The sequence below is a fragment of the Coregonus clupeaformis genome, unplaced genomic scaffold, assembly GCF_020615455.1.
Source record: "Coregonus clupeaformis isolate EN_2021a unplaced genomic scaffold, ASM2061545v1 scaf0054, whole genome shotgun sequence".
Taxonomy (NCBI): domain Eukaryota; kingdom Metazoa; phylum Chordata; class Actinopteri; order Salmoniformes; family Salmonidae; genus Coregonus; species Coregonus clupeaformis.
Genome location: NW_025533509.1, coordinates 614,749 through 686,837, shown reverse-complemented (window position 1 = coordinate 686,837; position 72,089 = coordinate 614,749). Strand labels below are relative to the sequence as shown.

Below are 72,089 nucleotides of genomic sequence, written 5' to 3'. Positions count from 1 at the left end.
CTCGGGAGGCCACAGGGTCAACACTCCATAGTGGCTCCATCAACAGGTAAACATGCCTATTTACACATTCAATATAAATAATTATAAAGTAACCAAAACAATACAATTACTGGGCAATATAATGTAGCCATTACCCTTATCACTGTATGATTATGTGTGCTTGTAGTCATACATTTGTCTTTCAATTTCTTCTTACCTTTTATAAACATTCATATTCGCTCTCTTAATTGATACTCCATATATGTGTAGCAGAACAAACAAATTACATACACAACAACCACTAAACAACCTTTGCATAGGAGAACAATTCTACAAAATTATCAGCTCATAGATCCCTCTTGACTTCAAATTTGCATATGCAGGAGTCTCTCTGGCTGTCCATGTAGGGTTTACACCCCATGTGCATGACAGCCTCAAACAGCAGGGTCACAGTATTCTCACACGCTGTAGAGAGAGACATGGGAAACACGAGTAGATCATGTTATACAGACATATGAAACACACAGAAAAACGAATCAAAATCAGTTTTTATTTGTCACGTGAACTGTTTCCAGCAGGTGAATGAATGCAAAAAAAAATTCGGGTCAAATCACCAGTTGGCAACCCATCCCTTATGGGATTAATTGACACATAAACAAACATTACAATAATTCACTGTGGTAATTAAATGATAATTCTTCTTCCGGTGTTCTCTGCATTATGCATCGCATAAAGAGTGAAAAAATGTAAGGTAAAAAATCAATACATAATAGTAAATAAGGTTATTCAAACAATTATATCCCTAGAGCAGTAAAATAATATACATACATACACACACACTGTATACTGATAGCAGGTATAAAAGGTGCAGCGAAATGCTTGTGCTAGCTCCCTCAACATTGCAGTACTATAATTAAGCAATAAGGCCCGAGGGGGTGTGGTATATGGCCAATATACCACGGCTAAGGGCTGTTTTTACACACGACGCAACACAGAGTGCCTGGATACAGCCCTTAGCCATGGTATATTGGCAATATACCACAAACACCCGAGCTACCTTATTGTTATTATAAACTGGTTACCAACGTAATTAGAGCAGTAAAAATACAAGTTCTCATACCTGTGGTATACGGTATGATATACTACGGCTTTCAGCCAATCAGCATTCAGGGCTCGAACCACCCAGTTTATCATCAATAATAAGACTCAAGTCAAAATTACAAGTAATAGAAGACGTAGTACACATAGTAATATGGATGAGTTGTATGATTTTCCCCACCAGCAAGATTGTTAGCCTGGTTAAACCAGACTGAATGCTGCACTTACCAGTGAAGTGAAACAATTGACAATTGTGAGCGCAGAGTTCAGTATGATTTAACCAGGCTACAAGATGGTGTACACATTATTGAATTAAATGTGAGGAATGCTTGACACTGGGAGCATGTCAATACATGAATCAGGTGGTGTTCATTAGGCAACACACGGGAGAAAACAGACAAACACTCGTCGTGTTCCGTTGTAAAACGTTTTCTGTTGCATGCCCTAATGAACATAACCCAGGTGCCATCTTACCTTGGACACTCTGGGCCAGTCCCAACATCTTCTGTAATCTCCTACAGATGGTCTCCAGGCATTCCTGGAACTCATCGTCACAGTCGTGTTTATCACGGTTACAGGTGTCATAGCAACGGTCGTGCTGGTTACAGCACTTGGTCAAGGACGGGATGCCGATGTCAAACTGTAGAGTAGACAAAAGAGATGGCCATTAGATCAATGCTCACAAATATTAAATGCAATATATGACAGGTGTAATCACATTCCTATAAACAGTGGTGGCTGTACAGGGTCGCCACACTACTATGGCTGACCCTGTAACACAACACATTTCATTGCACCTATCCGGTGTGCAGTGAAATTCCTGGTCCTGAAGATCCACAGCTATAGCTATACACTATAATGTGTGCAGGCTTCACTGTCTGAAACACAGGTCTCCGCTAAACATAAAAACCATGAATTGCTTAATCAGGGAGTGTTAGTGCTGGGCTGGGACAACAGCCTGCACACACTGCGCCCCCTCAGGACTAATAGGGAAGACCACTGCTATAGATCGAAGTCAGACAGGACACTAGCTCACCTGGACTCCGAAGAGGGGCGTCCCACATCCATTGGGTGGGGGTGGTTTGTAACCAGGCCGGGGTTCTGGTTTGTAACCTGCAAGGAAAGAGCAAAGGTAGAGGTGTTCTGAGTTCTTCTTTATCTTGTTGAGAGAGATAACCTGTTCAGAGGCTACATAGTGTGTTGGGGATCGCACTGTACCAGTTTAATGGTTTACAACTCAAAAAATACATACAGTGGTTCTTATCTCCTTTGTTTGTGGAACATTAATCACTTTTAACTGTGCTTTTGAGTAAACGGCTTGTCTGCATAATAAGCAATGAGCAAAGTAGTTATGGCCATGTTTTATTTCCACTACCAACAATGATTTACTGTGTGTGTAGCCTGAGAGAGACCTTACCATCGCTGCATTCATAGTGACACAATCCATCATGACCTCCAAATAAGTCCAGAGCAACGTTGAGGTATTTGTCAATGTTATGGATCCCATTGCGAATGGTTTTTAATGTCATTCGCCAGTCAGGTGTTTCTGGTTCAGGTTCCTTACTACAGGAAGACACACGCTCAGAAATCCATAGGAACACAGTAAGCCCACGAGAAAAACCGAGATGCAACTGTTATGATGCATGACGACAGCACCGGATGCTAGAAAATAGTTGCAATTGGTCGGCATGTGACTCCAAAGTTAAATGACTCGACCAAACGTCGGTAGAAAATCATTTCACACTTTCCCAAATGTTGTTTCAATATAAATCCTATTCGACGTCAACTGATCCGCTGTCATAGAATTCCCTTTCCGGGTTGTGGGAGTAGTCACATGACAGCAATACGCCTATCAGTGACAACATTTACATTTGCACTTGTAGTACACGTGGTCACTCATAACGCATCAATGTTCAAAGTTCATGCATGCCAGCGATACCAAATGTATGTTCATGACTGATTTGATGTTTTTTTTAAACTGAGAAATTGACTTGGTTTCTGTTTTAAGGCAATATTAAATCAATAAAAGTGATTTTCACTGTAGGCCTATACTCTATGTAGTTTGCTACGGATTCTTCAGAAAACAAACCACACTACAATTCACATGTGGATTTACAGGAAAAAACAGCAAATTACCCATTCTAGTAGACTTGTTCAGTTGCATTGCAGTTTTATGGATCACAGTACCGACCTGTTTGGGTACCAAGCTGGAGCATGTAGCCATAGAAATCCATGTCAACACATCTTTGACCAGCCTCATAAATATGGTGAGGCCATATTGGGTTGAGAATAAGGCCTCCTGCAAAATGAAAGTGAAACTGTATACAAACTACTAATAGAGTAAGGGATCTGTATGCCAGGGAGACTATTCAGGTGTGGAAAGCACAGGCCTACACAGTCTGAAAGAGTGCTAATATAAAACATTTAAAAAAGATGCAATATCCAGTCTACTGTTTAACCTGCACTACTATGCCATCTGCTTCATAGCAAAATTGCACACGCTCTTGTGCTTGGAACAAATTAAAACTGCTTCTGGTAATAATTTATCGTTTATTCAAATGATTAGTCGAGCAATGAAGAAAAACCTTGTTTTTCTACTTAAATAACTTTCAAAACATTCAAAATGAAAAATGTACAACTTGATGAAGAAGAATAAGTGAGTTTAGATGTCCGTTTCGATTATGGTTCCAACTTCACATTTTTCCCAGGCCAACAAAGTTCTCGAGTGAGACTGTGGTCATTTCTTCATCTGCGGAATGAACTTCAAGGTCCATGGAACTCTACACAAGGTTCCACTGTGGTAGCTAGGAAGCATTCTCTGGGTTCCTCACGATATTAGCACTGCTAATGTATGGATTGGAAGGAGGGCAGCATCTCCAGATGAGCCTAAACATCTTGTTAAGTCAAGCAGGTGAAGTAGTTATCTAAAGTGAAGAAGATTGTGATTTGCTTGTTACAGCAGAATGCTTGGCGCCTCAATACTCAGAGGCACCACCACGATGCCTTCTGCTTTTACCGTCAGTGTTCATTTCCAGAGTGGGTTCTTATTTCCGGAAAACACAAAAAGACAAGCAAAGAAAGAAGAGAAAAAGAGGTTGTGGTTCTCAAGTGTTTTGGGAGGTTGGTTGATCTATTGTTCAGTCGGTTCATTGAGATGCAGCAAGGCAGCTCCCAGGGAGGAGGGGGTGAGGAGGATGGAAGGACGGTACTGGGGGAGAGACAACTTAGAACTTCAACAGTAAGGCTAATCATTTTTATATATTTTTTTTCTCCTTTCCATCTCCATGGTTTTTCCTTAAAAAAAAACATTTACATACATATATCTATTCATTATATCTCCTCTAAAAGCGTTCTGTGGGAGCCTGCGGCGTCGGGCGGGCTCAGCCCCCCTGAACAGGTCATTTAGTCTGTCCAGCTCCCTGCAGTTATCCATGGTCATCAGCTCAGCTTTCTTACGCAGGCGGTCGTCCCTGTCAGACCTTGCAGCGTACATCAAGTCAGTTTCTGAGAGAGAAGGGGAGATGAACAGAGAAGAGTCAGTCAATATCAACCATATCACACTAAGCTACTTTGAGGGAAAGCTTCACAAAATAGAATGAAATGAATGCGTGTTTGTAGGGGTAGTTGTATTGCATCACATGGGGCTTATTTGATTGAAGTCATCACTGTAATTATACCCTGCGGGGGGTGACGGGGTGCGTGCTACACCACTGCTTTTAACTATAAGTTAAGTATAACTATAAAAAAATCTAAGATGTGTCAAATAAATGATCAAGCTCAGGGCTCCACTATGCATTTGGTTTGCTAACTAAGTGGCTAGATGTCAAGATAAAGCTTCTTGGTTACAGCAGAGACATTCAATCTCCTCCTGGATCAAGATCCCTGTTGCCTAAATTGTTTATTGCACCCTCCCCATCATAAAAAAAATACTTCTGGTAATACCGTATACCCCGGTATGGTACAGAAACGGTATGACGGTATGAAAATCTGGACACCGCCCCAACTCTAATAAGACTCTTACTCGTCTGCCTCTCCTTCCAGCAGTTGTTTCTGACATTAGACACGTAGTCCTCCTCCACGTTCTTCTCCAGCTTCTGCAGATTGGAGCCCTTGTACTCGGACTTGAAGTCTCTGTTGACTTAGTAATCTACACGCAGGTTCTCGGTCTGCCGTTTCACCGTCTGCCCTGTGGACCTGGAGAGGACAGGCATCAGTCAGGTTACATGTCGCTGTTCTGAGAACAGCTAGATCCACAGCTCTTTTCATGCATCATATCTTTATACCAGGTGAAGAGAGGGAGGCTATGGGCATGATCATACACACACCCGAAATGTTTCAGTACTTTACTGAAGGTAAAGTGTATCCGTTACATACAGCATGCATCACTATTTGACAGTATTTTTCAGCACTGAGTGTGTGGAGCAGTGGTCCAGAATAAAAGGTTTGTGTCGTGTTCAGCTGGGAGAAAACATTTTTGAAAAAGAGTGGTACCACCGGAAATGCGTGATGTGTCCAATAGGAACACAGATTTTTGTTTTCCGTTGCAAAACCTTTAAGTACCGTGAGCCATACTGAACACGACCCTAGTGTGTGTGTGTGTGTGTGTACGTACGGTCTGGAGTAGAGGCTGTAGGGGGGTGTGGACACCATCAGTTGGCTCAGGATGGACACCAGGATCAGTACAACGATGGGTATCAGCTGGATAAACATGGAGAACCCTCCTGGACAACAACACATTACAAATCATTAAACATATCAGTAAACATACACTATTTTGTCCTCTAGCTCAGTTGGTGGAGCATGGCGCTTGCAACGCCAGGATAGTGAGTTTGATTCCCGGGACCACTTATATGTAAAATGTATGCACGCATGACTAAGCCGCTTCGGATAAAAGTGTCTGCTGAATGGCATATATTACTATTTAATATGTAAAGACATGTACTGTCCTGTTAGTAACTTTGCACTTTTCCTGCTTTCCTATGCATCACACTGAAATTAACTAGAGCTCATCCCAGTCAAGACTGGAAGAGTTGTGTCCTTCACAAAATTAGAGCCTGCAATATGCTGCCGAGACTCCCATAGCTGTAGAAGGGGGTCTGCTGGGGAAATCTGACCTGAAGTTATCCCAGATTCACTAGGTATTATATTGACAGTCACAGTATTCAGCTGGCAGTGCAGATGCCAGACATCGTACCTCTCCCCCTCTCCTCTGCTCTCTCCCGTCTTTGGTCCGTCTGCTGGCTGTATCGTGCCCTGCCGTTGGTGAATGTGTGGGCAGCCGCTGTGGAGAGGAGTACCCGGTTAGTGACTCTGCTAAGACTTGCAATACAATACTAATTTAATAAGCGTTCATGTTTGAGCAAGACAATTGTATTTAATTAATGTAATGAATTAAGACTTGTTTATTAAAACATTGAGACAAACTCTGGAACCCCGTAATGAAATTAACTTCAGGTGTATGTGTGTCTCTTACAAGAGGGAATCCTCCTCCGAAGAACATGTTAGAAGAGGTCCTCGGGAGTGATGTCAGCCTCGAAGCCTCGGTGGAAGTCAAACCCTTGGCCGTGGGCGTGGCCAGGGCTGGTAGGCTCCTCTGCTCCCGTGAGGTCATACTGCTTTCTCTTGTCCGTGTTGCTGAGCACGGCATACGCGTTGCCGATCTCTGTTAGAACCACAACGACACACCCTCGTGTCAATAAGTGTCACACTAAGTCAGAGAAAAAGGACACCAGACATTGGCTCGGTTCCGACGGCCCATTTTACACTGATCTGCAAACTTCACATCGGGGGAATCCCAAAGAGACCCAGACATGGAAACTCTGCCAGTCCCTCCAATTAAATTAATGGCAGGTCAAATTAATGCTGCTAACAATGCTGTGGGGGAGACCCGGTCCGATCAGTGAGGGAAGCAGAAGAAAAGTAATTTTTTAAGCTACTTTATTAACCTGAGCTGATAAAGCGTGAGTGAGAGAGCGGCGAGAGAACAGTGCCGCTCTAGCAGGCGGGAGAGGGAGGGAGAGACAGCAACCAACCAATCAGACTCGCTATAGAAGACTAATAGCTGCCATTGCTAGGTTATTTATCATCAAATATGAGTGCGTAGTGCCTGTCTTGACTGCATCAAACCGGGAGAAGCAAGTTAAGCTAGCTAACGTTAGCTAGCTAGGCTAACTGAGGCTGCAGTGCATGCACTTTCTGATCCTACAGTTACAAACAACTCCATTCAGAATATTAAGTAGCAGCCTGCCTACCTGTTGGTACTCGGTCATTGTAGCCTATCCTTCTCCTTTAGCTCCATTATTTTAATACCATTCGATTAGATAGCTCCTAACTTTAGCCTCGTGAGGCTCATGATCTCTCTCTCTCACACACACACACACACACACACACACAGCACACACACACACACACACGAGACCCATGTCAATCATATCCAGACCTGATACATTATTTAGAATTCTAGGTCCCGAATCGGGTCTTGGGTACAGGTGGCACCCTCTACACTACAGCTAAATGAGTGATTAGCCCCCGAACACAAAAACAATCCATGCAAAACATCTTACTTTTGAAGGCCTCTGTGGCTCCGGGGGCTTGGTTTTGTCTGGGTGGAACTTGAGCGCTAGTTTCCTGTAGGCTTTCTTCAGCTCCTCCTCATTGGCCTCCTTACTGATGCCCAGGACTTCATAGTAATCCTTACACCGCTTTATCCTGGAGGGAGAGATTGTAATAAACTATGGTGCTAGTAGTCCTAACACATCTTTATCCTTTAAGAGGTTACAGTGGATTCATCAGGGCTATATTACACATGTAGCATACAGATATAGGCCTAGTTTATTACAATGCAGTGGATCTGATTCATCATGAGGGTTGTAGCACACAAATCAAATTTCGCCCAAGAGCAGGACAACAACCTCCTAATGGATATTTTTTTAGCTTCAAGAACTAGCGTTTGGAAAGTTTAATCAAAAGACAGTACAGTATGAAGATAGGCAGAAACTGCTTCTTCCCAATAGAAATCCTTGATCACACTTGTAGGTGATGTCATGGCGACGTTGGCTAGCTAAGCTCATGTGTAGAAACACGTCATCGGGTCTAACGGTTGCCTCGCGCCGAACTGTGCATGTGCAGGCCGTCAAATCAAAGGCACTCCTTCGATATAAAGTTGTTTTTGACGAAAATGTGTCAGTTTGTCACTTTCACAATGTTGGAGTAATAACATGGTCAACTACTTAAGACATTGTCTCAAATCTAGGTTGTGCCTTTAGATTTAGAGAAAATTAACAACTAAGGAAGAATGTTCATTTCTGGTCTGTTTCGCAAGCGTTCCCGGAAGTCTCGCGATGTTGCGCCTCTGGGGCTGCGTATCAATCTCAAAGTAGACCGCCCTCGGCCCCAAACCCTCAGCCCTTGAATAACGTTTTACATCGTCACATCCGAGTGTACCTTAAATGTCCTTTGCCCAAGCGAGGGAGAGTGATGATCGGAGAGGCAACGTCCTTGGTGGGAATTTTGAAGTTGAGCTTAAAAAACAACCAACCTGAAGCTATTAAATGTACCTAGTAAGCTAACGTATCTTTTATAGTTTGGTCATTTATTTCAATAGATTTCACAATTCCAAAAAATATGTTTATGTATTTAGCTACGTTTTATAGGCTCCTCACTATGAGACTAAGCCAATTTGCCAATGCTAAAATCAATATATATATATATATATATATATATAAATAAGCAAGCTAGCTTCATACTTTTTTCTGACATGCCAAAAATGGACACTTTGCGGCCACCAGAGTTTGACATGTGACTACAGTTTGCATTGAATTGTGGGTCATATCAACCCCACAAGAGACCAACGTTGTTCACTCGCTCCCTCGAGCTAAATCGAGGGCTCAACGTTAGTGAATTGGACCTCCCCTTAAAATGGCAATCAAACTGCATCCGGTTTCAACAGGGATTCCCCCGAGGGAAAGTGGCTAGAGCAAGGGCTGAGGGGGTTTAGAAAACTGTGCTCCTGGAGCACCATTTGAAACCACAAGAGGGCAAATCAACACTCGTGGCAGAACAGAGTAGGAGAGTTCAAACGCAATACACCGAGTCGATTGCATGACCTGCAGAAGAGATTGCCTCCAGTCTCCAAGGATAACCACCTGAGATACTTGCCAGACATGTTACATTAGCATTCAATTAGAATAATCAAATATATAAACAATAAAATATGCTCTCGGATGTCACTCAGTGTACCTTTCAATTGAGGTTAAACCCTACGCTGCATGTAGGCCTGTTTTAACCCAAAATACAGGTTAGCCTCTGAACATATAAACAAATACAGCATCCTAGTAAACTAACATACTATCTGTCTAACGCTCTTCACTATGGGACTAGAAGTTGGTCAGGCCTACCAAGAACTATGTGAGTGTTGCCATAGCGAGATGTGTCACAGCTCTCTTTTGTCTCTCTCAGTCCCTCTCCCTCCCTCTCTCACTGGCCTCATGGGCACCTTGCCAAGTCCCAGAGGTTCCCATAGCTCGAAGTAGCTGGGTGTTTAGAACACTGCGGGGAGACTGCAGTGTCCTCATTGAGCAGTTGAATAACGGTCCACACACACACACCATCAATGGGGCAAAGCCAACCACAACAAGCCATCCAAACAGCTCTGCCATGAAAGACTCGCATACAAATACACAGATAACTCTTCCCTGTCATTAGCTAAGCAAACACTGCAAACCCAACTGCAAAATGTTGGAGCTGAGTAAGTGTTTCAACAGCAGCCTTCTCCCATAGAACAGTAGAGAGAAGTTTAGCCTGAGTACACCACACTAGACTGGGGGATTATGAGTGCTACTGTAGGTCAACTGCAGGGTTAATTAAACGCAACATAAAGATGTTAGAGCAAACAAACATGGAGCCCAATAGAACCATCTAACTACAGTCAAACGACCTCGCTAGGGGAAGGTGGTGGAGGCCTAGGCTACACTTGGCCCAATATTAGAAACACTTCTGTTCACCAGAGACATCAGTCGCTCGGAGCTCCCAGTCCCAGCCACCTCCCCTGGCCTATGGGGACAGCAGTGATGCAACAGTGACACAGAAAGAGATGTGTTAAACAAGAACTCTCAGGGGAGATCATTCTAGAACCCCCTCCCCAAGGTTGGTATGACCCAGTGTCCAACAATAATCAGTGTCCGTGTCCAAAGACCCATACTAGCTTACTACATACTATTTAGCTTACGTACCGTTTAGTAAAAAAAGTGTGCCACAGCCGCAACGCAGTAGCGGCTCCTGATTGGGTGGGGCTGGCCGAATGCGGGTGGATTTTTCCAAATTCAACAGACATGCATCACATTAACCAGCCTGATAATAGCTCATTTCCAATTTGATTCATTTCTCTAAACAGGAATGGAGTTGTAGGCCTACTCAGGCTGGTTATAGGCAGACTATCACATTCAACCTATATCATAGTAGACCATGTAGCCCAGGGGTGTCAAACTCATTCCATGGAAGGCCTAGTGTCTGCTGGTTTTTGGTTTTTCCTTTCAATTAAGACCTAGACAACCAGGTGAGGGGAGTTCCTTACTAATCAGTGACCTTAATTCATCAATCAAGTACAAGGGAGGAGTGAAAAACGTTTCCCATACAATAATCTGTACTCTTAATTGTTAGTTCCCCCCTCAAAAAAAGTTTGTTTTGGGGACTCCACTGACCCAGACTTTGAATACCACTTCTTTTAAACCAGGATGGTCATCTGAACACAATGGATCGGTTACATCACTTGCCTTTATATAATCCCCAGCAGGGATCTCCAACAGGGTCGATCAGTAGCTCACAGCCCACCTATGAGTAGCTCGCCAAACAATTCTGAAAGTACATGCAATTTTCACGTGTTCCACCGCCAACTGTCATAAACAAATCTCACAAGTATCAGACACCACAAGCTCCCAGCTACTATTTAACCAACGCAATATTGACATTATCCCACCCCCGGCTAGCCACTATTGGCTTAATTATTTTTTTTTAATTAAATGTCTGCCAATTAATTTCCAGCAATATTGCCTGTGTTTCCTGTTGGTGCGCACGTTTGTTTATCACTCAGTGTGTAGCCATTTGATGTGATATTATTTATTTTTATGTATGCACTCACTAACTGTAAGTCGCTCTGGATAAGAGCGTCTGCTAAATGACTAAAATGTAAACGTTGTGTCGTGCAGAAGAACAGCCCTTAGCCGTGGTATATTAACCATATACCACACCCCCTCGGGCCTTATTGCTTAATTACTTTACCAGGTATATTGACAGAAAACATACTGCACTACTTTCTCTTGTACACTAAGGACCCGGACAAGAGTCACAGGGGAGAGGAGAAGAATGGGCCTATTTCAAAGCTCAAAAATAAGTTGAAGCATGCCATACGCTTATTATTTTTTTTAAAGTAGCCCTGACGCTAGAAAAAGGTTAGAGACCTCTGATCCACAGGCTAGTAAAATAGTTTGTGCGGACATGGATTTTAGAAACCCAGGCATAAGGGTCTTACCATGATAAAAAGACTAGGGGGGATTAGGCTAGTAAGGGTTAGCTACTGTCAGAAGGTCAAGCATAAAGCACTGACTAATGCTCCCTCGATTGAGACAGACTGACACTGAGAAAGTGGGTTAGTTATTTTTGGTGTGTAGGATACACTTTCAGTTTCATCTAAAATATATCTGATTTGTGTGTTCAGAGAGCATGCTCACGTGAGGTGAGACGGATCCTTGTCAATTTCCTGTTGTGGGAAGAACCACCATCAGGTCGGTCATGTAACCTATGATCTATTTACACACAAGCAACAGTGAGGGGAGAGGTGGGGGAATTTACAATCCACCATTTCCTCATCTTCACTTAACAGGTAGCCAAACGAAAAAGAAGAACACCCAAATGTGTCACAGTGTCAGCCTCCTAAATTCCCATTGATTGTAAAAACTCAGGGTCAAGTGATACTCACAACAACCCCAACCAGGCTGAAAGTGGCCCTCCCTCCCTAATCGCCACATGAGAACGCACCAGAGTGAAGCAACACAACTAGACACACAGGCCTGCCTGCTGCACACATGAGAAGTGGGACAGAGGACCGTACCATATGGTCGTCAGGAGGAGTGCAAGAAGAGGCGGAACAGACTTTTACACACAGATAGCCATTCCCAAACAGATTACGGGACTGGAGCGATCAAGGGAAAAAAGAAAGCAAAAGGTTCCTGCTCACCTCTGCACTCCCTCCACCTGGTCCTTGGTGAAGCCCTTGGTGCTGGGCTCGCCCCTCCCGGCCTCCTGGCCCTCCCCACCAGGCCGGGCCTTGGTGCTCTCCGAGGAGCTGTCTGTAGTGCGCTGTCTGCAGTGCGCGCCATTCCCCGCAGAGCTGCCGTTCCTCGTCAAGGTGTCCAACAAGGCTAGGAGGGAAGAGAAAGCGAGAGAGAGAGACAGAACGAGGCATGACGTGGCACATTCAGAAGGAGAGACAAAGCTAAGCACTTCGAAGAGAACTCACAGGGCCGAGTTTCCCAGAACCAGATTAAGACGGGTCCTCGACTAAAAAGCGGTCTCATTCTCAATCGAAAGTGTTTTTTAGTCAAGGACTAGCCTTAATCTGGTTCCGGAAACTGGCACTCAATCTTACAGGGCAAAACACTAGGCTCTTGAAAGTCAGACTACCATGCGGCGTACATCAGAGTACACAACGAAACTAAGGTTACTTTGTTCCCAGAATCCAGTTGGCTTCCATAGACGAGCTGTAGTGGAGATCTGGTCATGCTTCCATGAGAGCCGCGGCCGAATATATCCAGCTCTGGTTGCTCAATGAGAATGTGCTAAGCTTTTCCACCAACACAAAGCAGCTCTCTGTGTCTGTCTTCCCATGACCACTGCAGCAGCAGCCTAACCAACAGTCTGAGTATACTGCCCAGTGTTTCACTGTTCTCTCCGGTAGCACTTAAGCCTCTCATACATCGCTGCTATTCCTGTGAAAGCTTACACAGGTAACGGAGCACTATGTTTGATGGACACGGCGGAGGGAGAATAGTGACAGGTCGGGATAAGATACTCACCTTAATGGTTGAATAAGTAAACTTATTAATGCATGATACTGAACTGAAGAGGGTGGCGGTTTTTCTTCAATCAAGATGCAATCTTCTTGAATCCATATATTCTTCCTTGAAACATGAGTTTTTAAATAAATAATGAAATAAATATAAAAGCGGAATTTGTCCGATCTGGTTTTCCTGGCCTACTGTCCTATCAGACCTTACGTGGCCCGAGCTTAGCCCTGGCTAATGCTCTACCATTGTTCCCTCAGCTCTAGGTCAATCATTCAATTAAGGGATTGAGGTGGACAAGCCTGTTCATCTCACTAACCTCGTCCTGCACGAGCCACGTTAACTCCTCTGCTCCGACAGTGGAATCCCTACAAACTCCTTACCTTGTCCTGCACGAGCCATGTTACCTCCTCTGCTCTCAGTGGAATCCCCACAAACTCCTTTCCCTATAAATACCCTTCTGCCGAGAGCGTGAAACAGCCACTTTTCTATTTCTTTCCTTGATATTGAATACTGCATTGGTGAGGAAGAGCTTGCAAGTCAGCGTTTCACTGTAGTGTTTACACCTGCTGTATCCCATGCACGCGACCAAATCAACTTTGATTTGGAGTGAGGCAAATAGGCTACTATAGTCATCTCCCCGGTGACCATTATAAAAACACTCTTGAATCAAACCTTGAGTACTCAGTACAACTAAATATGCCTAGTGAATGTAAATGGTCATGTTGAACTGTATGATGTGACAGTTAGGCTAACAGGCGAATCATTGCTGTCAATTGTCACATAGCCAAGTGTTTAGCTAACAGAATGTGTTCTGTTTTATAAGACAAGTGGTAAGCTTAGGTTTTATTACAATATGGCTGCTGTGGAAATTGCCATCTACCTTCATAACAAGGTTAATAGGTACCCTTCTGCATGACATACTAGCATTGACATAGGCCTACTATTCACTTTATAACCCATGATATGTTACCTGTCACAGATGGCAAAAATATATATCATTTTAGAAGTTTTGAAATATGATTGGTAGCTGGCAGGCTGCACGATTGACCATAATGCAAGCAGCCGATTGCAAGCACACGATTAACTCACAAACATAAGTGTTTCATTACAGACAAAAACACTTTTAGGACAGACAAAGCAATGAATTACTAAATATCACGGCTGCTGTGAGCAATAAGCAGATCAATTGATTATTGCCTGAGGTAGCTGTTAGATCATCATCATGCATCAATACAACCACAACCAGGCATGGCTTGTGGCAGGCTAGCTAGCTAGCCAAGTCCCTTACTAAACTAGTATCAAGCCTATATTGATACCAATTTTTAATTACATTTCTCTCATGAGGACACTGGAGACAACCCCTAGTTGGCTAACTTACTGGTGCATAGTCATCACTTGCTTAGTCAGTTGACCTTGTTATTGCGAAAGAAAAATACCATAAATTAGGGGAGATAACATCCCAGACTGGGGAGCTTGGCTCCACTGACCACATAATGCAAAACTGAAATTGTTGGCAATCCAACATTTAGCTAGCTCATACTAGGCTAGCTAACGTTAGTAAATTATAGCTAGCTAATTGTACAAGTTAGCAATAGCATTGCCAGTTGGCTAGTTAGCAATAGCCAGTCCACATTCGTCACTGGGCTAAAACAGAACTATAAAATGAAACATAGCTTGTCAATTGAGACATTCAACAGTGGATGATGTCAACCTTATCAAATCAACAAAATTGGCTAAGAAATGGCTAACGTCAACTAGTTAAAGACCTAGTATACATACTGTTGGCATGCTAATTAGCAATTTAAGAAACGTCACTCTTCCTTCGCCGTGAGCAGTTTTTAAAGCGTTAATTACGTTAAGTTAACCATTTCATAATTTATTCGTTTAGGTATTATCCGTGCACTGCAAGTGACAACATTACAAGGCAAGTTGCCAAATCGTATTTTAAATCGATGTTTAATGTGTAACGGGCTAGCTAGAAAACGTCAGCTACGCTAGCTAACGTGGCTAATGAACTAAAATCTGGTAACGTAGAGATTTACCTTTTGCTTTGTGGGTTGGATAGAGCTTCTCTGCTTTATTTAAGAATTTCACCGCCTTGTCTTTGTCCCCTGCTTCAAGAGCTTTAGTTGCTATATTTATACATTTTTCTGCTTCGTCTCTGTTCCCTTCCATCTTTCTTCCTCCCCCCCGGCTCTCAGTTGACACTAGTAATGGGTCGTTCGCGAACGAACAGATCTTTTTGGTGAACGTCGGGAACCGAATCACATCGGTGAAAGAGCCGTTCATTTGGCTCCCTGAATTGCATACTGCTACTACTGCTTTTATTTTTTATATCAAGTTTTTGTTATTTCAATTCACAGGATCCATACAATACATTTATAGATTATTTTTTTATCCTCCTTACTGGCAATCTGATAGCATTTGGCAATCTGATAGCATGTAAAATAAATGAGAGAAAAACTAATAAATATAATAATAATAATAATATAATATGCCATTTAGCAGACGCTTTTATCCAAAGCGACTTACAGTCATGCGTGCATACATTTATTTATTTTTTGTGTATGAGTGGTCCCGGATCAACCCACTACCACAAGCTTACAAGCGCCGTGCTCTACCAGCTGAGCTACAGAGGACCACTGAACAATACATCATAGAGCCTCAGAAATAGTGACAAATTATTGATACACATTCATGGATGTAAAGGCCCGTTGGTTAATAGTTCAGAAATGTCCGCTGCTGCTTTTTTTCCATGTGTCCAGAGTGGACACCCTGGCCCTGTGAATCCTGGTGCTGCTACTCCTTTTGAGCTCAAATCTTTTTTCTGCAGATAAATTACAAAATAATTATCTAAAGAGGGTGAATCTTCACTGCAGAAACAATAAAGTGGGAAGAGCGTGTCAATCTGGTCCACGCTGATTTGTTTCAGTGCCATCTAATAATTTGGCCAGGTAAAAATGTATTTGGAGGTGCGTTTCATGATCTGACATAATGGTAGCCTAAATTTTGGGCTTTACCTTGAAATTAGCATTTTTTTCATGGTTCTAGTTCGATTTTAAAGGGACATTTTAAAATGTCAAACTTCATATTCATCATGTCCAGCACCACCACAACATATGTAAAAACCGCACGTTTATATGTTTTGCAGTCAAAAAGATTGGAAACATCTTCCTATGAAGTCAACCAATTAGACAATTAGTAGGCAATGCCTTCTCATAATTGGTTAAAATCATGACACACACCAATGATGTCACTGGAAACACTTACCTTCCTCTCATTTTCCAATAAACATAGAAACGTGCTGCCATTTTCACATATGTTGATGTTGGGAAGGTGCTGAGATGAATCTGAAGTAAAGAAATAAATACAAAAAAGTGACATTTCCCTTTAAACATTTTTAACGAAGAGCCGTTTGGGAGCAAAATGAGCCGGCTCTTTTACGTGAACGGAGTCGAATGAGCCGGCTCACCAAAAACACTCTTGAAGCATCACCGCAAAACACTACAAACACATCTGAGCGTTCGGAGCAGCACTTTCGTCAGTGATCCTCGGATGCTGCAATCATTCTGAACGCATACAGTGGGATTGTTCTGCATTTTTCAATATTAGAGCATAACTTCCAACCCACTGAGATATACACTACATGACTAAAAGTATGTGGACGCCTGCTCGTCGAACATCTCATTCCAAAATCATGGGCATTAATATGGAGTTGGTACCCCCTTTGCTGTTATAACAGCCTCCACTCTTCTGGGAAGGCTTTCCACTAAATGTTGGAACATTGCTGTGGGGACTTGCTTCCATTCAGCCACAAGAGCATTAGTGAGGTCGGGCACTGATGTTGGGCGATTAGTCTTGACTCGCAGTCGGCGTTCCAATTCATCCCAAAGGTGTTCGATGGAGTTGAGGTCAGGGCTCTGTGCAGGCAAGTCAAGTTCTTCCACACCGATCTCGACAAACCATTTCTTTATGGACCTCGCTTTGTGCATGGGGATACTGTCATGCTGAAACAGGAAAGGGCCTTCCCCAAACTGTTGCCACAAAGTTGGAAGCACAGAATCATCTAGAATGTCATTGTATGCTGTAGCGTTAAGTTTTCCCTTCACTGGAACGAAGGGGCCTAGCCCAAACCATGAAAAACAGCCCCAGAGCATTATTCTTCCTCCACCAAACTTTACAGTTGGCACTATGCATTGGGGCAGGTAGCGTTCTCCTGGTATACGCAAACCCAGATTTGTCCGTCGGACTGCCAGATGGTTTAACGTGATTCATCACTCAAGAGAACATGTTTCCACTGCTCCAGAGTCCAATGGCGGCGAGCTTTACACCACTCCAGCCGACGCTTGGCATTGCACATGGTGATCATAGGCTTGTGTGCAGCTGCTCGGCCATGGAAACTCATTTCATGAAGCTCCCGACGAACAGTTCTTGTGCTGACCTTGCTTCCAGAGGCAGTTTGGAACTCTGAGTGTTGCAGACTACAGACCTTTATTTATTTTTATGCGTTTCAGCTGTCCCGTTCTGTGAGACTGTGAGGCCTACCACTTTGCGGCTGAGCCGTTGTTGCTCCTAGACGTTTCCACTTCACAATAACAGCACTTACAGTTGACCGGGGTAGCACTAGCAGGGCAAAAATTTGACGAACTGACTTGTTGGAAAGGTGGCATCCTATGACAGTGCCACGTTGAAAGTCACTGAGCTCTTCAGTAAGGCCATTCTACTGCCAATGTTTGTCTATGGAGATTGCATGCATGGCTGTGTGCTTGATTTTATACACCTGTCAGCAACATGTATGGCTGAAATAGCCGAATCCACTGATTTTAAGTTGTGTCCACATACTTTTGTTTGTATTTATATACACACACACTGTACCAGTCAAGTTTGGTAAGTGCTCAGCATATGTGGGAACTCCAATACTTTTGAAAAAGCATTCCAGGTGACTACTTCATGAAGCTGGTTGAGAGAATGCCAAGAGTATGCAAAGCTGTCAACGCAAAGGGTGGCTACTTTGAAGCAAATATATTTTGATTTGTTTAACACTTTTTTGGATACTATATGATTCCATATTTGTTATTTCATAGTTTGTCTTCACTATTACTCTACAATGTAGAAAAAAAACAACCCTGGAATGAGTAGGTGTCCAAACTTTTGACTGTTACTATATATATATATATATATATATATATATATATATATATATATATATATATATATATATATATATATATAACACACACACACACATACGAAACATGTCAGTTGTATTTAGATTATACAGTAAACACGCTATAACAGAGCAAACCTCTGATTTGGATTTGTGTACAGTACTACCAAAGTCTGAATAGTAACAAAGAGAGTCCTCTGATAAAACTGACTGAACAGTTAGTTTGCTGCTCAGGGAACATAACAGTAATGTGCAGTTTGTAGGTGTGATGCATTTTGTTATTGAGATCTGACAGTGACAATAAATGTGCTCATTGTAGGATCTAATTGTCAGTGAGTTAATGGCAGACAATTCATTTAAAAAAACAAAATCTCAAATTCATCCATTACAACGAATACGTTTTATTTGTCAAAATGTTTTGAGCAACCCATCACTTAGTACAATGACAGGTAAAATGTTGCAATACCATTGCACCTTCATATCTGCAGGTAATAAAGTACCATGTGTTCAAATGTAATTTAATTGGTTCAATATTAGCACACAATTAAAACAGAGCAGAACGTATAACAGCATAATTAGTATAAACCATAAGAGAACAGACAAACCGTACAGGTACATGTCTTTACAGACTCAAATCATAGGCTATTCAAAAAATAGAGGCCAAATCCTAACTTAAGACCAAGTGTGTAGCTCACTTTTCTTGTAAAGTACTACTAATGCTACATGCATCGATTACAATGGAAGATGTGCTTTAATGAGTTATGCGCTCAGATCTCAAGTCATGATTCGGCCCTACAGAAAAGGGTCAAATTCTCATATTGCAACATTTACATTTTAAGTGCAGGCTTTTTCTAAGTGTACTCTACCATACTATAATCAAGGCTCTTACAAGTCTGTACAACTCCATATCAAGTTAGAATGGACCCAAGACATTCAGCAATTCCACGTTGGCAGTAGCTCCTGTTACCTTAGCGTCCTCAAGCTGACGTGCGCTGGCGTGGAAGTTTGGCCACCGAGGTCCCCATTGTGTTAAGTGCAGCATGGATACGGAAGTGAAGCCTCGACTCCATGCTATAACCCTTGTAGTTCATCCTGTAAACATCCAGATAAGTCTTAATAACATGTCTTCTTCATCCTAGGCAGTAAACAATGCATCTAAAGTAGTGCTGGTTTCAATAGAGACACTTACTTGGCATTTTCTATGGTGGTGATAGCCTTCCCCAAGTCTCCTTGCTGCTTGTAGAGAAGACCCAGTTCATACATGCTGTATGGCACAAGGTATAGGTCATGCTTGATCCTGTTTTCACTGTAAAAAAACACCACAACAAATCAGATTGTAAGAAAGCAAACAGATCAATTACATTTGGGATGCATCTCAATAGTCTTAGAACATGGTGGCATCTCGAGACTATTGAGATTAACCCCTGGGCTGCCCCCTGAGGAGCAACACTACCCACATTCCTAAATGATCAGTGAATGGCGATAATGGCCCCTTGTGAACTCTGACTTTGTCACTTAAGTGAACCTTTAGGCCATTAACATTTTAAACGTTTAATGGCTGCCCAGCTTCACCCAAAAAATATATATAATGTCCTCAAGCTTGAAGTATAGAGATGCACAACTTCCTCTCGTATTATGGCTGAGCAATGCCTCCATTCTATTACTTTTTAACACACAAGCTAACTATTAAATGATATGAATGTGTATTGTCCATGTACACCCCACACAAGAAAATGAAAACATGACTAATAAGATAGCCGTACCTGGAGATGACGTGTGTGAAGCAGAGCTGGGCCTGGTCCAGATGGCCCAGGTGTCTCAAACACAGCCCCTTTAGCATCTGGACCAGGCACTGGTCATCCACATGGTACTCTGATGGATCTGGGAGGGGGAAAAAAAGAAAAACAATTATTCTGTATTAGACAGGGGCTGACAGACCAGAAATCGGCCCTGGCATTTCTACCACACCGGACCATAGATTAGACCTAGAGCATTGTGACGGTAATCTCACTTGGGTCATTCTTCAGTTGCTCCTCTGCTTTCTCGACAGTGACCAGAATGCTCTGTGTCAGTTCAGGCCTTTGCCAAACGATGGTGAAGCCGTTCCAAACATATATCATTTCCTGTTATGAGGAAAATGCATTTTAGACCTAAATAGCACATTTTAAAAGTGAACATGTTTGCTTTGAATGAAGTAAAAATAAATAAAAAATTTAAAATAAAGTGTTCACCATGGCAGGAATCACCAGCGTCACTGGGGTTACGGCACTGTACCGCAGAGCCTTCTTCGCGGCGAACTTCTCAGTTGGGATGGATTTCCCTGCAATCCGCAGCCGCAGGCTCTCCACTTGCCTATAAGACACATTAAATTAGCCATAGCTACAAACCTTAACAACCCACCTTCTCATCAGTGTGACAGTGCCTTTGGTTCAGTTTATGATTCATGTAAATTACATTTATGCTGTCCTGAAAATAGAGTAATCTTTTTTGGGGGAGTGTGGACCTACTTTATTTTCAAGTTGTATAGTATCTTTGGGTGCCATACAAATAAAATGTGTCTTTATTGACAAAACATACCTGAACAACAGTTCCACATTCTCCCCGGTTTCTTCACCTCCTCCTCTGGCATCATGCTGAGGATGGAAGCTTTCTGGAACACGTACATAGCCTGCCAAGAGACCAAAAGTCAACATTTCAAATGAAAAAAAAGGGGTAGACAGTACACAGACCTCCAGAATTTACCTTTTATAACATGGGGAGCTGTAAAGAGCAGGGAGGAAAGACAGTAAGCGATGGTAAAAAAAAAAAAAAAATGAGGCTTGGGAAGAAAGAGGAGAGGAGAGTTAAAACTCAAATTACTGGAAGAGGTCCCTTAATCTGTGACCGGTAAGTCATTCCTAAATGTTTTAGTTAGGCTGCTAGGGCGGCAGGTAGCCTAGCGGTTAGCGTCCTTGGGCCAGTAACCGATAGGTCGCTGGTTCGCATACCCGAGCCGACAAGGTGAAAAATCTGTCGATGTCCACTTAAAGCACTTAATCCTAATCTGCACCAGGGGTGTCGTACCACTATGGCTGACCCTGTAAAACAACACATTTCACTGCACCTACCCGGTGTATGTGACAAAACTACACCCAGGAAGTCAGTCCTAAATAGGTTTTAGTCAGGCTGCTACAGGTATACTATACCTGGGACCACTTGCTCTCTTTGCAGAGAAGGTCTGCATACTGGTAGGCCTCCAGCCAGTCCTGCTGGAAGGAGTAGGACCACATAAGCTCCCAGTAACACAGATGGTGGATCTGACGCCACTCCTGCTGCGCCGCTATGCACTCCAGGAACTTCTTCTGGGCCTGGGGAACGGATACACAAAACGGTGAGATATGGTTCTTGTTAGACAGAGGGCTTGATTTTATGACTTGTAGCGTAGCAGACGGGGTCATATTCATTAGGGCACGCCATAGCAAAATGCTTTGCACCAGAACACAAGCGTTTCTCATTGGACAAGTTTAGGAAGTCTCTCCCAGTTTGTCTGTTTTCTTCCGTTTGGTACCTAATGAATACGACCCAGGAAAATGTATGAAGACACCATTCTTAAAAAGGGAGATTACTCACAAATTCAAAGTTACCCTTGAGCACAGCAATCCTGGCCTGGTAGAATAGAATGAGGGCCCCCTGGAGAACAACCACAGTCGATGTTAACGGGAGGGGGGGCAAGTGGGAAGACTTTGCAGGAAGGGGACTGTTCACTTACATTGGGGAACTTCTCAATGTAGGGCTCCAGAAGAAGTTCAGCCTCTACCAGGTTCCCCTCACCAGTACCTATAGAGAAGGAAAGACAAGGCATCACTCAACCCTAATGTCTGTTGTAAAGTAAAACCCATTATCTAAGGCTGTGTTTACTCAAGCAGTCCAATTCTGATCTTTTTCACTAATTTGTCTTTTGACCAATCAGATTGGTTCTGAAAAAGATAACACAATTGGGCTGCCTGTGTAAACGCAGCTAAATAGTCAATACAAATGGATGAAATGCTCGTCACATAAGAAACCAGCAGGAGACTGACTTTTAAAGCACAGTGAAAGTGCGTGACTGCGAGAGTTGATGATCACAGTACTGCAGTAACAATGGAGCAGTTTAGACTTTTCACCACCAGAGGGCCTCCTTTATCCACATAAAACTCCAGTGGCCAGTGTGGCATTTGGGGAGTAGGTCAATGTTGCGCCTGGACACAGGTCTTGGGACCTTTTGGGAAGTTACAGTTCCCAGGTTACGGTAAGGTTTCGGGAGGGAAAGCTGATCCTAGATCTGTACCTTACCCAGTAGACGCTGATGTAGAGGTGGTAATCAGGAGGCACATAGTGCAGGATGGAGCGCAAGGCTGTGTGGCTGCCCCTCCCTCAGCTGGGACAGACCCACTTCCCTGCACAACAAGCCTCTGTCAACAACATCCACTTCATTGCATCGTCATTGGCTGAATTACGAGGCATAATGGTGAGTGAACCAAAGAAATGTATCATTTCAAACATTTACAGATTCTATATTATTTTCCCAATGACATATGCAAGCGCTCAGTCGTCGGGGGACAATTTACTTTGCTTGTCTGAAGGCCCGCTTCAAAAAAAAGACTCCCCACTGACTATCCAAGAGAGAAAAGGAGTATTTTGCAAAGGCGGCCGGTGTGTGATGCGGCATAGTCTGTCAGTGAGAGAAGTGGTGAGACTACTCGTCACCTACCCGGTCTCCAGAGAAACCCATCCACTCCAGTAGTCGGAGGACCTTGCTCCGGGCAAGAGAGACAAATCACTAAAGAGGAAAACCAAACGGTGAGGGACAGTGACCTTTGACATTTGGAGGAGCACAAAACAAAAACCTTCTGTGTCAAAGAAAAAATGGCTAATCAGAAGATAAACTGATCTTAATTCGTAATCTTACATTTGACCGCTTTACTCTCTTACTAATCTGCCCGTCCAACAATGCCTTGACTCACCCATAGTGAGGGAGGTGCAAACACTAAACACCAATGCGCTTACTAAGTTAAATGAAACCAATGCCCGATGTTCACGCCCGCACCTGAAGTGAGTGTGTGCTCATCTGGTCAGACTGGTTCTTTTGCCATGGCTGGGACAGGCTAACTTCACATTCCCTGGTAGAGGGGAGAAAGCATACAGTATTCTGTTCTTTTATTAGGATCCCCATTAGCTGTTGCCAAGTACGCAGCAGCTACTCTTCCTGGGGTCAGCACCAAACATAATGCAGAACATTAATAGACAAGAAATTGTCAAGCACAGAAACTACATACATTGAATCTATGGAACTTGATACAATATGTTTTTTTTTTTTACATTTAGTAATTTAGCAGACGCTTCTTATCCAGAGCGACTCTATATGCTAGTGCATACATTATTTTTTTTTATACACCTGTGGGAATCGAACCCACAACCCTGGTGTTGCAAACCCATGCTCTATCATCAACTGAGCTAGCATCCCTGCCGGCCCACTACCCTGGACGACGCTTGGCCAATTCGCGCGCCGCCCCATGAACCATGCAAGGTCCCCCAAAATACTTGACTGCCAAATGTGACCTTAAAAACAATCACTGCTTGAGCAACATTTGATACATTTCCTTCTAGTGCATCAATTCTGTGAACACAGTCATTATTCTACTGGAAGCACAGGAGGCTGGGGAGGGGATGACAGTGGCATAATAATCATCATCATCTGGAATGGAGTGAATTGTATCAAACATATGGAAACCATGCTTGATACCTATTCCAGCCATTACTATGAGCCAGTCCTCCCCAATTAAGGTGTCACCAGCCACCTGTGACTGACCCGACTCAACTACCAGCACCACTATATAAACCCGACCCTCACACACACCGCCCAACTACCACCACATTATCGAGTCAACCTGTAGTTCATGCGTAACCTATGCCAGCTCAGTAAACTTGGCTTGGGGTCAGTAGTGTGTAAAAGCCCTTCAAATGTTTTTGTTTTATATAAAAATAATAATAATAATATATAATAAATAAAAACCCTGCCCACTTGTAGATCAGAAAGCTGTTGCGGATCTTGATGCTCTTTGATGAAGCTGATCATGCTCTCGTCCCAGAAAGGTGGAGTGCAGCCTTCTGCATTAGCACCCAGCATAGCACAGCTCTGCATGCATCTCCTCTGCAGTGGGCAAGGAGCAAACGAAGAGATGCCCGCCAATGTCAAAGACCAGAATAAACCCACCTACATTTAAACTAATGTGGATGTATGTATGCATGTACACAGTGCCTTCAGAAAGTATTCAGACCACTTCCTTTTCCACATTTTGTTACATTGCTTTATTCTGAAATGGATTATCTACACACACCCCCATAATGACAAAGCGAAGCAGGTTTTTAGAAATGAGCAGAAAACAGAAATACCTTTATTACATAAGTATTCAGGACCCTTGCTATGTGATTCGAAATTGAGCTCAGGTTTCCATCCTGTTTCCATTCATCATCCTTTGAGGGTCATCTACAACTTGGAGGCCACCTGCGGTAAATTCAATTGATTGGACGATGATTTCAAAAGGAACACCCTGTCTATATAAGGGCCCACAGTTGACAGCGCATGTCAGGAGCAAAACCAAGTCTTGAGGTCGAAGGAATTGTCCGTAGAGCTCCGAGACAGGATTGTGCTCGAGGCAACAGATCTGACGAAGGGTACCAAAACATGTCTGCAGCATTAAGGTCCCCAAGAACACAGTGGCCTCCATCATTCTTAAATGGAAGAAGTTTGGAACCACCAAGACCCTTCTAGAGCTGGCCGCCTGGCCAAACTGAGCAATCGGGGAGAAGGGCCTTGGTCAGGTAGGTGACCAAGAACCCGATGGTCACTGACAGAGCTCTAGAGTTCCCTCTGTGGAGATGGGAGAACCTTCCAGAAGGGACAACCATCTCTGCAGCACCTCCACCAATCAGGCCTTTATAGTAGAGTGGCCAGACGGAAGCTACTACTCAGTAAAAAAAGGCACATGACAGCCCGCTTGTAGTTTGCCAAAAGGCACCTAAAAAGGACTCTCAGACTATGAGAAACAAGATTCTCTAGTCTGATGGAGCCAAGATTGAACTTCGGCCTGAATGCCAATCACGTCTGGAGGAAACCTGGCACCATCCCTAAGCACACAGCCACGACAACGCAGGAGTGGCTTCGGGACAAGTCTCTGAATGTCCTTTAGTGGCGTAGCAGCAGAGCCCGGACTTGAACCTGATTGAACATCTCTGGAGACCTGAAAACAGCTGTGCAGCTACGCTCTCAGCCAACCTGACAGAGCTTGAGGATTCAGCAGAGAAGAATGGGAGAAACTCCCCAAATACAGGTGTGCCGTAAGCTTGAGCGTCATACCCAAGAAGACTGGAGGCTGTAATCGCTGCCAAAGGTTGCAACAAAGTACTGAATACCTATGTAAATGTGGTTTCAGTTTATTTAATAAATTAGCAAACATTTCCAAAAACCTGTTTTTACTTTGTCATTATGGGATCTTGTGTGTAGATTGGATGAGGAAACAATTTTTCTGAATACACTGTGCATATATTATCATTTTGTTTTGCTACAGCAAATATGTTTTATGCCTATGGGCTGGGCATCTGAAGATCCTGAAGATGAAGTATGATGACCCTAATACAATAAAAATTAATCAAAAGTCCATAGTCATGAAACATGTATACTTCAGTTATGGATGACTTTCACACTCACAGTGAGTTTCCATAGTCATGCATCCTTTTACATTGTACAGATGTCCAGTTGTCGACATACTGATATCATCCTGCAAGCACCACAACAGATATGGTATGCCCATCTCACCTTCAAGTTAGTTGTCAGTTGGCTCGCTTGCAAAACATCTCAGTGATGGCCTCCACCATGTGTAGTCTTCCTCCGGAACCTGTGATGAGATGAACGTACTGTGTTAAAGCTAGAATCCTTAGTTGCTACAGCCACCTTTGGACATAACTAATATGTTACACAGCGATTGATTTTGAAGAATATAACTCCGATAAATGCCTCATGGGCTTAGTTTAACTGTTCATACCCCATCAGAACCAAAAATATAAGCTTGGTTTACGCCAACGTAGTAACAATGTAAATGTAAACAAACAGCCTCAAAACTTTAATTGTTATATCATGGCTGGTCAGTCCTTGCATCCATAGTTACATTGCTCCAGGTCCATCCTTCAGCTTTTTTACCAAAACAGAGTCGTGGGTGACCTCTTTTGCTAATGTTTCGATTTAGGACTCTAGCTTTAAGTCCTGCCATGGTATGGCAACAATGTCTCGAATCTGACATGTGAGATTAAGCTTCTTCAACGCATTGGAATTGAAAATCCATAGAACTAGATGCCCTACATTCTATGTCATTTCTGTGAGAGAAGCAAAACCGTAACATCTGGCATGTCTGCAGAGACTCCTTAGAGCAGTCATGGCCTTGTCAATGTCCCTTAGGTTCAAAGGTCATGCCCGCCTGCATGACCAGCATGCTGCTGTATGTGCTCATTGCGCGTACATACTCTGGCTCCTCCCTGAGAGAACATGACAAAACCCTTCAGAAAGAGAAGAAACTCTAGAAGCAATTATTCACTATTATAGACAAAGACATGAGCAGTTATCTTAGAGGGATGGGATGCCTCAGGTCCTCCCACACGCTACTGTAAGCCTCAAGGCAAGCTATCATGATTGTGAATGGGGACATACCAGGGTCTAGAGAGATCCGGCTAGAAGCGGTTTGTTGAGGAAGAGGTCAAGGGCTTTGGCGCCATCCTGCAATGCAGTCTCTAAATCCATCTGGGATTTCCTAGGAAGGGAAAAATAGAAGTTTAAAGGTTTTTGGAGGCCAATGGGTTGGGGTCAAATTCATTTTTGGCACACATTGGGCTAGGCATGATTTATCAAGGAGCTAGGGTCACCAAAGATTAAGTAAACCCGTCAGACCCCTCCATCTGGTGCATTTTCATTAGTGGCAGACAGTGGACTTCCTAAGCAACAAGGGAACAAACTCCCAAACCACACCAAACTGTTCAAACCACTCTTGCTAGAGTTGAGAATTTAGTCATTTAAAGCATGTTTCCTGTAATTCAACACACTCTTCCACATCTTGTGTGTTTATATGATACCAGGGGTCGAAGCACAACAGAGTTCCTAAAAAAACTGGATTGCAGTCCACCAGTTGAGTATGTGGGCTATAGCAATCACGAGCGTGCAGCAGACAGTATTAAAGATCTATTTAGACAACACAATCTTAAATGTGCCGCACCAGCTGAGATGTGTGCTGTAGGCATTAATACTTAACTATGGTCTAAAAGGCTTATGGACTCGAAACTATTTTTACATAAGAGGGAACATCTAAAGCAGTGTAAGCTTAGCCTCGTGAAGAGGGGACTTACATCGTTTTAGGGACCAGGAGAAAGAGATCCTCTGGGTCCATCCCCGAAAGTCAGGGAAATCTAGTTTACTCAGCTACGCAAGGAGCCATCATTTCAATCCTACACTAGCGCGCAATACCTGACTGAGAAGGGTACATGCAGAACTGTGCCCTAGCCAAACTGCGCCTAGCCAAACTGCAAGCCCTCTGGCTGCGTTTTTAAAGGGGCAGCCCAATTGCCGGATATTTTTTTTCTACTGAATTGGTCTGCAACCAATCCCATCGGAGCTTTTCACACCAGCTCTTTTCCAGAGCTGATCTGATTGGTCACAGAGCCAATTAGTGAAAAATATAAGAAATGGGCTGCCTGTGTAAATGCAACCTCTGAGAATCAAATCTAAACGCTACAGCAGTGTATTTTATTTATTTGTCTTCTTCTTTGGTATAGCAGTGCATTTGTCACAGGTGTGACTAATTCCCCACCAATTCACAAAGGAAATATAAGCAATGCCACCGGATGTTTCAAGTCTTGAGGAGCGTGCAATTGTCATGCCAACTGCAGGAATGTCCACCAGAGCTGTTGCCAAATAATTTAATGTTACACTTTCGCAACCATTAGCTGCCTCAACGTCATTTGAGAATTTTGCAGAATGTCCAACCGACCTCACAACCGCAGACCACGTGTAACCACACCAGCCCAGGACCTCCACATCTGCCTTCCCACCAGCTGGATCGTCTGAGACCAGTCACCCAGACAGCTGATGAAACTGAGGAGTATTTCTGTCTGTAAAAAGCCCTTTTGTTGGGGAAAAAACTAATTCTCAAGTGGCACCAAAGTGGTGGGTCCCTGCCCAATCCCTTGCCCAGTCATGTGAAATCCATAGATTAGGGCCTAATGCATTTATTTCAATTTACTGATTTCCTTTATATGAACTGTAACTCAAGTAAAATCGTTTAAATTTTGCGACCCAAAATTACGATCTGCTTCTCTGGATTGCACCCTTGTGGAAGTCTAACACTGCAAAATCGTATTTTGCTAAATTAGCTAGCCATGTTGGCAATATAACACGCTTTCAAATGCCCACCTGACCAGATTGCGATTTAGAATTGACCTTTTTGGAATGCCTAAACAGCAGTAATTGTGTGATGGCGGGGATGCAAGGCTGTGTTCCAAACAAAACAACTACAAGTATTCTTGCTCTAGTAGTTCCTCAACAGCACAGCTAAGAGAGTCCTATTGGTATGAAAATGAACAACTGAAAAACTTGCTATTTAGCATTTCCAAAAATACATGTCTTTTTTTGGGGCTTGAAGATAATACATTGTTCTAGGCTATAATAAATGCTGCATTGTCTTGTTCAGTGACAGAATGATAATTAAGATAATCCAAATAATTAATGATTACCTAGTTGGGCTAACTTTTTTAACTTCATGCCGTAGGCCCACATCATCATCCTCTGCCTTGTCCATCCGTACTTGCTCACTGCCTCTGGTATAATGCACTTCACCTTTCACTCTATCAGTCTTGTTCGTTCCATCTTCCTGAATTAATATGAGATATTCTAACAGATCAATCGTGCTTGCTAAACGTCATTAAATATTGCTAAGTTATTTAGCTATAGTGTGATGTAGGGCTGTTTTTTCTATATAATGAGCACCCAGATGCTGCGTAGGTAACAATAATATCAGACAGAGAGACAAGCTGGCCTGGTGAAAAGGTTTCGCGGGCCCGCCTCGGTGTTGCTACTATATTGCAATATAAAATCTTCTCGGAGCAGTCTTGTTGATACAACATTTTGTAATATTCGCATAATGTGTCCCTTCCTTGGCGAATAATGCAGACAGCCAAAACAAAAAATTAGCTTATAAGGAACATCTCTGAATGCAGAGCAACAATTTTGGTGGGGAAGCGCACAAGACAATGATGCTCATTGTACACGGTATGCGTCGTTCCGCAAGGGTGACTTCACTGTAGCAGGTTGTCTGCAACCTTTTTCATATGCGTGACAATTTACAATGTATCCTACAATTTCTAAAGATCTGCGTAGCCAGTTATGATTTTCATATAAGCATTTGTAGGCTACTCAACTGTGCCCAGAAATGTCTGACTTCCCACAAACCTGAATAGCTTAATTCCCTAGCTGGCCTACTGGACAGAGACGCTGTCCATTCAGCCACAACCCACGGAGCTCCACCGTGCCTACCTGTACCGAGGCGCTGTCCATTCAGCGGTGCTGAATCATGGGCACGGCCTTTATGTGTAGATTTTTTCTTCATTCCTTGGACGAGTTTGTTTGTCTTTATGCATCCTTTTCAATTGTAGGCCTAAGTAATTCACTTTGATGTATGCCTTTTATTTCAATTCATGTGTAGGATTTATCTGGCATAGTTTGCATTCGCAGTACAGATGTTTTATGCTCTGGTTCCTTTCCACATTGATGTGAGTATTTGAAGTCGGCATTGAAGCGTGTATAATGCATCTATTTCATGTTGCACTGTATGAATTGTTCCATAAGTAGGCTAAAATTAGTCAATGTAGCTTATGTATGATGAGGTTGAGTAGGATATTGTACACGCCCATTCCACAGACCTTAAACCTAAATATAAACATAATATTGGGGGTGATAATGTCTGGGGGACATTTGTGTTTGTTTTTGCTGTTTCTCCAAAATAGCATTTTAGAGTTTCAATGAGATTCAACTGGTGAGTGTATTTCTACACACTTCACTTTGCCATACCCTAGGTTAAGGGTCACTTTACCACCCTGTGAAATTCATCATAACTTATTTCATCTGAGCACTATAAACTGCATGGTTTACCGAGTGTTAGTGGGAGGACAACACACCATCCATCATCCCCTGACTCCACGTTTACTTGGATATGGTGGTTATTATATCAATATTTGCGCATAAAGGCGTTTCCAATGCCATTTCTCGCATAATGAATTTTATGACACAAAAAGATCCCACCATGTCCAACGAACAAATTAGGCCTATCTGTCTGCATTTATAAAATTGTACCGACACTTCCTATTTTCATCACAGCTGTCTTTTAACCAAAAATTATAAGGTAGCCTATGACTTTACTAGCATAAAAACTGGGGATGGAAACGTGGTTAGTAAGGTAGCCCACTTAATGTTACGCAGAAATGATTTGATATTGAGATTAAAAACGGCTGCATATAGACCTTTAAGAACAACAAAGCAATGTAGCTATTAGGACCAAATTACCCTTTCCAACTCTAAAGTAATGGGTGTGATGCTATACAAAAATAATATTTAATGCTTCTATAGAAAGTAGGATTAGGTTTAACATTTTAGATGAGTTTTTATGGTCAATCCCATGATAGCAGATTATTTTTGTGAAAATACACAAAATACCTAAACAAATAATATCACTGACATTTTATCCATAGAAGGGTCCCTTTGGACGAAGGATTGTTGACATGTATTTGAAGGGACTGACCATCAATGATATCAAAATCCCAGATTTCCCCTTTAAATAAATGTAGTAGGCCTATTGAACGTTCAAATAAAAATAAGTAAAAAGGCTAAAAGTGTCTTGCGACCTTTTGGATGTTCCTATTCTTCACGTGAGCCATGTTTGACACCTTTATAAAATAGCCTACTGAATTATGCCCGGTGGGGTTTCGTAATCAAGGACACACCCACCTAAGTCACAAGGCAAAACTCAGCCCCATAATTAGCCTATGCTAATGAGATGCTTCTACTGTTTGGCGTGTTTTACTTCGGCTGAAAGTTGATTGCATTCAATTTGGAACCTGGCTGCTTCCGGGGCTGGAGCCCGGTACCCATTCTGTCCAACCGCTAAATCGGCGCAAAACAAAAGTGACGTAATTAAGCACGTGTAGAAATGATTAGGATTCTGTGTTTTTCCATGCCAAAAGGTCCTCTGTAGCTCAATTGGTAGAGCATGGCGCTTGTAACGCCAGGGTAGCGGGTTCGATCCCCGGACCACCCATACGTAAGAATGTATGCGCACATGACTGTAAGTCGCTTTGGATAAAAGCGTCTGCTAAATGGCATATTATTATATTATAAAAGCGATTGCTTTTGATAAAAACGCTTTATCTGCCTTCCAATGAAAACTAGTTGTGGAAATATGTATGTTTCTAGACAATGCACCATGTTGCCTTGTTGACAAAATGACCAAGCGGCGCAGATTACTGTTCGATTTGAGAGGCGCTCCTCCCTCCCCACTTTCACTGGATGACGTAAGGGGTTTTTGACTGGAACCGCCACGGTAAAATAACTCCCCACAATCTGTGGTTTACCTGGTATTTTCCTATCTCGAGACACTACATTTCCCAGCGTTCCCTGGGTATTTTTACGTCATTTAGATGAAAAAAATGGCGGCGGGCAGCAAGCTCAAACGTGAACGAAAATATTCCCGTTTTTGAATATACTCAAGACATAAACACGAAACCATTCCACGTTGGCTCATTCAGAACCGCATGGCTTGAGAAATTGAAACGAATTGACTATTCCTACGAGGAAAATACGAAGAGACTCAAGATGCCGACTTTGCAAAGGAGATGGAATCGCACCAGAAACGTTGGATGAACTGAAAGCTATCTGCAGGTTTGTACAGTAAGGGTTAGTTATACATGTATTTGGGACACTAGTTAGCTGGATAGCCATTGTGTCAGTCTAGTTGACAAGCAGTAACCCCTTCCTCAATATGCTAGTTATCGTTTGTCAATAATAAGATGTTTGGTGATGAACTTCAGAGTCTGTAGTAGTGGACTAGGGATATAATTTAGGGGGCAGGAAGGATCTTCCTTTGTTTTTGTTTTGTGACCCATTTTAGAATCTTGGTCAAAACTAATTGTATCAGAGATGTTTTTTATAAAGTAGAGGTTCAGACTTTTTTGCTGTCAAATTACCACCTATATTTTTTCCGTAATCTTCACATGGTCGATTTTTTCCAGCATTGACAATCTTCGCTGTCAACCTGAAGAGGAGCCCCTTGACACCAACGTTGTGCAACCTGACCCCACTCTGCAAACACTAATGTCAAACATTACAACATTTTACTGTCATTTTACTATTCAAATTACATCCTAGACCATTTAGACATAATGCACCAATTACCCCATGTTCTGCAGATAGATACTCAATCACTGCATTAAAAAAGTGTTGCCGTGTTCGTGTTCTGACAGACAGAGAAAGAAGAAGCAGGATTACAAAGACACCCTGAGGATCGATAAGATGGGCAGAGTTGACCACTACCAAGATGAACTGGTGAGTTATACCCCGTGAAAGTAACCACCCCTTCCGCTTTACTTCCGTGGGCTTGACGATTATATAATTGTAAGTAATTTAAGATATAAAACTTATATTCGTAGTTTGAGGATGAATTTACTTCTACCGGGTGTTTGCGTCGGAGACCAGTCCGTTAAATTTTTGTCCATTGAATACCATTCAAAAAGCCTACAAAAAAGTTCAAAAACTTCCAAGCCTGGAAAAACGCCGCGTCACTTGCAAAAGAGTATAACCTGTTGATGTGACCTTTGACTTGTAAGCGTGACTGACCTCCCAGCAGTCTCACACCCAGACCCTTGGGTCATATTCTTCTGTTTGGTGCCTAATGAGCACATGACCACAAGAGCTAAGATGGGGCTGTTTTTAGACATTTGATTGACTTGTGTGTGTGTGTGTTTTTGTTTGATCTTCTAGGAGAGCCTAGCAGTGGGTAAAAGGCCTGAGGACCTTGTTGACTTGGTGCCAGAAGGGGAGATCATTTTGAGCATCAACGTTCTCTACCCAGCCATATTTGGAGAGAGTACGTGCCGTTTCACTTCTTCGATGCCAAGTCTCTGTTGGAATCTTTCAACTTTTTGGTGATTCTCACAATCTCCATCATTAGACACAACAATATGCTATTAATATAATTTAACTATGGCATTGTTGAATACTTTTTCAGTTGGCTTGAGCAGTTTCTAGAGCGTGCTCCTATAACGCACGTTATAACAGCACGGTAGAATGTTTTTGTATCCATTGTGGGCCTGCTCTCTTCCAGTTTAGTATGCGAGGCCCCACATGACCTTGAGATGCTGGGCTCCCATAGGCTGGTGGACCTGAGGGATGCTATCTGCTATCAGCGACTTCTGCAGGTCTGGAGAGTTCAGCAACACGCCCGACATGGCATTTCCGGACTTCATCAGCAAGGGTGGACACAGCGCACACACAAAGAGATACTAACGCTAAAACCATACTCTTGTGATGGTAGGTGGGTGCTTATATTTTCCTGTTTCACACATGCACAAGTGTGTATTATATGCATATGTGTGAAATGAAATGTGTTTTTTGCATATCCCAACTCCCCTGAGACACCCTCGAAAGTGGGGTCATGCTCAGGGTCAGCGGCCGACCCTGGAGCAATTAGGGTTAAGTGCCTTGCTCAAGGGCACACTCAACATGATTTTTTCACATTGCCAGGCTCGAGATTCGAACTAGCGACCTTTTGGTTACTGCCCAACGCTCTAAAAGGTTAGGCTACCGTCCAGAATGCAAATCTACAGTCGAGTAGATAGTTCTGCCTTAAATAGTCTGACCCTTACATCCGAGCAGTGCACAACAAACTAATAAATCCAATTGTTAGATGCTACCACCCTACTTCCAAATCAAAACCAAACATTTAGTAGATGCTAGTAGATTTCTTTGTGCACTGCTCGGTGATGTAAAGAAGACAACTTTTCAAGAAGAACTGTTCTACGGACTATGGATATACAGTACATTCCGACGTGGAACACGTGCTGCTTCACAGGTATAGTCATTGATTGTGAGTCTTGAACACATTTGCTATGGCATACGATTAGACCACATCTTATTCATACATTAGATAATAAGGAGGTGTACATTTGGGCTCACTCAGCCACATACTCAGACACCCTCATAGAGAAAGTATAAGCCTACGTAATAGGACTTGATCATCATGTTGGTGTTGGGTGAACCTTTTCACTGTCTGTCTCAGGATCACTTCAATCCGCGCTTCTTCACCTTGGAAGGGGTCTTCTACAATGACATGCGAATCACCCTGAGTGCCAGGACACTGAGCGTAAGTGTCTTTCTTGCTCTCTCTTTCCTCGCTTTGCTTTCTCTGACATCTATCTGTCATCTCCAGAATCATCCCCTCTCGCTTCATCTACTGGACTGACCGAACTATCATCCCTCTGGTATCCACTGGACTGACTGAACCATCATCCCCTCCTGGTATCTACTAAGGACTGACTGAACCATCATCCCCACTGGTATCTACTGGACTGACTGAACACTTGAGACAGGCTAACTTGCAACTCTACCTTAGCTGATCCTGCTGACTCTACCGAGACTGCCATTGAATTAAAATTGAGAGAACATCCGTGGGAAATGGGCCCGGAGAAGCCAGGGGGTAACCTGAAAAAAGACAAACAGGCTTGTTATATTGCAGAGACAATGACTTAGAGAGTGAGAGGTAGGGGCAGATCCGCAAATATTAGGTTTACACATCAGGACTATACTTTTTTCAGCCATATAACTTTATATTGGACTGGGAGATGAGAATTTGGGGAGGTATTAGGTGAAGAACATTGCATTCGGTTTGACCTATCTATGACCCAGAACACAACTCTATGGCTGGGTTAACCTTGGGGATGTGACAGCAGAATAAACAGAGATGTGTTAGATTATAATGGGCCACAATCCAATTCATTAATAGCCACCAACCAGGCCACTACAAGACCCACTGGAAATTAGAAAAGTATTTCTACGTGCTCCCTCTCATCCACTTAGCATTTGATTGATGATGAACTGGAAACAACCTTTAAGCCAGAGTATAATCAAAACTATTTTCTCAGACAAGGCTAGTAGAAAGCATACTGAACAAAATATAAACACAACATGTAAAGTGTTGGTCCCATGTTTCATGAGCTGAAATAAAAGATCCCAGAAATGTTTCACTACACACAAAAAAGCTATTTCTCTAAAATGTTGTGCACACATTTGTTTACATCCCTGTTAGTGAGCATTTCCTCCTTTGCCAAGATAATCCAATTGTTAGGTTCTAAAATAAACAGAGATAAAACTCACGCAAGACTAGGAAAAGCTCAAACACAAGTTTATTCACCCAATGGGTGAAACAGCTGAAAAGACGTTTACAGTACCAGTCAAAAGTTTGGACACACCTACTCATTCAAGAGTTTTTCTACATTGTAGAATAAAAGTGAAGACATCAAAACTATGAAATAACACATATGGAATCATGTAGTAACCAAAAAGTGTTAAACATATCAAAACATATTTTATATTTGAAATTCTTCAGTAGCCATCCTTTGCCTTGATGACAGCTTTGCAACTCTTGGCATTCTCTCAACTAGCTTCATGAGGTAGTCACCTGAATGCATTTAATTTAACAGGTGTGCCTTGTTAAAAGTTAATTAGTGGAATTTCTTTCCAATGCGTTGAGCTAATCCAGTTGTGTTGTGACAAGGTAGGGGGAGTATACAGAAGATAGCCCTATTTGGTAAAGACCAAGTCCATATTATGCAAGAACAGCTCAAATAAGAAGAGAAACGACAGTCCATCATTACTTTAAGACATGAAGGTCAGTCAATACAGAAAATGTCAAGAACTTTGAACGTTTCTTCAAGTGCAGTTGCAAAAACCATCAAGCGCTATGATGAAACTGGCTCTCATGAGGGCCGCCACAGGAATGGAAGACCCAGAGTAACCTCTGCTGCAGAGGATAAGTTTATTAGAGTTAACTGCACCTCAGAAATTGCAGCCCAAATAAATGCTTCAGAGTTCAAGTAACAGACACATCTCACCATCAACTGTTCAGAGGGGACTGTGTGAATCAGGCCTTCATGGTTGAATTGCTGCAAAGACACCACTACTAAAGGACACCAATAAGAAGAAGAGACTTGCTTGGTCCAAGAAACACGAGCAATGGACATTAGACTGGTGGAAATCTGTCCTTTGGTCTGATGAGTCCAAATGTACAATTTTTGGTTCCAACCCTGTGTCTTTGTGAGACGCAGAGTAGGTGAACGGATGATCTCCGTGTGTGGTTTCCACCGTGAAGCATGGAGGAGGAGGTGTGATGGTGTGGGGGGTGCTTTGCTGGTGACACTGTCAGTGATTTATTTAGAATTCAAGGCACACTTAACCAGCATGGCTACCACAGCATTCTGCAGTGATACGCCATCCCATCTGGTTTGCGCTTAGTGGGACTGTCATTTGTTTTTCAACAGGACAAACCGCAACACACCTCCAGGCTGTGTAGGGGCTATTTGACCAAGAAGGAGAGTGATGAGTGCTGCATCAGATGACCTGGCCTCCATAATCACCCGACCTCAACCCAATTGAGATGGTTTGGGATGAATTGGACTGCAGAGTGAAGGGGAAAAGCAGCCAACAAGTGCTCAGAATATGTGGGAACTCCTTCAAGACTGTTGGAAAAGCATTCCAGGTGAAGCTGGTTGAGAGAATGCCAAGAGTGTGCAAAGCTGACATCAAGGCAAAGGGTGGCTACTTTGAAGAATTTCAAATATAAAATATGTTTTGATATGTTTAACACCTTTTTTGGTTACTACATGATTCCATATGTGTTATTTCATAGTTTTTGATGTCTTCACTTTTATTCTACAATGCTTAGAAAATAGTAAAAAATAAAGAAAAACCCTTGAATTAGTAGGATGTGAATGTGTCCAAACTTTTGACTGGTAGTGTATATTTATACCACCTCTTTCTAGTCGGAGACCCCCTCCTTGCACATCTGGACAGCCAATACATCTTGTTGCTAGGCAGGAACTCGAGGGCAACTGTTCCTTCTCACTTCGCCTGACCTGACCCTCGGCCCCGCATTCCTCACTCCTCCCTAACTCACGGCTGTCCTACCTTATCAGTGACTGAAACAAGACTGTTTCCCTTCTCCTCTCCATAGGATACATGAGATTTAACAATAACATGTTCTGACAGAATGATAAACTTTCTGCCCTCCCCTTTCTCACCTCAGTAACTTTCCTATACACCTAGTTCTTATCCACCCTCCATTGTTCTAATATTGGTAACATGAATAAGGATATCTCAAGTTAGAACCCAACACCATCCACCTGACAGGTGTGGCATATCAAGAAGCTGATTAAACAGCATGATCATTACACAGGTGCACCTTGTGCCGGGGGACAATAAAAGGCCACTCTAAAATGTGCAGTTTTGTCACACAGCACAATGCCATGAACGTTTTGAGGGAGTGCTGCAATTGGCATGCTAACTGCAGGAATGTCCACCAGAGCTGTTGCCAGAGAATTGAATGTTAATTTCTCTACCATAAGCCACCTCCAACGTTGTTTTAGAGAATTTGGCAGTATGTCCAACCGGCCTCACAACCGCAGACCACGTGTAACCACACCAGCCCAGGACCTCCACATCCTGGCTTCTGACCTGCGGGATAGTCGCCTGAAACCAGTTACGGACAGCTGATGAAACTATGGGTTTTGCACAACAAAGATCTCTGCACAAACTGTCAGAAACCGTCTCAGGAAGCTCATCTGCGTGCTCGTCATCCCTCACCAGGATCTTGACCTGACTGCAGTACTTGGAGTCGTAACCGATTCCAGTAGGCGAATGCTCGATGGCCACTGGCACGCTGGAGAAGAATCCTGGTTTCAACTGTATCGGGCAGATGGCAGACAGCATGTGTATGGTGTCGTGTGGGCAAGCAGTTTGCTGATGTCTAACGTTGAACAGAGTGCCCCATGGTGCAGTGAGGTTATGGTAGGGGCAGTTATAAGAGCTATGGACAATGAACACAATTTCATTTTATCGATGGGACTTTGAATGCACTGAGATACCGGGATGAGATCCTCAGGGCCATTGTCGTGCATTAATCCACCGCCATTACCTCATGTTTCAGCATGATAATGCACGGCCCCATGTCGCAAGGATCTGTACACAATTCCTGGAAGCTGAAAATCTCCCAGTTCTTCCATGGCGTGCATACTCACAAGCCATGTCACCCATTGAGCATGTGTTGGGATGTCTGGATCGACGTAATGACCGCAGTGTTCCAGTTCCCGCCAATATCCAGCAACTTTGCAGACAGCCATCGAAGAGAGTGGGACAACATTCCACAGGCCAGAATCAACAGCCTGATCAACTCTATGCGAAGGGAGATGTTGTTGTATCTGTGACCAACAGATGCATATCTGTATTCCCAGTCATGTGAAATCCACAGTTTAGGGCCTGATTTATTTATGTCAATATGAACTGTAACTCAGTAAAATCTTTTAAAATGTTGCATGTTGCATTTATTTTTGTTCAGTATAAATTAAGATTAATTTCCAAAGCGTGTTTTCTGGGGTGTTGAAGTTCATTTCTCTTCCTCTCTACTTTCTACTGTACTTTTCTAAATTGACAATAAAGTTGCATTGTATTGTATTTCCAGGACCACCATTGATTGGGCAAAGACTAGAGACTTCCCACGTTCCAAGCAAGGCCAAGATCGGAGGACACCAGGTTCTACCGACCTGAAGGTGAAGGTGGGCTACCTACCTCTTCTGTCACCAGGGAGACTCGAGCACGTTGTCATCATCACCGACATCAGGTCAGAGGTCATATTTTGTCATTCATATTGATCATATTGATACCTGGATGTTGAGCTTTGACTTGGTGTGTTGTTCCCCCCCCTACAGTGAGCTTCAAAAGTATTGGGACAGTGACACGTTTGTTGTTTTGTCTCTGTACTCCAGCACTTTGGATTAGAAATGATACAGCTATGAGGTTAAAGTGCAGACTGTCAGCTTTAATTTGAGGGTATTTTATCCATCGGGTAAACCGTTAAGAAATTACAGCACTTTTGTACATAGTCCCCCATTTTAGGGGGACCAAAAGTATTGCGACAAATTCACGTAAAGTAGTAAAATGTTTAGTATTTGGTCCCATATTCACCGCACGCAATGACCACATCAAGCTTGTGACTCTACACATTTGTTGGATGCATTTGCTGTTTGTTCTGGTTGTTTCAGATTATTTTGTACCAAATAGAAATTATGGTATATGTATTGTGTCAGTTTGGAGTCACTTTTATTGTAAATAAGAGCTAGCATCAACATTAATGTAGAAACATATTATAAATATATTTACAATAAAAGTGACTCCAAAATGACACAATACATTATACCCATTAATTTCTATTGGGCACAAAATAATCTGAAACGCAACCAAAACAAACAGCAAATGTAAGAGAGAGCATAGTAGACTGTTGCTGTCAAAAAGTGATTGATGTGCTTTGCTGTGTCCTTTTGGTTGACCTCTTAATGACATCCTCCGGATGGGGCACTATATTTATTGTCATTAGGTAACTTGATAGTGCACCTGTTTCTTTGAAGTAAAAAATGTGTTTGAACTTGTTGATCTCTTAGTGACATCCTCTCAGGTGATGTGTAGTGAACTTGTTGAACTTAAAGAGATGGGTGCAGGGGTTGGTGTCAGGTTACAAGTAGGGGTATTTACAAGCAGCTACAGGGTCTGCAAGCTCGGGACTTAATAAATCACTCTCTCCTCCTCTCTAGGTGTCTAACAGATAACGCCTTAATGCATTCAATATTGTGACCCTAGGTTCACAACATGCTTAATGACTTGGGTACCCACAATGTACCCACCTAAAAAGATAATTGTACTCTTATAATAATAATAATAATAATAATAATAACTCTTTAACGCGATGTGCCCTTTACTAATGACTGAAACAGATAATTTTTACCCTCCTTAATAACCTTTTTACTGCAGTGGGCTAAATCAGGGTCACACAGAGGTTCTTGGTAGTCTTAACAAGACACCAGTACCATGTCAGATATAGAGTTTACATTTATTCAATTTTGAGTTTGCGTCCCAAAATGACACTTTGTCTCTGAATGGCCTTGAGTGGCCCAGCCAGAGGCCGGACTTGAACCCGATCGAACATCTCTGGAAAGACCTGAAAATAGCTGTGCAGCGACGCTCCCCCATCCAACCTGACAGAGCTTGAGAGGATCTGCAGAGATAAATGGGAGAAACTCCCCAAATACAGGTGTGCCAAGCTTGTAGCGTCACACCCAAGAAGACTCGAGGCTGTAATCGCTGCCAAAGGTGCTTCAACAAAGTACTGAGTAAAGGGTCTGAATACTTATGTAAATGTGATATTTCAGTAGTTAAAAAAATAAAAAAAATATATATATATATATATATTTGCAAACATTTCTAAAAACCTGTTTGTCATTATGGGGTATTGTGTGTAGATTGAGGGAAAAAACTACTTTAAGGCTGTAACGTAACAAAATATGGAAAAGTCAAGAGGTCTGAAATACTTTCCGAATGCACTGAATGTACAAGTGTGTACGCTCAAATTAAAGCCGACAGTCTACACTTTACTTTTGGAACTCGCTGTATCTATGAGGAATCAATGTGTCAGAAATCAGGTCACCTTACTCATATCAGTGCTGTGTGTCAATAGTCAATACTGTGAAGAAGCTAGATTTCTGATAAGGCAGCAGGCCAGGGAGTGCTGCCCTTTCTAGATGAATAGGATCAATTCACTTCTTTGATCAATTCACTCACATGATAAAGAGCCTAGAGGCTTTCAAAATGTCATCGTTCTGAGACTGATTTGATTTGTTTAAGTATTTTTAGCATTCTTCTGACTGGTTTTCTTTGCTGCAGGCACTGTAACTGTGCATTAAGGCTGGTTTTGTGGCATAGCGTGTGATGTTTCCAAGAAGGACTCTGCCTCAGTGCTGCCAGTGAAACAGTTCCCCAAACTGTGCTGGTTCAGATATCCCATCACTTTTGTCCTTTTTCAGCACGGTTTTATTTATTTAACCTTTATTTTGACAGGGAGTCAATGCTGAGACCAAGGTCTCTTTTCCAGATGAGCCCTGTTTAACACAACAATACATATCAAAATACAGTATACACAAATTATGATAGTGTTTTGCTTTTTTATGTATTGTTGTGTAGTTTAAAAGACACATTCTTCAGTAAAATGATCTCCTAGGAGCCATCAAATGCCCCTAGGCCAGTGTTTTCCAAACTCGGTGCACGTTTTGGTTTTGCCCTAGAACTACACAGCTGATTCAAATAATCAACTAATTTATCAAGCTTTGATAATTTGAATCAGCTGTGTAGTGTTAGCGCAAAAAGAACAAAATGTGCACCGAGTTTGGAAACATGCCCTAGGCCTACAGCACAGGGGGTCAAACTCATTCCAAGGAGGACAGTGTCTACGGGTTTTCGCTCCTCCATGTACTTGATTGATTAATAATAATAATAATATGCCATTTAGCAGACGCTTTTATCCAAAGCGAACTTACAGTCTGCGTGCATACATTTTTCTTTGTGTATGGGTGGTCCCGGGATTGAACCCACTACCATGGCGTTCCAAGCGCCGTGCTCTACCAGCTGAGCTAGCAGAGGACCACATTAATTAAGGTTAATTAAGGTTAGTAATTAGTGAGGAACTCCCCTCACCTGGTTGTCTAGGTCTTAACTGAAAGGAAAAACAAACACCAGCATACGTAGGCCCTCCATGAATGAGGCACCAATTCTTCCTATTTGTAAAGTGCATTGGAGATCATTTCCACACGACAGAGTGAAAGGTTCCAGCAACTATGGTGGATCGTAACAGGGCTAGTTCAGTACAGTTTGGCTCATTAGTGTGGACATGGTATGTATCGTTTTTATTTTTCCCCTGCCCAATGTTTCTAGACTGGCCCATAAGGATGACTGCCTGGATAAGAAACTGTACCCTCTCCTTACCCACAAGCACAGGGTCATGACCAGAAAGTGCGCTCGTGTGTAACGTCTACATCGGCAGGTGTGTAGAGACAAAAATGCTCCCCCCACAATAAAAGATAATCGTTACTTGGGTTATGAGTTTTCCCTGTTTACATCGACCTGGCCAAAAAAAACATATCCCTAGTAATTGACTGTACATTAGTTTTAAAAATGATGAGTTAAAGAATTATCTGGCACGGAAGTTGTCAGTGTACTAACTGGCCTTTTTTTGTTTTCGTTTTCAGATGGTTAACCACAAATGATCCATTTGCCCCAAATGACCCGTGTCTCTTCTGTGAGCGGTGCTTCCGCATGCTGCACTATGACAAGGAAGGAAATAAACTAGGACAGTTCCTGGCCTACCCCTTATGTGGACCCTGGTGCCTTCAACTGAGACTGAGCTGCTCCACATTCTACTAACCTTTCTCCCATCTACTGCTGGCAGTATTGACATAGGGAGGAAGTTTTCTATTTATCTGTTGGAATTCAAAGCACTTTACCTACTGTTTTTCTACTTTCATCTTGGATTGGGATTCACGGTCACATGGAAATGTTCTGGTTAATAAAGCATTTTTGGGGGGTACATTTGCAGTGATATTTTTCTGTAGTCGTCTAGATTGTAAAGCTCATATTGAGAACGTTAGTTTAGGATTGATGAACCTTCAGTGGTGAACTGGTGGCGTCACCAGTTCATGCTACTCATGATGAAAAGTTCACATGAACATTATAGCTTTTACGAAGTATTGGTTTCACAAATTAAGCTTCTATGGACAGTGGGACAATACCCTTCTCTTATACATTTGAAACCCCACCTCTTTAAGAATACCTGGGATAGGATAAAGTAATCCTTCTACCCCCACCCCCCCCAAAAAAAAAAAAATATATCGTAAAGTGGTTATCCCACTGGCTATAAGGTGAATGCACCTATTTGTAAGTCGCTCTGGATAAGAGCGTCTGCTAAATGACGTAAATGTAAATGTAACACCTGTAGTGCCTCTGGCTAGGGAGTTGGATAGCACTGTATATCTTGCCCTGCGACAGCTCGAGTGATGGTGACTTGGAAAGGCACTTTGCAAATCTTTATTCCATTGAAGTGTTTTAAATCGTCTTAACCGATCTGTTAAGCTAATGATGGCCATTTGTTTAGACCCAAAGCTCAGATCTGAGAAAAGATTCGCAATACTTGTTTTTCCATGTGACTATTATTGTGACCTGTGAAAGATAACCGTCGACTTGACACTACAGTACCATTGATTGAAGCAGCTTCACTTGAACACATACAGATGAGGTCAATTATATTGTACCCCCTTGTACTTTACAATAGAGCAGAATGTTGTTCTTTCTCTTAAACATGTTGAATGGCTATTTTTCCCTGTAGGCACCTGCACTTACACAGGTGAGACATTACTCTGTTAACCAGAATCATTGCCTCCAACCAAATTTAATGCATTTTGAATAAGCTAGTCTAGGCCAGTTTTGATTTGGACCTGTGAAGTGTGAACAAGTTTTTAATTTAAACTTATTTTTAGAATAAATAGTGAATCATGCAAGGTGCCAATATATTTGACTGCATCTAAAAACTAATAATTAATCATTTGTTTCGATAAGCAAAATAACTGAATATCAATCAATTAATGTAGTTCTCAAAAATTTATTACTTCTTTATTTAAAGAGCAAAAACAGGCTTTTCAGACAGGCACAAAAAATCTCTTTTTATCAATGTCAGCAAAATGAGACTTAAAACACATTTAAATGTGGGTATGCGAGAAAAAGAAAAGCACTTTATTGTCAAAATAAACTGTCACACTGGAGTAGTATTTCCTTTCTGTGCAAAACATTCTGAAAAAAATATTCACCTACTCTAGGAGTAATATTGGTCATATTGATTACATTTATAAACTAACAAGTAATACAAAACTCCTCTACCAGTAACTACCTATATTATCTTCCCATACATCACTCCATCTACTGTATAATTGGGAGAATTGAGGTTGAACTGAAAGATATTGGGATGTCAGCGTTCAGTGATTCTAAAAACAGACTATCTGTCAAATATTCCAAAACAAATATACAACCGTTACCCACTCCATTTTTTGCCATGACCTTCTCAAAGCATGATATGTCAACATTTCACTTCTTAGTAGAATGTTTAAACAAACATTGGGTCGATGTTATTTTATTAACTAAATTTCTTCTTTTTTTCACTACCATCAGTTTAAAAAACTGCCATAGTTAAATCGTTAAAAAAATCTAAAATAAACTATAACCTGCTCTTAGGTTTAAACTGGGTGTGCAAGCAAATGTCTACTTCTGAGATGGCATTAGTCATAGCAACAGGGGTTAACCTCTGATTGTGGTGTTACTGTGTGTGCAAGTGGTCACACGATCAGTCAGGACTCGAGCAGTGGTTCGTTCCGCACACCAACATTCCCTTCGGTTCGGTCAGTCAGATAGGTTTCTTCTCGTCATCAGGTGATTCCTCTTGGGCCTTCACTACACTGCATATAAAGGGATTATGAAATGGGCGCAACTAGCACACTTGCAGTTAAACTTTCTAAAGATATACAAACACAAATGGGGATATAACTATCAAACTACAAATGCTGATACATTTATTTTGTGTGAAAATTTGCTTTATTTAAAATTCTTGTTCTTAACCTACTGAACCTAAAGATCATAAGAGTATATTCGTCAACCGTATCACATTAGGTCTGGTTCTGTTAGTCTTTGTTGTGAGCAATCACAACCTCCAAACACCCAAACTCATTCCTCTGTCTCTCCGTCCTACAGTCCATCGGTCTATCTTTTATTATCTCCTGCTAGCCTCTTCAGCAGGCTTCTCCTTGTCCACTCCTGCTTCTTATCATCAGACTGAGTCCCATTATCTTATCTACAACACACACAGCGTGAGGAACGCACCCTTTCAGTTTCCACCTTCATACATCATCCAAACACAGACACCCACCTCTTGCCCATACACATAATTATTTTCCTCTCTCATTTTCACCCATAACACTGAAATCTCCTGGAGGAGTCGGTACATGTACACACTCCTGCCTGCACCCTGCCAGCGGACTAATCCTGATCTTCCATCCATTGGAAATGCCCTGTGTACGGATGTGGTCCCGACTATACCCAACGCCTCCTGATCTGTTAATCCTACTGAGCCAATCATAAAAGGGGCATGGTGCCTCACAACCATCATAAAAATTATAGGAACCACATAAATATAATTCTATTTAATGTCATCTTATCTTAGCTTATTCACATTGGCAGTTTGAAATGACTCCAATCCTATAAAAAAAAAAAAAATACTATCTTTAAATCTATTATTTCTCCTGCAGTCTGAACAACCAAAAATCACATGGAATCAGATATTTCAAGTCAATTTCAACCACCTTGTTTGGTTTACTCATTCATCTATCCCTTACTTTTTTAATTATTTACAAACATGAGTGAGATGTGCTAGAAAGCTAAACGGCTACCTGGCTAGCTAGATTGACTGCTCTGGCTAGTTAAAAGGACTCGTTTTGAAAGTTGGATCATATACCTTGGTTTAAAGGTTTTCTTTAGGTCACCCATACCCCCACCGCCGTCATGAGTCATGCCCAATATTCCATGTGACTGTCCATTAAAATCTCCTTTTATGCAATCTGACATGCTTTGTAGTACCCAACTTACTAACTACCATCAGGTCCTAATGCCTGTTACTCGGGCTCTATTGTCCCTCTACCACTGACACATACAAATCAACTAAATCACATCAAGCACTTATCAAAACAGTAGCCTATCTTACTTTTTACAAACTCACTTCCCTTGATATCAATTTGAACAGTATTAAACATGTTAAGGGGGATGTTGTTCCAAACCTAACAAATGAAAAACTTACGTCTTTCTATGTGAAATTTTCAAAACTCCAATAAGCATACTAGTCTTATGCATATCGGCTGGTTGGGGCGTGGATGAAATCCGGTGATCTTCTTATATTTATTTCTCACTGCTCATATTAAAACACATACTTATAAACAATCCTACAAACTTGAACCTGACCTCCATTCCTATTTGAGTACATATGATTTTGGCTTTTTCCCCCATGCCCATTTGATAATTCCATTCTAAATCTAACTAATTTCTATTATAAAGCAAATTAAATTGAGGTAGTCGGATGTCATTGACACTCGTGAGAGAACAGCTGTGCAGACTGGGGCAAATTTTTTGTTACTTTCTCACGTCATCAATACATGCAGTCACCCATCACTTCCTTTTTTTCTAAACATTCTAATTTTATCTTCTAAGTTCCCAAAATAATCTATCTTCATTACTGTTTCAAAATGATCACTTTTTTCCTAACCACTTCATTCTCTCTCGTCGTATGAAAAATATTCTTTATATTTTATTCAGCTAAGTTCAATAATTATATTAAATTTTAAAGAGCACAGTTTGAAAGATATAGCATATAGAAGCTAACTGATGGACATCATGAAAATAATCGAGGTTCGGGTAGGGAGTTCGATAACAAACAAAATAATTTGTAATTGTGTACATAAATTATATATTTATACTAATCCTAAGTATTGTTGTTCACTGTTTACCCAAATTGGGTTTTAGAAATAATAAATTTTTTTTTGTATATTTTTTTTTTTTTTATTTTATTATTATGTATTATTATTATGTATTATTATGTATGTACAGAACCAGTCAAAAGTTGGGACACACCTACTCATTCCAGGGTTTTTCTTTATTTTTTACTATTTTCTACAATGCAGAATAATAAGCGAAGACATCAAAACTATGAAATAACACATAACGGCCTGAAAAAAATTATCCACTAACTGTAAGTCGCTCTATTCTCTTCTAAAATGTAAATGTAAAATGTAGTAACCAAAAAAGTATTAAAAACAAATCAAAAACATATTTTTCTTTTAGATTCTTCATAGCCATCCTTTGCCTTGATGACACTTTGCACACTCTGGATTCTCTCACTACTTCATGGGTATCACCTGAATCATTTCAATTAAAGGTGCTTAAAGGGTTAATTTGTGCAATTTCTTTCCATCTTAAGATATGAGATATCAGTTGTGTTGTCGACAAGGTATTCAGATGATACCCTATTTGTTAAAACCAAGTCCATATTATGCAAGAACAGCTCAAATAAGCAAAAAGCGACAGTCCATCATTACTTTAAGAATGGTCAGTCAATTGAAAATACTCAAAATTTGAAGTTTCTTCAATACAGTTGCAAAAACCACTCAAGCCCTATGATGAACTGGCTCTCCCTGAGGACCCCACAGGAATGAAGATTACCTCTGCTTAGGGGGATAGTTCATTCGTTACCAGCCTCAGAAATTAAGCCCAATTGTTCCTTCAATCACAGCCATCTCACATCACTGTTCAGGGGCTTTGAATCAGGCGCTTCATGGTCGATTGCTGCAAAAACCACTACTAAAAGGACACCAATAAGAAGAAGAACCTGCTTGGCCAAGAAACACAAACAATACATTCCGTGAAATTTTCCTTTTCTATCCATTTTTTTGGTTCCACCCTTGTCTTTTGTTACATGATCTCTCATTTTTCCCTAAAGCATGTGTTTTGTGTGGGGAGCTTTGCTGGTAACACTGATTTATTTTTCAAGGCACTTAACCAGCATGCTACCCACATTCTATGATCGCCATCCCATCTGGTTTGGGCTTAGTGACTATAATTTGTTTTTCAGACAACCACCCTCCGGCTGTATAAGGTATTTTACCAAGAAGGAGAGTGGAATGCTCCATCAGATCAGCCTGGCCTCCACAATCCACCTTACCCATTGGAGTTGTTTGGGATTGCGATCTCCGTCTCACATATCTACTCCTCTAATGTTGGAAAACATTCCCTCATGAAGCTGGTTGAGAGAATGCCAAGAGTGTGCAAAGCTGTCATCAAGGCAAAGGGTGGCTATTTGAAGAACCTCAAATATAACATATATTTTGATTTGTTTAACACTTTTTGGGTTAATACATGATTCCATGTGTTATTTCATAGTTTGGATGTCTTCACTATTATTCTATAATGTAGAAAATAATTGTAAAAATAAAGAAAAACCCTTGAATGAGTAGGTGTGTCCCAACTTTTGACTGGTACTGTATATATGCAAAAAAATATATGGGGGATTGGGTAAGTGATGCAGACAATTACATTGATGGAAGTTACAATCTGCAATACTAAAGCTGATCTACCCCCTAACAAAAAAACAACAACAAACAAGTAAAAAAAGTTCAATTATATTATTCTTACTATAAAATCATATAAAATAAAAGAATGCGACGGGACTTATATGTTGTCAGCTAAATGAACAAGCCTACAGCCTATGGCATGGAGCATAGCCAGATAACATAGGCCTACAGTAGGCCAACAAATATTTAGATCTTCTGAAATACATTTTCTTCATATCATGTTTCTTTAGACCTGACTACAACAATGGATTTTTTGTGATGGTATTACATTAAATTGATTTATTATACTTTTTCTTAAAGGGTGCATCAGTGGCTTGTATGTGTGGAGGCATGGAGATGCTAAAGGTGTTTGTTAATTAACGGTCAATTCCGTGAGACTGGCAATCTTTTGCCGACAATAACCGCTGACAATTTAATGCCCTCCACAACCCTAGTTCTAACACTATGATTTTGAACATTCAAAGCAACTGGGAAAATGTCCATGGCAGGCATTGTTGTCACCTTAGCTTGCCACACTTCCGGAGTGATAGGAAGCACGTCATGAGCACCACCACCAATCAACACCACCCGTCATTACTATGACAACTAGCGTAGCCATGTCAGCAAATGACTGCTGTCTGAACACACACAAATCCGATTTGGTCACATGTAACTCGCTGTTTGGACAGTCAGTATTCCGAAATGGATTTTAAAAAACAAAACCGATCTGAGCATTAAGGCTTGCAGTGTGAACAAGGCTTTATTCTACGCACATGGCCTAACCGGTCATAAAGGGTGGCCAATGATGTGACCAGAACCTCAAAGCCTATATGATCAGTAGACAATATTCTTTTCATACAGGGATGAATGCACAACGCTAACTCCAATTTTCATGCGAATGAATCTCCCATTGACAAAGCATGATGATTTATGCAAAAGTTGCGTGTATTTCCAGTTCGAGTTGGCCCCACCATACCTGATTAAATACAGTGTCAAATCCTAACCCGATATGTGCACATAACTAGAATTTGAGCTAATTCTCCTAATGTTGTCCCCGCCTGACTTATACGAAAGTCAGATTCACGTGTGCATATCACAAGTTGGCATTGAGCCAAGAGCGGATACGCTCTTAACTACCTATACTAAGTGACTGTTTGCCTTTCATCACAATATGTTCCCACAGTAATTGTTTATGTAAAAAATGTAATAACACAATATTCTAAACAAAAAGGCACATATCTATGAAGTCTCAGAGTCGGTCTGGTCTTTATCTACCCTTTCTCTATACTGGCTGGTGAAGAGTTTTTCTCCCAAACAATTAGTCGTATGGACATAAATTCACAGGATATTTCACAGGCCACACAACGAGCATTGCAGAACACTGAGAAAGACACAGAGCCTTCTGAATCTGGAATGTTTGAGTTGATGCTCATCACATCTAGGATTTCTATCAGATTCCCAAGGAGGAATATGTAGAGCGTTGACCCTAACCACAGATACTGGGTAATATTTCTTCATCTTTCTGAAGGATTCTGTTGGCTAATCTGATCTGAGACCAGTGCTTTTGGGCAACTTCTAAATCCAGCTATTGTGACTGATCAGGTATCAAACCAGTGTTCCGCATGACTCAAAACTGCATTAGCCCACTGAGCTAAAGCCTTGGGTTTAGCTCTAGGTGCAGACATACAGTAAGTAGTGTCACCAACCCACCTCCATTACATTTATCACTTATCTCCCACTCCACAAGACCCCCATTCCCCTTCCCCCAGTCCCATTCCCAGTGTTGTTTTCCCTGACCTGCTGGCCTTCTTCAAAGCACCATTCTTGGCTTTACTAAGTTTGCAGTTAGCCAGTGTGCAGTTCGCTAGTGTGGCTATAGGAACAGAGCCCCAGTCCCTCTTTCCTCCCAGTACCTGTGTTGTTCTCCCTGGCCCGCTCTGCCTTCTTCTGGACTCCCTTCCTGGCCTCCTCCTGCTGCTTCTGCTCTGCTATGGACTTGTTGAGCACCTGGCTGAGCAGCTGGTCCCCCTCCCCCAGCAGGAACATGCTCTTAAACTTGTTGTACAGCATGGTGGACTTGTCCATAATGTCCTGGCTGGCCTTGAACCTCCGGATCTGGCCACCCATGGAGAGCATACAAGTAAATACAGGAGATATAGGTGGTCCTCTGTAGCTCAGGTGGTAGAGCATCAGCGCTTGCAACGCCAGGATGGTGGGTTCAATTCCCGGGACCACCCTCACGTAAAATGTATGCACAAATGACTAAGTCACTTTGGATAAAATATCAATAGCATTTAACTTATTAAACCTCCAGATCCCGCAACAAAGAGCAGCATGTACATGGGGGATAAAAGTTTGCATGCACATAAATATTCACCGTAAACATGCACACAATAACATGCACCCACAGTTGCTATACAGTTAGCAGATGTTCTTATGTACTCTTATAATGTGTCGACCTAAGCAGAAGGTGAGGGCTAAGTGGCAGCAGGTGTGCCGTCTTTTAGGGAAGCAGCTACCCTCAACCATAAACCCCAGCAGTCAGGTCAGCACATGCATTCTGGGACACAGCTCTGACAGGGACATTACCTTTTTGAGTGTTGCTATGAGCTCTGAGTGTTTCTGCAGGTGCTGGGTGGTGACCTGCAGCATACCCAGCTCATCCAACGCCACCAGACACTTCTTCACATCCTACACACACACACACACACACACACAATTTATCTTCTTCAACCAGGTGAGTAACAGCCTACTAAACAAAATTGCAAAGGTCTGACAAAAAAAAGTAATAAATAAACAAGAACTAAGATCGAGATCCCTCAAACTCAACTCTGGACCTCGAAGCCAGTTCCACTGCATTCATTGTTCCCCTCTAATCAGGGACCGATTTAGACCTGGGACACCAGGTATGTGCAATTAATTATCAGGTAGAACAGAAAACCACCAGGCTCCGGACCTCGTAGGGTCTGATTACCCCCTGATCAGGGGCAGTCTTGAGACTTACTGGGTTTCAATCTTGAGGGAGATTTTGATTTCTCCATGCAACCTCTGCAGCCTCGATTCTGTCGATATCTCTACGATGAAGGGAAGAAAAACAAACATCAGTCATGATTCGGTCATGAAAGCCAGAGTTGACCTAATCTCCACAGAGGATAACTAGGCCTAGTAGCAATGATCTTCACAATGTCCAATGAGAAAACACCAATACACAAACTCACCTTTCTTCTTGCTCACCTTTCCTTTCATCCACTTTTTTTCCCATCCTCTTTTTTTTTTGCCTGATAGAGAAACACATAAGACCATTACTTGCACCAAATCAACTCAGGTCTACACGTCAATTCAATTTGAAGTCCACATGCAAACAACTAACCAAAAACCTCATATGTACACACAACCAAACTGAACTGCCAGTCGTTTTAAGAGTAGCACCACTGGAAATTCCATCAACATGTCAACTGGAGATAATTTGAGATGGATGTACAGAACAGGGAACCCAATCTCCCCCCCCTATCCAGAACAGTTGACCCCTGTTGTGCAGGCCTCTTGTGACCTGTGCACATGGAATGACCCTCATGTCTGACAACCAATTCTGTCATTCCCCTGTCCTCCCGCTGCGGCTACCATTCGACATAAACCCTGACCCTGCCATCTTGTCACAGTGACCTCTGACACATGGTGTTCTACACAAACGACCATCACGTCGGGCGCCATTTTTAGACGGAGCAGTAAAAAATATATCACTAGCCATTGAGAATGTGGAGCCCCTGTGGGGTGATGTGGAACCCCTGTGGGGTGATGTGGAGCCCCTGTGGGGTGATGTGGAACCCCTGTGGGGTACTAAATAGAAAGGTGAGTGTTGGGTGGGTGGACGGACAGACAGATACAGATAGATGGACAGACAGACAAATATACAGTACAGACAGACAGGACAGACAGGCTGCAGAGCAGACAGCTGTGGACAGAGACAGACAGACAGGTGGACGACAGACAGACAGGTGGACAGAGGTCACCTTACTCTTCTGATCGTCTTTGTCCCCCCGTCTCGGTCAGAGTGGCTGCTGCCGCTTGCCTCTTCTGATGGTTACATTGGTTAACGGGGTGGAGAAAGAGATGTTGATTGGATGTTCATACATGTAGATATGCTTGGCTGGTACAGTTTGTCATGACATGGTATCACTGTGTAACTGTATGCTACACTAGGCTGGAGCAAATGTTCAACATGCACCTTTAACCCTATGGGTACTTGGAAGGTACCAACTACTGGCAACCCCCCCATATAGTGGAAACAGTATCTGAATTAGAATTTGCCAGCCTGTCTGGTCGTGGGACACCACCCCTGTCTGGTCGTGGGACACCACCCCTGTCTGGTCGTGGGACACCACCCCTGTCTGGTCGTGGGACACCACCCCTGTCTGGTCGTGGGGACACCACCCCCTGTCTGGTCGTGGGACACCACCCCTGTCTGGTCGTGGGACACCACCCCTGTCTGGTCGTGGGACACCACCCCTGTCTGGTCGTGGGACACCACCCCTGTCTGGTCGTGGGACACCACCCCTGTCTGGTCGTGGGGACACCACCCTGTCTGGTCGTGGGACACCCACCCCTGTCTGGTCGTGGGACACCACCCCTGTCTGGTCGTGGGACACCACCCCCTGTCTGGTCGTGGGAAAACACCACCCCTGTCTGGTCGTGGGACACCACCCTGTCTGGTCGGGACACCACCCCTGTCTGGTCGTGGGACACCACCCCGTCTGGTCGTGGACACCACCCCTGTCTGGTCGCGGGGACACCACCCCTGTCTGGTCGTGGGACACCACCCCTGTCTGGTCGTGGGACACCACCCCTGTCTGGTCGTGGACACCACCCCCGTCTGGTCGTGGGACACCACCCTGTCTGGTCGTGGGACACCACCCCTGTCTGGTCGTAGGACACCACCCCTGTCTGGTCGTGGGACACCACCCCTGTCTGGTCGTGGGACACCACCTTTGGTGTGGGACACCACCCCTGTCTGGTCGTGGGACACCACCCCTGTCTGGTCGTGGGACACCACCCCTGTCTGGTCGTGGGACACCACCCTGTCTGGTCGTGGGACACCACCCTGTCTGGTCGTGGGACACCACCCCTGTCTGGTCGTGGGGACACCACCCCTGTCTGGTCGTAAGACACCACCCTGTCTGGTCGTTGGACACCACCTGTCTGGTCGCGGGACACCACCCCTGTCTGGTCGTGGGACACCACCCCTGTCTGGTCGTGGGACACCACCCCTGTCTGGTCGTGGGACACCACCCCTGTCTGGTCGTGGGACACCACCCCTGTCTGGTCGTGGGACACCACCCCTGTCTGGTCGTGGGACACCCACCTCCTGGTCAGAGGAGTCAGAGGAGCTCTCCTCTTTGGCCTGTCTCCTCCGTTTAGCGTCAGGGTCCTTCCTCCCTTTGCTCTCCTCCTTTCTCCTCCCCTCAGGCCTCTTCTCCTGCTCTCCTCTCCTGGACTTGTCTTCCGGCGTCCTCTTCCTCTTTCTCTCTGACTCAGCAGTGTCCCTGAACGGAGAGAAACGTCTTTTAGGACTTTTTTTTTTTTACCCAAGAAAGTCAAAGCAATGTTGTTCAACGGTAGCTACAGTAGTATTGATCCTCTGTTGTTTTCTGACAATGCATTTTAACAGCCCATTAATTATGGATTACTAGTGGATCCTTTAATCAGTGGATGTGTCTCATATAGAGATTCTATTAGATACATAGAACTGAAATTGTTAAAATACACCTGTGCAATGAAGACATTTATTGTTCTTGTAAATGCACATTTGCTCTTATTGTATGTGTGCTTGTCTGTTGCTCTAGATAAGACTAATGGTGATGATAAGAAGCAGGAGTCGGACAAGGAGAAGCCTGCTGAAGAGGCCTCTACAGGAGACAACAGCAGGTAAGACAGACAGACGAACCATAACCACATTATGCAACCGTACATGTCACTGCCTGAGCCCTGGGGGTCCTGCTGCTGGAGTAGGAGCATCTTCTCAGCTTTGGTCTTCCTGCCTCGCCGCTTAGGAGTGGGGCCCTCTCCACCTGGGCACAGGAACACACAGGAACACATAGGGAGCACAAAGGATCCAAATGTTTTACAGGTCATAGAGTTTGTAGTTGTTAGTCCTCATCAGTTATCATAATGAGAAGGACACTGCTGTCCCAATACAGATATGAGAGCCATGCAAGCTGTTTTCCATTACTGTGGTTGTTGTGTTACCCTTTGACAAAATAATAGAGTGCCTGAGGTAGGACTGATGTCTTGCTCACACACACACATACACTCTCACAACACCTACAACAGCGGGAAAGGTTGAGGGTTGCATTGACAGACGCTGTACCTTGAGGGCTGGATGTGGGACTGTTGGCAGTGTCCTCTTTCTCCGAGTCGGCCTCTACATCACTCTGACAAGAGACACGGAACGCAAGACACCGAGTTTAGTTTCAAAGTGATCGACAAGTTGTATTGTATGTCAGCTGCATTATGTCTCGATTGAGTTCATTCATGTTATACATGAGGATATGGGACACCTTTTTCTTCCTTCTTCTCTTGGGTTTGGGAGTGTCTGTAGATTCCTTTGGTGTGGGGTCCTAGACAAATAACACACACACAGATGCAGTCAAATATATTGGCACCCCTTGCACTTTACACTATACTGTAATGGAGTAGAACGTTCTGCCTTCTCTTTTAAACGTGGTTGAATGGCTATTTTTACCCTGTAGGCATCTGCAATTTACCACAGGTGAGATAAATTACACAGTAAACCAGAATCTTTGCCTCCAACCAAATTATTTAGAATTTTGAAGGCCATTTGTTGACTTAGGTAAAAAATCTAAATTTCAGTTTATTTATATATATATATTTTTTTTTGTTTGTTTGTTTTTGTTTTGTCCTGTGCAGTTGTAAATCAAACAAATGCACATGTAAACACCAAATGTTTTTTCAACGTCAACTTATTTTAGAAGAAAGTGAGTCATGCAAGGGTGCCAATATATTTGACCACATCTGTATAGTAATAACTCCATCCCAACTGTCCTTGCCATAAAACAAGGGAAAGTTTAGCGTTTCATCCCCATCTAGTGGATTACTGTTGTATTACACCTACCAAGTCAGCCGGCAAGAGTGTAGTTCCCAGAACAGTTCCTATCAAGTGAACGGTCAGTCATTGGGGCAAGAGAGCACCTTACCTTTCTCCAGAGAGACATAGAATGCCATGCAAAAATAAAACATAAATACGTTGCTTTAACTGATAAGAATTGCTGTAGTTCAGCCCCCCAATTAAAAGCTTGATAAAAACAACCCAAGGAGCGAGGGAGGGAGCAACACATGCCACTGATCAACAAGCAGGCCTAGGCATGTCAATGTTGAATCAGAAAAACAGTCTAGGACATCAAACCTTTAGAGAAGTGTGAAGGAAAGGGAGGGTTCATTCATTCAGGTCATGCAAATTACATTTTGAACATACCACATCTAATTCACCCCAAAAAATGAACAGATTTATTTACATTTTTTATGGTGAATGCCCACTCTCACTAAACACAACATTTGCATGATCCCCCATAGTGAGAGCCCAGGTTAGTTTAAAATGAATGACAGTGGTTATTTTAAGGACACAATCACACCGCTATCCATATCCATAGTAAACTAAACTTACAGGCTTCTAGACAGGTACTGAAAACTCTCTCTCTCTATGCCCTCTCACCATTCACTACAAGGAAATAACCCTACCTACCCCTACCCATCCCTGTAGTTCTGTGGCACAGTTCTAAAACACTCCTCAAAATACTATTGTTACCAACAGAAAAACCAGGCTAGCTAAGAAACAGAGGGAGGATACGGAGCCAAACCATCACCTTACACCTTTGCAATGCGTAGTCGTGCAAGCCAATGGTAACAATAGGGACAAAAAACAACAACTATAAAATGAAAATCACCAGGTGCCACATCATGCTTTCCCTAAGTGGGGTGGGAGGGTCACCTATCCCATCATGCAACAGTACGTACATCCTGGGGCTGTCTCTGTTCAGAGACCTGCATGCCCCCATCCTCCTCCTCACCATCCTCCTCCTGTCCAGCCTCACTCTCAGCCCCCGACACCTGGGTAACCACACCAAACACACAGTGCCCAGGGTATGGGGGGTTAGGTTAGTTATTTAGTTGGGCCAATTGACAGCTAGCCAGAGAGAGAAGTTGGGCCCCCTCTCTCCCTTGACTTCAGTCCTTCGCTCCTAGACACTTCCACACATAATTGGGGTTCAGCTTGGGCAAACAACTCTGGTCAAATACTAGTAACATACACCCCCCCTCAAAAATAACATTTCCCAATTAATTGTCAATTCACAGCCGATGGTTTGCCTCTTGGGGTATTACGACACAAAGCACGGTACCATTGGCAAAACGAGACAACATCAACAGCAGACAGACACATTGGTACAAGAGCGCACGTCATTCAATGTTACGTAGGCATGGTGCTAGTCAAGAAAGTGAGGTTAGTCAGTATTCTTACACGTGAATAACACAGTCCATATAAATAAAATTAACTATGAAATAATTGATTCTACTTCTATGGTAGAATGGTTAGCCTACTTTGGGTTTCTTCCTCTTCTCATAATCTCCCTCCTCGTCCCCTTCTGGGTTACTGTCAGAGTCCTTCTCCGTTACGTTATCCGACAGCATCATTTGCTAATGAAAGAAAACCAAACATGTTGCCAAAAAAACATTCATAAATCACAGACCTAGGATCAGACTACTTTAACTCCAAAACCTAACCTTAAAGGGGCAATCCGCAGTTGAAACAATAACAAAACGTGGTCACCCATCACTTGTGTTGGTAAACAGCTGAGGGATGGGCCTTGAGAAATAGAATATTACCACTCTTGCATTCATAGACAAGGACTGACCATCCATAATATCCAAATAATAGATTTAACCATATTTTGAAACTATACAGTGTTTGTTTACATAGACTTTGTTATATTTTGGGTTCTGATGGGGTACGACAGTTGAACTAAATTCATGAGGCATTTATAAGTTATATTCTTCAAGAATCAATGGCTATATTTCATTTATTTAACAGTCCAAAAATGGATGTAGAAATAGCAGATTGCCCCTTTAACCATTAGGGCAACCCCCCCCCACCTCCATAGAAAACTCCAGGGGCATGTTCATTAGGCACCAAATGGAAGTAAATTGATTAATGTACTGCATTGTTGAGGGAGCTAGCACATAAGCATTTCGCTGCACCTTTTATACCTGCTGTAAACTGTGTACGTGACAAATAAAATTAGTTAAAATGCTACAGTCCCTGGCGCGACTCGAACACGCAACCTAGACAGTCACGGATTAGGCCCGCCCATCCTCCCCGCTTTTGTTTCTGTCTAAAGTAACTAGACCATTAGTAGGTATCATACGTCTTGGAGGTGCTTAGAAATACGTAAAGTATATTTCGTATTGGGTCTGAAGCCAGGCTGAACGCTCATATTCATTTTCTGTTGCATAACGTCTTCCGTTGTGTGCCCTAACGAACACGAACCAGAGCAAAATGACAACGGTGACAAAAGAGAGGAGATAAAACAAACCTTCTCTCCATTCAGCTCCACCTTCGGGTTGTTCTCAACCTCCCACAGGCCTTCGTTGAAGCCCTTTCTCTTGTTAGGCTTGGCATACTTCTCTTTATTGGGCAGGTAGGGATATACATCTTTGGGGCCTAGGAATGCACTGCAATAGAGGAGGAAAGTCAATGCATAGATGCTTTTCTGGTGCTCAAGCTGATGTTTGTATATTGTACACAATGCCAATATCAAGCACTGGTGTATTGTTGAGATAGAGGGTGTATTGTATTGCAGTGTAGTGTAGTGTAGTGTAGTGTAGTGTAGTGTAGTGTAGTGTAGTGTAGTGTAGTGTAGTGTAGTGTAGTGTAGTGTAGTGTAGTGTAGTGTAGTGTAGTATAGTATAGTATAGTATATGGGTGAGACCGAGGGAGCTAGCTAACTTCTTACGTTTCATGGGTACCAAAGAAGAAGATGGGAAACTTCATGTTGGCCGGCTTCACAGCTCCATCAGAGTAGTCATTAATCTGGTAGAAAGGGAGAGAGCAGGGAATTGATGAGCCTAGTCTGTACATATTATGTAATTGGCAGACAATTCAAAACACCCGTCTTTAATAAATGCCCTGCATGACAAATTATCTGTGTAACATGTCTGCTTTAAAAGTGTTCAATATAAGTTTAGAATGGAAGTAACAACTCTAGAATACCATGAAATTAAAGAAAAATTACTATATGTTAGCGCTGGGACGACAAACCGAAAACTATCGACACCGATCATACCCATCACTTATCGCAAGCATTTTGCTGATATCGTTCATTACGATAAGTAGCCTATACTAGAGAAATATGAAGTTTGAAATGAAATAATTGTGCTAATATTGGTGATTGTTAATGGGACAATTGATATCTACAACCATCAAACTAGTAGTAGTAGTTTAAAAGGATAATTTACACAAAATTGTGGTGCACATTAATGTTATTATAAATGTATCGTTATTGCATAATTTCTGGCAATTTATCGCGATATGGATTTTTGTCCATATAGACCAGCTCTACATACGTCGTTATGATAACTGGAAGTAACTTGTCTTGTGTGATTGTGTATTGCCTTACCCTGGCAGGCCAGTGAGGGTAGCCCTTCATCTTCGCAAAGATCAAGTCACCAGGTTTGTAATCCCGAGCCATTTCCTTGCGACGTAGGGCACTCTGTTGACACATAATAATACACAGATCATCTACTCAGTGCAAACTTGGAAACAGAATGCAACTTTAGCCTACATTCACAGAAAGAACATAGCTATATGAAATGCGTGTAGTCCTACGAAAAAAAGCCAATTGGGAAAATGTTTCAGGACCATGCACCTACCTATTGCACACCTGAATTGAGTTTAAGATGTGGGAACATTCTACAAGTGTCCGACTCAGAGGGCATGCATGATTCGTGCATAACAGTGTGGGTGTGTAGCAGGGGCACTAACCCCTTACCCCCCATGCCATGCATTAGCCCATCGACTCGTGCACACAAACAGAAACGTGGACGGATACAGTTTCATTCATTAATGCCGAATCTCCCGCGACCCATGAAGAGTGCATTATTATGTTTACAGGTAGATACTTTTTCATGCTTGTCAACATGTAGTTACTAACTTTAGCTACCTAGCGTTGCGCTACAATGTTTCCTTTTTCCCGTCATTCTAGTATTTTCCGGTGACAACATGAACATGCGGACTGTCTTTATAGCTTTGACCTCAGTTCAAAACGAACTAATTCATACCGTTAAGAAAGGAATACTATTATGTGTATGTTAGTGTCATATTCACAAACAGTCTGAATGGTGTTTACTATAGGAAAATGTAAAATGCTTACCAAATTAGTACTATGTTCGTAGCTAGCTAAGCAGCCTGCACAACTTTTCCTGATCCCAACACGGTAATGGATTCTACCATAATAGCTCTAAAATAGGGTAAGCTAAAATCCAAACACTCAAATTCTAGTCCTTGCAATGCGCATCTTGGTCTTTTTACGTGAATAAAGTAATTGAATTGAGATTATTTGTGCTTCTGATGTGCACACAGTTGTATTTGTAGATGTAGTCAATGCAAGACAATTCAAGTGGATGAGGTACACCCCTCCTATAAGATGTACGTTTAGGGAGAACTGCGCAAGTACATTTCCTTGGTAATGATGCCGCATTATGGTATTATGGTTGAATAAATCCACATGTGATCATTTTGACAGCTATCACAGTTGACTTCGAGGAACTATGCTTTTCGTTTTCCTCAAGTTGCCTCAATCTGAAATATGAGTTTGTCTAATACCCCCAAATATGACATGTTATCACATAGTAATACATATCACTCCTTTGAAGGTAAGAACATTTGGTAAAGCGTTTATCCGACTCCTGTGTGAAATAACTTTATATTTAAACTGTAGGCTACTTTGGACGTCAACGTGGTCATTATAGCTGTCTTCATATTTTACAGAATGCTGACATCTAGTGGAGTATTCGAGTCTTGCACCACTACAGGAAATCATATTCCTTACTGCTTGCTATTCATTGCCCTCCAGTGGTGGAGATATGTACTGAGCCCCACTAACTTTTATCCAAAGCGACTTACAGTCATGTGTGCATACATTTTTACGTATGGGTGGTCCCGGGGATCGAACCCACTACCCTGGCGTTACAAGCGCCATGCTCTACCAATTGAACTACAGAGGACCACATACCATAACAGGAATTGAGTATTGTTCCCTCACTTCTCTTTCATTGTATTAAAGTATTTAGTTACATTCTCTTTGCATCTTCTGAATGTATCATTCATTCAGGAACATACATGTTTGGTTACGTGTACGTGTGCAGGGATGTACTGGTAAAAAGGGTAGATAGACCCTATTCACACAATTAAAAAGGTTTTAGTTGACTTGAGTTTATCTTCCACTACATCGCTGAGTTGGAATTATCAGAGGTCTCGTCTAGAAAGGTGAATCTCTGTGCACTGACAACAACAATGACATCACATCAGTAATACTAGGCCTGCAACTGCTTCCTCTGACACCACCACTATCAAATCAAATTGTATTTGTCACATACACGTGTTTAGCAGATGTTATAGCGGGTGTAGCGAAATGCTTGTGCTTCTAGCTCCGACAGTGCAGTAATATCTAACAAGTAATATCTAACAATTTCACAACATATACCTAATACACACACAACTAGTCAGGAATGGAATTTAAGAAAATATACATATATGGACAAGCAATGACAGAGCGGCATGGACTAAGATACAGTAGAATATTATAGAAAATAATGCAGTATATACATATGAGATGAGTAGTGCAAGATATGTAAACATTATTAAAGTGACTGTAAACATTATTAAAGTGACTATTGTTCCATTTCCAGGACCGTCACGTCTACTTGAACCTTTCTACTGTTGAACAAACACAGCAGGCAGGACTGAATGAAGGTGACCTAGGTGTGTGTGACCACAAACACAGGACAGAGCAGTGGTGTGTGTGTGTGTGTGTGTGTGTGTGTGTGTGTGTGAGAAAGACAATAGGAGTAAAGGAGATACTGATGAATGTGAAGGACAGCCCCGTCACCCCAGAGAGGGGGATTGGGGAGGAGAGAGGAGAGGAGAGCAGGCTCCAGGAATAACACAGAGGAGCAACCAGGAGGAGGAGGACCCCTGCCCAGCCTGTAGGGTGAGAGACCTTGGTGTTGGACCTGAGCCAGCTCAGTAGGGTTCAGACACCAGGCCTAGTGGGGAGGGAGGGAGGGGGGAGATGGAGGTAGGTAGGTGGGGGGTGAAGGGATGGATGGAGAGAGGGAGGGACGGAGGGAGTGAGGGGAGGGAGGGACTGAAGGTGGTAGTGTGTCTATCTACCCTTCACCCTGGCAGACGAGGTGTTGGCACAACGTCCCATCCCTCTTTCTCTAAGGAGCCCCATGATGTCCTGCTGTTCTCACTCACTCCATATCACCTAGTAACATTCAGAGTATGTGTAAATGTACTTGGCGAACATACCCTTAAAATAATAATATACCCTTAAAATAATGAACTTAACTATTCCCTGTATGTGTGTTCAGGTTTTGGCATATTTTAGGCCGATGTGTGTAGGGTTTAGGGCACTCCAGGACTGTGTGTGTAGTGTGTAGGGTTTATGGTACTCCAGGACTGTGTGTAGTGTATAGGGTTTAGGGTACTCCAGGCCTGTGTGTGTAGAGTTTAGGGTTTAGGGTACTCCAGGCCTGTGTGTGTAGAGTTTAGGGTTTAGGGTACTCCAGGACTGTGTGTGTAGTGTGTAGGGTTTATGGTACTCCAGGCCTGTGTGTAGTGTGTAGGGTTTAGGGTACTCCAGGACTGTGTGTGTAGGGTTTAGGGTACTCCAGGACTGTGTGTGTATTGTGTAGGGTTTTGGGTACTCCAGGACTGTGTGTGTAGTGTGTAGGGTTCAGGGCACTCCAGGACTGTGTGTGTAGTGTGTAGGGTTTAGGGTACTCCAGGCCTGTGTGTGTAGTGTGTAGGGTTTAGGGTACTCCAGGACTGTGTGTTTAGGGTTTAGTGTGTAGGGTTTAGGGCACTCCAGGACTGTGTGGCTTCTTCTGAAGGGCACCTTGCCAGATTTCAGTGAACGATGGTGTCCTTGAGTGTGTGTGTTTGTGTGTCAGTCGTGCCCGTGGATTGGCAGCCTTCCCCTCGCCGCTGCTGGCAACTCTTCAGCTCGTTGGGGGGTGGGCAGGGGTGCCATTGGTGAATGATAAAGTAATCGCCAGACAGGTCAGTATCTTCATTAACACCACAGCCATGTTCAGGGGGCCTATTTTTTCTTCATGAAGTGTTACTGTCGACCTGGTGATGAACTATGGAACCCTATTAAATGACCTAGTATGAAAGTAAAAGAGCCAAATAAACGTAATATGATTGAGTAGGTGTTTTTTATACTATAAGTGAGATGTCGGCCAAAAGTATGGATTTAATTAAATGTCTGAAACAATATTTGGGACTGAGTGGCACAGGTCATGTATTATCAGTAATACAAAATGTATATTGTTGAAACACTGGATGGCTGGTGGAGACTTGGAAAATAATCTGAAGTACAATTAGTTTGTAAACGGATAGTGGCAGCATATGTGTTTTTTTACCCCCAAGTCCGAAAATGGATGTACCTATCCCAGATTAAACAAGAACAAGAGATGGCAGAGTTTTTCTGGAGGAGGCGTAGGAGAGCTTCCTATCAGCTCTGCAGTGAGAGAGAGAGAGGGAGGGAGGGACGAGATGGGGAGAAAGAGAGAGAGAGAGAGAGGGAATGAGAGAGTCAGGCCCTCGGACAGCAGGTGAGTGTGTGAAGGCAGGGGATGACAGATGCTTCTGTCAGGGTTCCAACAGTCACCGGTTTGTGGGAGCGCCACAGATGCCTCCTCCTCCATCCTCTCCTCTCGACAGGCTGCGATGGGGGGATGACAAGACAGGATCAGTCCTCTCAGTGGTGGAGTGACCACACTGGCACGCTGGCAGGCGGAGGAGGAGTAAGGTGATGGAACGGGCCAGAGCTGGGCCGGGGGCTCGGGTCTAGGGGGGGATGTGTGGGGCTGCTGGCGGGGTTATAAATGCGGGGGTCAGCGTGCGAGGACAGGGGAAGGGCTCTCTTGCTGGGCTAGAGGAGTCAGCTGAGACGCGGGGTCCACCGCGCTGGTCCGCCCTGCGAGGGGAGCAGATGTTTTCACTCGGGGGCGAGCCAAGTTCCGGAGCAACCTTCAGCTGCTTGGAGGTCAGGTCTTCAATAAGGGGAGCGGTGCATGGGACATTTCGGAGGCAAACGCTTCAACTTTGATACAACAACATATTAATTATGGCGCTAGACCCAGGGCCGAGGGTTGTAGTGGAACATCCCACCCCACTGGGTTGAGCCTCGATCAGGTTGACATTAGCCAAGGTGGCTGGCAGTTCCCTGCGCCGTCCCAGAGCTAGCCTACTTTTTTTACCCAGAAACACACACACACACACACAGCAGACCTCTATGGCCACATCTCTGTCGAGGAGTAGTTAATCCATGATAGATGGACCAAGATACATTTAGATAGCAGCACCTCTGTCACAAAGAATAAGAGTTTAGGACAACAGCTCAACTACTGAACTTTTACCCCAGTGGTTTATGGAGTAGGTTTGCTCATGTTTAAGGATATATGTGACTGACTCCCTCTATTCGGTCATATAAATCAAAATGTGAAATTGTGTTTTTTTACATTGGATCAAAGTAGAGACTCAGAGCTAGAAAATGGTATATCATACACTGCAGTTGAGGAACAATGGGAAAGTAATACTGCTTTCAAAGTTGATAAACTTGTAACCCCACTTTTGAGAAAATGGCTCTTGAATGTTTTGGTACACCTACTGGAGAGCTCTTTTTTGTCTACACCCATTCAGCATCGTTCACACCCTCTTAAGCCTTAGCCCCACCCATCTCTTTAAGATGTCATTACATTTTAGTAATTTAGCAGACGCTCTTATCCAGAGCGATTTACAGTTAGTGAGTGCATACATTATTTTTATTTATTTTTCATACTGGCCCCCGTGGGAATCGAACCCACAACCCTGGCATTGCAAACGCCATGCTCTACCAACTGAGCTACATCCCTGCCGGTCATTCCCTCCCCTACCCTGGACGACGCTGGGCCAATTGTGCGCCGCCCCATGGGTCTCCCGGTCGCGGCCGGCTACGACAGAGCCTGGATTCAAACCAGGATCTCCAGTGGCACAGTTAGCACTGCGTTGCAGTGTCTTAGACCACTGCGCCACTCGTGTCATGTGTGAGGCCATGTGCTAAACAGAGTGGGTAAGGAAGTGTAGTAAACAACCCAAGACTAAAAGTGGTGAAAGTAGTAGCCTACGATAAGGAAAAACTCCAGGTAAAACAAAAAACACTTTATCTAGTCCTTGGTCTATATCCTAATCTGACTTTGGTGCAGGTCATGTTGTTCTTCACATTACCGTCTCTGGTAAACACACACTATATCAATTAAAATCATAGTTTATTTGTCACATGCACAGGATACAGAAGGTGTAAACGGTACAGAGAAATAGTTACTTGCATAGTAGCAAAATCAAAAATAGAAAGTGTCCAGATAAAGATATTTTATAATTATTAGACGATGCTTACCCAGACACACTTGTCTAAATTGATGGGTCATGTGAAATAAATGCTATAACCAACCCCCAGCTACATCTAGTTAAGTGGATGGGTCACTATTGTCTAGATGGCCGTAATCACCCCCAGACACACCTGGCTAACTTGATGGGTCATATAATCATCTGGCGAAGTGGAGTATTTGTTTAGAGATGTAGCTAGCTAGCTGTGAACCATAATCCCAACCCATACAGTAGTACTACTAATAATGTCCATTGCTCGTGTTTCTTGGCCCAAGCAGGTCTCTTCTTCTTATTGGTGTCCTTTAGTAGTGGTTTCTTTGCAGCAGTTTGACCATCAAGGCCTGATTCACAAAGTCCCCTCTGAACTGTTGATGTTGAGATATGTATGTGACTTGAACTCTGTGAAGCATTTATTTGGGCTGCAATTTCTGAGGCTGGTAACTCTAATGAACGTATCCTCTGCAGCAGAGGTAACTCTGGGTCTTCCATTCCTGTGGCGGTCCTCATGAGAGCCAGTTTCATCATAGCGCTTGATGGTTTTTGCGACTGCACTTGAAGAAACTTTAAAAGTTCTTGACATTTTCTGTATTGACTGACCTTCGTGTCTTAAAGTAATGACGGACTGTCGTTTCTCTTTGCTTATTTAAGCTGTTCTTGACATAATATGGACTTGGTCTTTTACCAAATAGGGCTATCTTCTGTATACTCCCCCTACCTTGTCACAACACAACTGATTGGCTCAAACGTATTAAGAAGGAAATAAATTCCACAAATTAACTTTTAAGAAGGCACACCTGTTAATTGAAATGCATTCCAGGTGACTACCTCATGAAGCTGGTTGAGAGAATGCCAAGATTGTGCAAAGCTGTCATCAAGACAAAGGGTGGCCATTTGAAGAATCTCAAATATAAAATATATTTGGATTTGTTTAACACTTTTTTGGTTACTACATGATTCCATATGTGTTATTTCATAGTTTTGATGTCTTCACTATTATTCTACAATGTAATAGTAAAACATTAAGAAAAATCCTTGAATGAGTAGGTGTGTCCAAACTTTTGACTGGTAGTGTATATATGTTCAAATGCCTCTCCTGTGAAGTAGTGACGTGTGACATACGCCTAGCTTCCTGAAACGGGTCACATATTGGCACAAAGTTGATTGCAAATGTACCATGTTGAACGATATGTGGGCAGTTAATTGCATCATGCAGACCAATCCCCATACTAACAAAAAAGGGTGATCCCTTAGATTTTACCACTTCCCAACCCCAATGAGTTGAATAATTGCAAGTTCACCTCCTCTCAACCTTAACATTGATTTTTGAGAGAGAGTCAGAGCTGAGGATTACTTGGAGAACAGCGATGAAGACCTAGCTTATTGGCCCTTTTGAGTATTTGGCAAACGGGCTTGACAAAGATGGGCGAGACAAAATCTAGGGCTTACATCTGCGGCACACCATCGAGGGGAACTTGAAACTTGGAAAGCAAGTGGCAGGAGATGGGAAACTGGGAGAAAGGGGTTCCTCCGCGTTAAGAGCTGTGAATTTGGACAGGGGCGCGGTGGATGGGGAAACGCTTTTTAACTGAACCGCCGAGGCCCAACATCGTCAAGGAATTGAGACGTTTTAAACCGTTAACCGGGGACTGCCTGCGTGCGATCAAAGGCGGCGCCGCAGCAGCGGATACTCGCACGGGAATGTGAAAGCGGGGAACCGAGGGAACAGAGGGGATTGTGGGGGATCACAGCGGGTTGAAAACCTAAAGTCAGCACATTAGCTTTATAAGTGCGAAAGAGAAGGAGATGATCAGGGGGAATCATTGGACCCAGGGGGGAGACTGACAGTGGAGGAAAAGCCTAACTGTGTCGAGTAGAAACCAGGCTACTGTAGACAGAGAACAGAGAGCACTGCAGCTTCATCAAAGCAGCTATCTGATTAGAAATCGATTCTATACGTCTACTATTCCAAATGGAGAAGCTGCACTATGTATTTCTGGTCTTGGTTTGGTCCGACTTTTCTTATGACACAGATGCAGAGTGTCAGATGAAAGGCCACATAAAGCGCTCTACTGGATGTGCAGTGAATCTATATTAAAGTTCATCGATTACTATAACTATGTAACTCCTCATTGTTTTCCAGTCACTGCAGTCCTCCCTATGAAGTCCCCATATGAGGTCCTCTTTCCTTCCTTGTAGTTTGGGGGGAGGGGAGGTTCTCTCTGTCCCTACCATACCTGGTCCCTTCATCCCTTTCATCTGGCTAGATATCAGAGAGAGAGAGACCCTTCTTACTTCCCGTCTTCCAGACCTCCCTGACGCTCCTCTACTATGTTCCCCCTCTTCCTGTGATCTGATGTCTGATGCCCACCAGGTGGATGGTTGAGAGAGACGGGGCCAGGTATGGACCTCACGTCCTCGACCCTCTTTAAACCCAACCTTAAATAGAGCAGGCTCAACTGACCCATCATGCTGGGTTGGCTGGCCCCTCTCCTCTCCCAGTAGCACGCAGGTCTAGCTAATTCAGTGGAGCATTAGCCTTGGGTTAGCAGTGAGCGCTGCGCTACTGAATTATAAATCAAAGAGCTGCTCACTGAAACCCATTCGCTAACTACACTTTTTCGCTCCTCGCTTTCTTCCACATTTTTTTTTCACACTGCTGTGTCACTTTAAACTGCCTGAGAAAGCGTGCAGCAAAACACTGCAAGGTACAAAACTGCCGAAAATGGTTTTGGAGGATTCCTCCACCTTAACCGAACTCTAGTGAAGATGATACCACCATTTTCCTGTCATTACTGTGCTTTCAATTGATGTTAACGCCCACCACTTGTTCGCCGCAGAGACTTTGGCCTAGTCCTTATGTACGGACCAGTGGTCTCTTGCTAATACAACCCCAGAATAGGGTTCTTATTTAAGGGCCAGAATGGACAGACACTCTAGCTGGAAGTGTACTTCTCCTGTCTGTCTCTTTGATCTCTCTTTTTGAACTAGATATTTTTATCTGCTGGTGATTCACTCACCTCCTTTACTGTTGTTTGTGACTTCTTCTTCTTCGTGTTCTTCCTCCCTTCATGTCCTCTGCGTGTCATTCTACCCCCCTCCCTCCCTCTCCCTACCTCCAGCCTGCGAGGCGAACCAATTTATCACCGGCCAAAAGAGGGGCCTTCACTCTGTCCGGCTGCCTCTTGCCTCCGTTAGCTGCTACTTTCCTAATGAATGAAATAGAAAGGGGGCCTTGTCCTGGACACTCCTGGGGGAGCCGGCGGGGGCAAGGAGTCCAATTCCAGACCCAACCAATCCGTGGAAATAATTACCCCCATTGCTGGGCCACGGGGAGGAGATCGCAACCCCCCTCCCCAGCTGGGTTAGAGGAACTACTGGACCTAACTTTATACATAGAGAGCACACAGCTCTGGGTCCGCCAAGAGCACACAGCTCTGGATCCGCCATCATCATCACCATCGTTAGGTAGCCGCCCCATGAAACCAGGGCGTCACATGACCCTACCGGGCGGGGGATGGGGTTGGTGGGGCTACTGGAGGGGGGCTGGATGGGGGCGGTGCGGAGGGGTCGACTCAGCAGGCATTGGCCCGGGGAGCTGGCGCTTGGCTCTAGTTCCAGGGAGTGGAGAGTGGAGGACGAGTGCCAGACACAGCGGAGAGGAGAGGAGGAGAGGGAATGGGGGACGAGGAAGGAGAGAGAGATGACAGGAAGAGGAATGGACTGTCAGATGGAGATAAATAACGAGGAATAGAGGCGGCGCCAGGGACCCGCGACGGGCAAATCCTCTTAGGGACAGTGACCGGATGACCCTGGGACTGGGTCCCACTGGGCCACACACCAGTCACCTACATTAAATAACTACTCTCTCTGCACTAAATTCTCCTTCTTCATCTGTATCAAACCAGCCATGTTCACTCCAAATATAGTGGTCCTGTATGGCTCAGGTGGTAGAGCATGGCGCTTATAATGCCAGGAATGTGGGTTCGATTCCTGGGACCACCCATATGTAAACTGGTAATGCGCGCATGACTGTAAGCTGCTTTGGGATAAAGTCATCTAGCTAGATACATACACTACAGTCAAATAGAAATTTTTTTACATTCATCTGCAAAACCAAGCGCTATGATGAAACTGGCATTCTGCAGAGGACCGCCAGCAGGAATGGAAGACCCAGAGTTACCTCTGCTGCAGAGGATAAGTTCAGTAGGAAAGTTACCAGCCCCAGAAATTGCAGCCCAAATAAATGCTTCACAGAGTTCAAGTCACAGACACATCTCAACATCAACAGTTCAGAGGAGACTGTGTGAATCAGGTCCTTGATGGTCGAACTGCTGCAAAGAAACCACTACTAAAGGACACCAATAAGAAGAAGAGACTTGCTTTGGCTAAGAAACACGAGCAATGGACATTAGACCGGTGGAAATTTGTCCTTTGGTCTGGAGTCCAAATTGGAGATTTTTTGGTTCCAACCGCCGTGTTTTGTGAGACGCGGTGTGGGTGAACGGATGATCTCCGCATGTGTATTTCTCACCGTAAAACATGGAGGAGGAGGTGTTATGGTGTGGGGCACGGTACTTTGATGACACTGGTCTGTGATTTATTTAGAATTCAAGGCACACTTAACCAGCATAGCTACAACAGCATTCTGCAGCGATACGCCATCCCATCTGGTTTGGGCTTAGTGGGACTATCATTTGTTTTTCAACAGGACAATGACCCAACACACCTCCAGGCTGTGTAAGTGCTATTTGACCAGGAAGGAGAGTGATGGAGTGCTGCATCAGATGCACCTGGCCTCCACAATCCCTCGACCTCAACCAAATTGGAGATGGTTTGGGATGGGCCGGACCCCAAGAGTGAAGTGGAAAAGCAGCCAACAAGTGCTCAGCATATGTGGGAACTCCTTCAAGACTTTTGGAAAAGCATTCCGAGGTGAAGCTGGTTGAGAGAATGCCAAGAGTGTGCAAAGCTGTCATCAAGGCAAAGGGTGGCTATTTGAAGAATCTCAAATATAAAATATATATTTTTAACACTTTCTTTGGTTACTACATGATTCCATATGTGTTATTTCATAGTTTTGATGTCTTCACTATTATTCTACAATGTAGAAAATTGTAAAAATAAAGAAAAACCCTTGAATGAGTAGTTGTTCTAAAACTTTTGACCGGTAGTGTATATTATTATTATTATTGACACAGAGTTAATCTGTTTTTATGAAACATGTTCATGTCAAAGCAATTCATCCATAAAATATTGTCATAATCAATTAGTTGGTTGGCATGCTTGAACCTACATGTGAATATAGGGATATGACCAGATACATCCATATCAGTCACCGCTTCGGACAGGTTTGGCAGACAGTATCTAGATGAATCATTTGGAACCTGATCTACAGTATCCAGATGCCTGCCACCACAGGGATGATGGTGATTAATAGACTTACATTTCAATTGAACAAATTGGTTCAATACAAGTGTCAAATCTCATTTGTAGAATTGTAGTGTAAGTGGACCCTTGTTTAGAGCCGAGATCTGCTTACAAAGGAGACCAACTACTGTACTGTACCCCACCTGGAGAGCACAGCTTAACTCCATCTCAGTCAGTACTGATTTAGATAGGGCTGCCTCTCTTTGTTAGATACGGCCACCTGTGTCTATCTGAAATACACTGACTGGAAAGCCTGAGGTGAACAAACTTAGGGATTCACAGCTATACTTCCAAAAAAACTGGTCTTCTTGTTTTTTCTTGTTATTTCTTTTCTCTGTGTTTTGTCATGAATCAGCAGCTGGCCTTCCTAATATAATATACCACTGTGTGTGATGTGCACGGAGTACCCAGCTTCTGTATTTGCTCCCAGGTTTATCGATCCACCTCCTATGCCCATTCCAAGCTGTCTCCATTCACACGAGGTGTTGTTTCAGCAATCTGCACTGCAGCACAACTTGCTCCCCCATCAAGTCCCTACTGACACCTCTTCACTCATTGATCAATGATTAAATTATTACCTATGCAGTATTGGCCATTATGGCTTATTTTGGAGATGCGTTGTCCAAGCGTTGGCCAAACATTGTATGATTCTGATTGGTCAGAACAAATAATTGACAAATGACTTATCCAATCATATTCAACTATCTCCCGCTTATTGAACATCATGATCCACCTCATTTGACTGTGGCGTTTGGTTGTGGTCTGGAGGTGATTCGTCAAAAACAATAACTGACAAGTGGCTCATCCAATCATATTAAACCATTTCCGGATTATTAAATATGACCCGGCCCATTTGACTGGTTGTGGTCTGGATAGTAGAAGGCTGTTCATGACCATCAACATCAGATTGTCTGGCTCGGTCCGCATTCTAACTCCACAATCAGTCTGTTATTCCTTACCAGGAGACAGGATGGTACTTTTAATTTAGGGCTGCGTCCTGCCTTTTGAATACCCTAGTAAATATTTGATCGCCTCGGAAGGGTTTCTGACAGGCCCATTTTGTAAAAATGTGCCTTGCAATTAAGTAATATCGGAGGAATGGGACTAATTACACTTGGATAGGCTGGAGAGTGGAGTTAATCTGATTTCCTATTGGGTCAATGCAGAGAGGGGCTGTGAGGGACACTAGGGAAATGTAGCATGTGGTTTGGCAGGAATCCATTGGCCAGTCCTTGTCTTGATTAGA

At 43.0% G+C, this 72,089-nt stretch overlaps 2 protein-coding genes and 3 pseudogenes across 2 annotated transcripts; 1 reads left to right on the top strand and 4 right to left on the bottom strand.

The window, feature by feature from the left end:
- Nucleotides 1-247: 247 nt before the first annotated feature.
- Nucleotides 248-4,460, bottom strand: LOC123483254 (group XIIA secretory phospholipase A2-like). The gene is given in 5 exon segments (XM_045212841.1): nucleotides 248-444; nucleotides 1,552-1,717; nucleotides 2,114-2,190; nucleotides 2,495-2,659; nucleotides 2,662-4,460. Coding segments are annotated over 5 exon segments (633 nt in total). The 5' UTR covers nucleotides 2,768-4,460; the 3' UTR covers nucleotides 248-325.
- On the bottom strand, nucleotides 4,208-15,389 carry LOC123483260 (annotated as a pseudogene).
- A 3,295-nt stretch (nucleotides 15,390-18,684) lies between these two features.
- Nucleotides 18,685-22,257, bottom strand: LOC123483266 (annotated as a pseudogene).
- Nucleotides 22,258-22,663: 406 nt separating this feature from the next.
- LOC123483259 lies at nucleotides 22,664-42,896 on the top strand (annotated as a pseudogene).
- A 7,627-nt stretch (nucleotides 42,897-50,523) lies between these two features.
- On the bottom strand, nucleotides 50,524-60,182 carry LOC123483258 (PC4 and SFRS1-interacting protein-like). Its single transcript, XM_045212846.1, has 13 exons — nucleotides 60,132-60,182; nucleotides 59,379-59,471; nucleotides 58,716-58,792; nucleotides 58,296-58,434; nucleotides 57,304-57,399; nucleotides 56,722-56,814; nucleotides 55,248-55,307; nucleotides 55,058-55,121; nucleotides 54,659-54,758; nucleotides 53,122-54,233; nucleotides 52,709-52,767; nucleotides 51,283-51,384; nucleotides 50,524-50,808 (listed from the first exon to the last, which is right to left on the bottom strand). The coding sequence occupies exons 2-13, from the start codon at nucleotides 59,448-59,450 to the stop codon at nucleotides 50,539-50,541; spliced, it is 2,244 nt and encodes a 747-aa protein (XP_045068781.1). The 5' UTR covers nucleotides 59,451-59,471; nucleotides 60,132-60,182; the 3' UTR covers nucleotides 50,524-50,538.
- Nucleotides 60,183-72,089: the final 11,907 nt, after the last annotated feature.

What these genes read in the sequence shown, in the direction of transcription:
- LOC123483258 (XM_045212846.1), bottom strand. Translation starts at nt 59,450, where the DNA reads ATGGCTCGGGATTACAAACCTGGTGACTTGATCTTTGCGAAGATGAAG. An exon ending in TGGAGCTGAATGGAGAGAAG is followed by an intron (nt 57,400 to 58,295) that starts GTTTGTTTTATC and finishes TTCTTTCATTAG; the next exon opens with CAAATGATGCTGTCGGATAA. An exon ending in CAGGGCTCAGGCAGTGACAT is followed by an intron (nt 54,234 to 54,658) that starts GTACGGTTGCAT and finishes CTCTCCGTTCAG; the next exon opens with GGACACTGCTGAGTCAGAGA.